Raw genomic sequence first — 72089 nt, 5'->3', positions numbered from 1 at the left:
GATGACTTTACGGCATAAAAACTTGGGATTGATTGTTATAGAAATAATAGCTTACTCTGAGGAACAAATGTTTAGTCTTACGGAATTATTTATTGGAAGGGGCACTGTGGCTCAAGCAGTAGAGCGCTCACCGTGAGCTGCAGAGCACAGGGACAGCGCCCAAGCCCAGAGTTCAAGCCCCATGACTGACCAAAAAAAAAAAGAAAGGAATTAATTATTATAGATACTTCATAGTTTTATCCTCTACAAGAACGTGTCTATTTTTTCTGTTGGCTTTTAAATATGTAATGCCTCATTGAAAACTGCATCTATTGCAGAATTAAATAAAATGCAAACAGGTACTATTTTGAATGTCTCTGGTATGGCATGTTCAGAATTTGAAAATGAGTAGTTAGTAGTCTTAGGAATGTTGAGGAACAGATATATTCTGTCTTCTTAACAATTAGTCAGTTTTCAGTTAGGAGTTTCCATAGAATTGAACTGTTTTCTGTTTTAGTATGAGACAATATTAAAATAATGTTTTTTCAAAGTAATGGCAAGTATATTCTGAAAATATTGTATAGTTTGATAACATTCCAGTTGATGTCCCTCTGATAAAGAAAGAGCTAATTCAAGTTAGCAGACAAAATGTTCATTTTTAAAAAGGTAATACACATAGAATAATATTTACTATACCAATACAGTGAAATTATATTTTATGTAGCTCATTTTTAACTTAATTTTATTAAGGTCATATATAGAAAGGGTTGCAGTAATTGTAAGGTATTGAATACATAACATGTCAAAATTTTTACCCCCTCCCTCATTTTTCTCACACTTTTCTTTACTCCAATACCCCTCACATGTTGTAATGTAAATTTCCAACATGTTGTCCTGTGAGTATGGCTATTGCATTGGTTTACCTTTTGTCCTTTGTCTCGCCATTTTATTGTTCTGCTTCCCTTGCCAAATGAAGACAAATGTATATAGAATACACAGGATACTAAATCAAATACAACAGTGGACAAACCATAGGGGAAAACACAAAAGAAAAAAGAAATCACATAGTATATTGAAAACAACATCCACAAAGAAAAACCTCTCTTTCCATATCTAGCAGATTATTTTGCTCAGCATCATTTTATATGGTCATTTATACCTAGCTATTGAGCCATTCTACTCATCTGCTGGGACTATTCCCTATTTATTATTAAATATTATTATTAATAACTATTTCCTAGTTATTACAAATGAGGGAAACCATGGAATCTGTTTCTTTGTGTCTTGCTTATTTTTCTTTGTAGGATTTTTCCAAGTCTTTCCAATTCCTTATTAATAGGAAGCAGAGAATTACTCCGTATATATATAAAACACATTTTGTCAATTCGTTCATCTACTGAGTGGCATATTGGTTGAAAACATGATTGCATGTAAATATCACTTAAGGCCATTCAAAAATGACAGATTCCACCACACCAGATATAGTAATATCATGATTTCTAAGTAAGATAATATTTTATGGTGGTACAAGTGTTGAGGTATAGGATGAGTCTAATGTATATCTTGCACTGAATTAGGCAGGAAGATATCCAATATCATGTAGGACTAAAGTGGTAGTGACAAAATATTTCCCTTGAGAAAGATATAGGAGGCTGCCAGAAGTATGAAGTAGTTCAGATAATTTTGAAGAATTTAGAAATGCAAGCTCAATTATGTCTCTTTAAATAATAATTATGTAAGTGGAAGGGCAAAAGAAGGGTAAGAGAAGAAAATAACTGACAGCAAATCATTGTCCCAAGTTAGAGAATAAAAAGACGTAATCTATAACTTCCAAGTTAAAGAGAGACCAATATAATACGTCCCACTTAATTTAGGTACTTGCAAAATATTTACTTGGCTTTTCCCTAGTTAATGCTCCAAAATAAATGAACATTTATAAGAAAAGTTATGTGATTGCAATTGCTTCAACTTGAACACTAATTGTGATCAGCCCTTTTTTTCTCACTTTGTACTTGGAAAATTGTCCCTAAGTTGATGATGTTGTGGCTGATTAGATTCAGAGTTAGGGGCTTCTACTTGTACAATTAGTCCAGAATAGTTTAAAGCAGGTTTCCACCCAAGATATCCAACTAACATTATCTGAACCTGTACTTTGAACACACACTCACACCTGAGCACATTATCTGAAATTATAATTCAGCTTTCCCTGGCACATTCTACTTTGTTCCTTTGTCTTCTTTGCATATGCCTTTTGAGTTTATATTTGCTCTATTTCCATTTCATCTATACAAACTGCTCAGAACATTGTTCAACTACCACTTCTTATTTGTACAGGCCCAGTCTATGTATGAAGGTACTTTGTCCATGTTAAGCAATAGGGTAATACTAACTCTCTGAGAAGAAAAGTTCCACAATATAACCCTATGCCCACAATAAAGGATGTATAATTTAAAGCATTTTGAGACAAACAGTGATATTAGAATTGAAAGACTCCTTAGGGACATTTTCCTGGAGTTCATTAGTTTACCCAGGAGAAATATAAATATCCACAAAATTTGGAGCTAATTAGTAAGTATCCGAATTAACATTAGATCCTAGATGTTGTGTTAATACAAGGTAAGATTGTATTATTGTTAAATCAGAATCCTTCACTCCTCGACAATATGTATGAGAAAGTGAAAGAAAGACATTAAATCAAAATATCTTATCTTTTTACTCATTTAATCCTAGTGGTGAGAGTAATGTCTGAACGTTTTATAAGAACATTTTCCTACATATAAGAATTTGTGTCAGATTTGTTCACACAGCATGGAGATATATCTAACAAGAATTAGATTTCAATAGTCTATATGGAAGTTATGATGTGTCAATGGCTATTGAGGCATTTTCTGTTCTAAAGAGGAATCAATTCCAGGAGTCTTCAGTCACATCAGTAAAGCTGTATGTTCAACCTAATACTTGGTTTTACTTGTCCTACATTTATAATGAGTAGGCTGATAAGATATCCAAACATATCTAAATATTTTTCAATAAAATCCCAAACTGATATGGATAGATGGATCACTAATTGGAACTGTAGGACAAATTAGGCTTGGTTGTGCTGTAGTTCAATCTATAATCTCCTGGCTAAATAAAGTTTTCAAAAATATTCACAGAATATCACTAAGAAAAGTTAATGATATTTATATCTGTATAACATTTCTGAGGTCAGGATTTAAGCATTTGTTCCCAACATTTAGAATCAATAGGATCTGTTAAATTAATGGATCCAGAATTTTATGTATTCACATTCATATCTCAACATTTTATCAATATGACTTTCACCAAAACACTGTTCTTATTGAACTTGTCTATGTTCTTTTACTTTTCAAATCCAAATAGTAGATTTCCTTCAACATCTTCCTGAAAATTCTTTCCTTCCCTTTCTTCTGTAAATCTGTGTTTATTACTTTTTTGTTTCCTTATTTATCGCTTTCCTCCTATCTTGTCCACACTGGTACTCACATTGTTCACACTTTCGTCAGAACTTTCCTTTTCCTCTTCCCTTTAATAATGTCCCTGATTTTATTATTAGTTTTCATATTCATGGTCGTGAATATTTTGATGATGTCCAAACAGACCTATCTTTGCATCTCTTTAACATAAACCTTAGAACTATCAGTGAGTTTTTTTCCTCTAAATCCATCTTTTCCACCTGTAGTCCTTATCACCAAGAATGTAACTAACACAGTTAGGAGACAGAGATGTGGAAAAGCTTTAGATTTACTCTTATCCTACCTCGATCCATTAGATAAGATGAATGATCAAGATTTTCTCAGTTTCTGTCACTAATGTAATTTCTATGTACTCCTTTTTATGCCCCTGACACCAGCCTATTGCAAATACTCATCACCAGTCACTCAATCCTAAAACAATTCTTTACAAAGTATGCATTTTCCCCCATAGTCTTTTTTATATTGGTCCTCTCCATCACCAAATGACTCTCCTTGTGAAGAACTCAGACAAAAATTCTACTACCATTATTTACTCACAGCATTGACTATTGGTCTTACATTTCTCATCTGTAAATGGATATAATCTACCAGAAATATTGAAGAATATATTTGTTGACTTCTAGAGCAAGGCAAAAGAAAGTAAACAGTTCTTACATTTCCTGCCTTAGCTTGTAAATAAGGAAAGAGTCAAATTCAGTTTGTTAGTACAAAGTCAGAAATAGTTTCATGCAGAAATAAAAATGACTTTTAACTTCTGCAGCTTGTGTCTTTTTATGGTAACTGCAGATATGTAAGTATTATTATGTAAATTTTGTCATGTATTTACAGCTGTAATGAAGAACATACTCTTAATATATCATTGGAAAAGTATCTATCTGAGAATGTTATTTGAACTAATCACACTAAGTTGAAATCTACATCGTAGCCAATGAAAATATGGAAATAAATGATTTTATTTATAAGCAAATAATACCACCAAGAATAGTGAGTATAACTTAGAAAGACTGCTGGAATAACATTAGGGTTTTTACTGTTTCTGCCTGTTTATTTGATTGTATTTCTTGATATTGAAACTCTCCTCTTTTTATTCTGGTTTTGTTTTGTTTTGTTTTGTTTTTGGTTCATCATGGGGCCTGGTCTCTGGGCCTGGCCCTGTCCCTAAGCTCTTCAGCTCAAGGCAAGCGCTCTACCACTTGAGCCACAGTGCCACTTCCCGCTTTTTCTGCTTATGTGGTGCTGAGGAATCAAACCCAGAGCCTCATGTAGGCAAAGCCAGCACTCTGACACTGAGCCACCTTCCCAGCCTTCCTCTTGTTATTATTATTGTATGTAATCCAACGCTGTTTATAACTAGCATTCAACGTGGGAAATTTAGCTTCCAAGATATCTAAAGTTTTTTTTTTTTCCTTTTTAATCACAACATCGTCATTATCAGGCTACACTGTGGTCATCATCCTCTCCACCCAAATTATTATTAGCATCATAAGTGCTAATTATTGAACGTCGGATATATGTCTATGATTTTACTATTATTTGTCTTTAGATTAATAATTTTCATGTTACCACTGTGCATGCATCCATATTGAAATTTTGAACAAATAAACAAAAAAACCATAAACCATATCAGGTAGCTTGACTATGTGCTTATAACAAATTATGGAATAGATTTTTTGAAGCATTGCAAATTCCTAATCAGTATGAATTAACTTCCTCTCTCTCCTGAACTACAAACAAATATTGAAGAGTTTGGGCAGAACCTTTTCAAGTAATATACTGTAAATGTTACTACAATATCATGTGTATATCTAAAGTTCCCTTGAAAATAATAAACTCTACTTTATATTGAAATATTAGTTATTTCATTCTAGGAAACATTTAGAAAAATTGACTGTACCTTTGAAATGAAAATGTCAAAAATAGTAACATAAAAGTTTTAGAGGGAGTCTGTCATATATATATATAAATGTTATGTGTAGAATAGTACATATTTAGAGATTATTTGTCATCAGAAATATATACATATATCTAAAGTTATTTGCAGAATGATATACATCATAGTGAAACAAACATCTTAAAACATAATTAAAATTAAAAAAAAAAAAACTTCATGAAACCAAGTGCCGGTAACTCCACCCTTATAATACATGGTATTCTGGGTGCTGAGATCTTAGAATTGTTTTCGAAACTAGCCCAGACAGAAAAGTACTTGTTAGATTCTTATCTCCAATTAACCAGTAAAAACAGGAATTAGCTCTTTTCCTCAAGTTGTAGAGTGCTGTCTTTGAGCATAAAAAGGCTTAGGGACAATGCCCAGGCCTTGCAAGCAACACACACAACAACTAATTGTATCAATTGTATCACATTAATTTCACAAAAGCATCTTTTAACTGCTGTGAACATTTCTTAGAAACATGAATACATACCCCTGGAAAATGTTAAGTTAAGAAGTATAGGATATTTACGTCTATGTTAAAGACATAACTATTTCGATTGTTTAAGATATTTCGGTAATGATTAGAATTTAAGAATAATGATAAGTAGGTCATATATTGGGACTGGTTTTTATTCTATTTTACAATAGTAATAAAATTATATTTATAATGATTATATAAAATTACTCTTGCTTGCTATTTGAATTATCATAAGTGATAAATATTTTTAAATGATTTCCAAAGCAAAGGAGTATCAATTCTTTTGTAATTTCAAAACAATTAAGAAAATGATTTCAAGGCTTCTTCACTCTAAGTCTGTATTTGTTTTCTTATTCTACTTTTCATATGTTAGTAGAAATTAAAATTCCAAAAATTTAATGGAAATTGGCATTCAGGCACATCTTCACATACACTAATATTGGAGTTCCTTAAGTGGGATTGTTTTATTTCATTTGTTACTTTCAAAAATATATCAAGATGATTGTCTATTTTGTTCTTTTCACTGCTTTTGGCTCTTATCTTGAGAATACGTTTTTCCTAGCAAGGTAGAGATAAGCAATTGGATTAAACAAGTAACATATGACTTTCATAAAATGCAGATGCATAGATTTGTGTCTACTGTCATTTGCTAAAATTTCTTCCAGAAAAGTTACTCAATTACTTAGAAGTTTTTCCCCTTCCCCTCCACAAATTATACAGACATCAAAAACAGTGAAAGCAGGGGTTATAGTGTGAGGGAGGGACATACAAAGCAACAAAGAAATAATCATATAAATGTGTTATAAACAATCGCATGAAAGAAAAAAACATTTGAATACACAGCTTAGAGTTCATTTCCCTACCATCACTTTATCTGACCTTTTCTGCTTGACTCAGATATATACTACATATTGCAAATGAGGGAAACCATGGGAAAAAATAGGGATACAGGTGGACCTATTGCAACAATGAGATGTACAAGTCGTTATGTCAAAATATGAACTTTACAACTTTGGTGGGGTGGGGGTAACGGGGAGGATGGGGTAGGGCGGCGGGGGCGGATGGGAAGGGATGGGAAGGGGAAACAAAGGAGGAGGCTACAATGCTTGATAAGAAATGTACTCATTATCTTGCCCATGTAATTGTAACCCCTCTGTACAGTATTTTCACAATAAAAAATAAAAAAATAAGATAAATTTCTTAGAAGTGATGCATAATTCCTAGGTATCCCAGTTATCACATATACTTTTGGATTGAACTATCTCTGTATAACCTCAAACGGAAAAAATACCCTCAAAATAAACAGAAATCACATCTTTGTTTTAAATGCAGTAGTTTACAAAGAGTTTTTAGCCAACACCAAAAACATCTTTTTAGCTATTCTGCATTTTGTGTGAAGAAGTTTTAACAATAGTTTTTTTCCTGATATGCAATTCACTTACAATGTATTATTTCCTTTTATTGTATACATATTAGTCCTTTGGACGTGAATTGTACTTTCATAGGTCTCCAAAGCCTAATTTTCACAAACTTGCATTTCTTCAAATAGAAATGCTGTAAATTTTAGAACAGACATTAAAATAAATATAAAATTCAGTTACAGAAATTTGCCCAGCATACATCCTCTATAGTGTGTCTTTTCAAAATTTGTTTTTGGGGATCATTTCCAGGTCTCACACATACTGTTCAAGTTCACTGTCAATTAACTACATTCTCTGTCCAAAAAAGTTTTTTACTTCTGTTTAATACATTCATAGAAGTGTAATACCTGGATCCTATACAATTCTCTTTCATCTTTTGAAGACTTGAAAACTTGTTTGCTAAAATGATTGCAGTATTATACGAATCGATCACTATGAGAAGTATATCAATTTATCCACAAATACGTTACTATATTTTGCGTCCTTTTTTATATTATGGTCATACTAGTGAGTTTTCTTTTTATTATTTCTTAGACACTAAAGAGAATCTTATTTCATATGCTCCTCCTATTGACTATTAATTTACATATGTTATTTAAAGAAATATTCTATTCAGGAAAAAAATTATATACAATTAGAAGACATAAAAATACTTAAGTTTAAGAATCATTGTAGCATTAACATTGTAGTATGAACAAATATGTGCACTCTATCTGTTGGATATGCTTTCATTTCTGTTATAGTGTCCCTTGAATTATGAAAGGTTATCACTTGATATAATCCAGTTCTTGCTTTTCTTTAGGCATTAATGTTTTCCATATCAAATGTTTAGAAACCTTTACTGATCAACATCATGAAATTTTACATTTATGTTTTATTGTTTTTTAAATCTCACATTTAGTTTGATAATCATTCTTTATAAGATTTGAGGTAGGCCAGGTGCCAGTGGCTCATGCCTGTAATACTAGTTACTGAGGAGGCTGAGATCTGAGGATCGTGGTTTAAAGCCAGCCCGGGCACGAAAGTCCATGAGACTCTTATCTCCAATAAACCACTAGAAAACAGGAAGTTTTGTTGTTGCTCCAGCGGTAGAGTGCTCACCGTGAGCTGAAGAGCACATGCACAGTGCCCATGCCCAGAGTTCAAACCCCATGACCAACATACAAACAAACAAAGTATTGAGGTAGTAGTCTAAGATCATTCTTGAAATCTAGAGAGGCAATAGTGCCAATAAAACCATTTAAGATTCTGTTTTTATTTCATAAAGTCATAGCATCCTTTTCAAAAATCTGTGGACCATAAAACTAAGAAATTATTTTGACAAATCTGTTACCTTCTTCTTTGTGTCTGTTCTTAAAGTAGAACTATGTTGTCTTCACTACTAAACATGGTAATACTATTAAAAGCTAGTATGAAGGCTCAAGCTACACCATTTTACAAGATTGCTCTGACTGACCTGTATTCCTTGAATTTACATACGAGATTATTGAGCAGGTGGACCAATATTCTACAGAGCTATCTAAATATATGATAGTCACTCATATTTTACAACTTGTGAAAATAAAAACCCATGATATTATATATAGAAAATGTCTTTTGAGACTACTCAATGCAACTAAAATTAGTTTAGGAATGAGTTAAGACTTAGATAACAGTACAGCATAATAAAGCTGAATGATAACGACTTGAGATGTACTGCAGAAGACAGTGAGAGGGGGAAGAATGGTGGACCACGTAGGAGCTGTATGTCACTGGTATTGTTTCAAAAAACAGAAAGACTTCAGAAAAGAGAAGGAGAAAAATAAAGTGTCCTGAATCTAGTTTCTTTTTAATCCACCTGATAGTTTGGACTGAAAGTCAGATAACATGGGAAAAAATAGAAAATAAAGCATTGTATAGATCTGTTACAATGTAAAGAAGTTGTAATAGGAATATAATTAATTTCTAAAAAAATAAGAGAAAGAATAACAATAACAAGTGCTAACGTGGATAGAAGATGGATCACATTTTATCATATGTAATTTTGAAAAAACATACTAGGAATGAAAATTTAAAAGTCATAATTTAGAATTCAATTTGTATTATAACTAGATAGTATAGCTCAGTGGTAAAACATTGGCCTAACATATGTGAAGCAATTGTGTGATCTCCCAAGCATTAGAAAGTACACACAAAGCACACACACAAAAAACCCAAATAAACACACACACAATTTGTTATTATCATATTAAACAGAGGAAATTATCACAAATAGTAAAAGTATTTTAATATATGAAATCACAATATTGCTCATACTATTAAAAACTTTAGTAGAAATAAAATAGTCACAAGATACTTGGATTCTTATAGATTAAGTAAATTGAAAATTCAGAAATAAAAGACATGAGAAATTTGCAAACAAGTTTTAAATAATAATCATTTTGAAATATGTGTCCTTTTATTTTGACAAAAGATTGATGTTGCTGGTGTTTTAACTCAAGATTTAGAATATGATAACCAGGAGCTCTATATCTTGCTAGGGATGACTATATCTCTAATCATTTCACTCTGGAAATTTTATGATAAGGTCTCATAGTTTCTCAGTCTCTCCTGAATTACAAACCCTATTTATACTTACCGTTGTAGTTAGAAAAATGGAAAGCACAAATCACTATGCCCAGCTCAAACATTTTTTTAAATTCAATTACAAATATTTCCAAATAATGACCAGGTAATAAAGCCTTTTTAAATAAAGTATGTGCTTCTTGAAAATACACTATTTGTTAAATAGGCAAATATGTTTAGAACTAAAGAAAATAAATTTATTTAAATTCACCAACCATATAAAATTTAAGAAAATAATTTTTAAATATTCACATGTTAACTATTTTGAAAGCAAACTAAATGTCTGAATAATTTACATGTGTTAAAATTATGCAAAACTAAATTAACTAATCCTAAAACTCAGAAAAAAGAATTACCCTAAAGAAACAATAGAAAATAATTAAGTTAAAAATTTGAAATTTACAAAATAAAATGACGTGTATTCTTTAGTTGACTTAAGTAACTGTAAACCCTCTGTATATCAATTTTATAATAAAAAATGCATGAAAAAAGAAAGAACAGTACCCATTGGTCAATAGCCACAGGAAAAACATCAGTAGTTTTTTTGTGTGTGTGCAAAAACATCAGTGGAAGAGATAAAAATATTTCTTCCATAATAAATGTACTCAATACCTTATTTATGTAACTGTATCCCTTCTGTACATTACCTTTACAATAAAATTAAATTGAAATTAAAAATAAACTAAATAACATACCAATTAAAAATTCATAGGGAGCATGGAAGGTGGCTCAGTGGTGGAGCCCTTGCCTTGCATGCTTGAGGCCCTTGGTTCGATTCCTCAGCAAACATAAACAGAAAAAAAGCTGGAAGTGGTGCTGTGGCTCAAGTGGTCACGTCCTAGCCTTGAACTAGCCTTGACAACAGCGCCCAGGCCCAGAGCTCAGGTTCCAGGACAGGAAACCCCCCCCAAAAAAAACATAATTACTAGAAGCCATTGGTTAAAATCTTTTTACAAAACTGCCCTAAGTACCCAAGTAATATAATTTGATGATACTATCTAAATACTTCAACTTCAGCAGAGAAGCCAACAGTTTAAAAACTGTTACAAAGTAAAGTAATAAATCAGAATATATTACTATTAATAATAATCATAAGATGAATTTATAGTGGTAGTCAAATTTGTAAGAAATGAGGCAATTTGCCATTCGTTTGCACTTAATAAGTGAGAAAGAATTTTCTAGATCTTTTTAAATATATAATAAGTTTAATGAAGAAACTATTCTGTTACATCATATGATAATCAGAAGAAGCTGATATTAGAACAAAGAGCAGATTGTACTGTTTTGGATGTTAATGTATATACTTATTTTGGTTGTGGGAAATTGTGTTCAAATTGGAGCATTTTTTTTGTTAGACTGGTGTCATATCAGTGGTTAATTTTAGGATAGAGTTTCCCTTTCCACAAGAATATGCACCTGATCTGTCTTTTTAGCCTTCCCATTATCAATGGCATACGAGTTGCACACCAACTTGTCTAGCTTCCTACCTTGACTGGCTTGGATTCTGTAGTCCTTCCAATCTTAACCTGTAGATAGTGCAGGATGGTGAAAATGATCCAATGCACCCAGCTATAGATTGAGAAGAAAGTCCACTAAACTTCCTGTTCTCAAGCCTCCTCACTAGTTAAGAGTTCAGATGGGAGCCCCTGGTACCAAGCAGTAAGAGTATTTCTTAAAGCAACTAGACATATATATGACTTATGCATGTGAACACCTCAGGACAAGAATAAAAGAGCAGTGAAGCATAGAGGACAGGCCCAATTTTAACTAGCTACTTGGAGGCTGAATAAGCTTAGCTAGCTACTCTGGAGGCTGAGATATGAAGACCACTATTCAAAGCCAGTCCAATCATGAAAATAAATGCGATTATCTCCAAAAATCAGAAGTGGAACAATGGCTTAAGTGGTAAATCAATATCCTAGATCACAGAAGCATAGAGATGATGAAAGAATGAGTACTTGCACATGCGCGTGCATGTATACATGTACATGTGTACACAAACACACACACACAAACATAAGTATTGCAATGCGAAATTCTTTTTCTTACCTTGCAGTACTCTATTTCCCTGTATTAGTTTACAAATTAACAAAATCAGCTAACCACCTATTTACCTACAACTCATCATGTTTCTCTAAAGTCAACTCTCTTTTTGGAAACATGACTTATTTGACCCAAATGTAAACTATTCAGGAGTTTGATTCTTCTCCCTCAATTGTGTAGAATTAGATGATTGTTTAGCTTCATCCTAGCAACATAATTTGAGAAACCCTACATCAAGCAACGTAATTCTTTCACTAGAAGGGAAGCCTCTTTCAAACAATTAATAATAGGTTTTCCTTCTTCTTGCTAGCATCTGTAGTTTTATTATCTTCATATATTTCATGATCTGTCCGTGTATGACGAAGACTGCTGTGAAAATGAAAAGACCCTTCGCAGCACTTATCATTTATATACCATTCATAGATATGAAGGTGTTTAAATATTACTCAAATTGCTTTGGAATAAATCATGTTCACATTGACTATCGTGAAAAATAAGGATTGGTTTCTCAGCACATTAGGAAAGAACTTGATGGAAAGAAACCAGAAAAGTGAGGAACAACTCAACATATACATTCAAATGAAACAAAACAACCCAAGAAAACAAATTAATTCAGTACTCTAAAACCTGCGGAAAATGACCTGACTTATGACAAACTTATGAAAATCTTGACTACATTTGAGTCTACTCTTGTGAGGATAGAGGTTAAAGCGCAGACTGGACAGAAAGATCTTTACACAATGATATGTACCTGTTATTCTAAATTCCAGGAAGAATAACATAACGTGGACTGAGCAGAAGATCATACACAAGTTTCTGAAAAATAATCAGGATAATTTAGGGCTGGAGACGTGACAAAGTGGTAAGAACACCCATTTAGGGGGCACAAGACACTCAATTCAAAATCTAATATTATGGGTATTAAAGTAAAAAGCTATGATTTTAAATAAGTGGTATAATTGTAAGATTTGAGTATTTGAGTGGAAAAATGCATGAGAGAGATAGAATATACCCATGGTACAATGCTTTCAATTTAAGTGAAAATGTTTTGTGGTACTTCAGACAAAATAGAGTTACCTCGCAAATGAGCATGGTTGTGCATTTGTGTGATGGAATTACTTTACTTACACAGGTGTAAATTAAATAGATTTTATTTGGGTAGATTGTGCTTCTTGAACTAAGAACCTGGATGATGTCCCTGAGATTTTTCTCTCAAAGCTACCACTCTATTACTTTGAGCCACAGTTCCAATTCTGATTTTCTTTTGGTTGTTTGGTGATAAGAGGCTCCTGGACATTCCTTCCCAGGATGGCTTCAAACCATGATCATCAGATCTCAGCCTCCGGAGCAACCAGGATGCCAGGCAATAGCCGCCGATACTTTTCATAATTTAGTGAATTGTACAGTTCTTGAAATTATTAATTATCATTATAACCTGTGTAATATATGTGTGTTTGTATATATCAATGCATACAAATAGAAATACTTCAACATATTTTTGTATCTACAGTAGATTTATGAAATCATCCATTATAAAATAAAATGGAAACTAAAGTTAATAAGGAGCAAAACAAAGGAAATTATCACATGCCTTATTGGTGAATGGAATACGAATTGCGAAAATCACTTTGGGAAAACCATCTCTATGTTAACAAAATGGATAAGAGCTATTATTTCCAATCCATCTAATTGCCCATATTGTGCAACCTTACACATGAGTGTCAAAATCAAACCACACTTTTAGCCTTTGTTTTTAACTCACCTGTTACAAATTATGGGTTAGATGAAGTAATCAAATAAAGATTATAATAATATTATGTGAGGCTATGAATTAGGGTTGAAAATGATTTTAAATGTGATAATAGCTAATTAAATTGCATACTTCTTACTTTTACTCTGTCATGTACCTCATTCTCACATTAGGAAAATACATAGAAGGTTCTCACTAAATTATATGTACATTTATGATATAATGTATTGAAAGAATATGGGCACAGTGTGGTTTTAGGTTATTGAGACCTGTAGGGGGAAGTGTGTTTTTGAAGACTTGCAATACATTGGGATGAAGATGAAGGGAGGGATGTGCTTATTCTGGAAAACTGGCTAGAGGATTGTTCCCATAATGGTAGTGATGAATTCTTCCAAAAGGTTACTGTAAAATCACTTTCACAACCATGTTCACTGCTCCACTATTCATCATAGCAAAGTTACGAAAACAGCTCAGATGCCCTTTGGAGGAGTGATGGTTGGAGAAAGTGTGGCACATATACACAATTGGATTGCACCTATCCATTTTGAAGACTGTTACATTATTTGAAATGAAATGGATAGATCTAAAAATATATTAATGAGCTAAGTCAGAGCCAGACAAACCAAGAACAAGTGTTATGTCTCATATTTGGAAGCTAGAACTTTATACAGGTTTACGCAAAAATATTAACCAAAGCATGCTATTTGCAGAGGAGTATTTCAAAAGTGTATTTTCTTATAAAGTTGAACTTTTAATCCAACAAAATATATGTCAGGAAACTATCACTTGGAAGGTGTGAGGGGAAGTCAAAAGGAAGGAATAAAGAGATTTATGGAGGAAGAGAGTGAAAGTATATTATTCAATGCAGATAGTATGAAACTAGAAAAAATTAAAGTGGGGTGAGGTTTGAAAGGGTGTGGAAAAGTTATATAAAGATCCATTATACTTAAAAAAACTGATTTGTTGAATGGAAATTCCATTGTCCAAGTATTTAAGATTATAAGAATATAATTAAAAACATTGGAGACATCTGATCTTTAATTCTATTTCCATCTCTTTTAAAAAATGAAATAGTTTGCTCTATAAATTGATCAGAGGGATGAATTTCTTGGCTTGCTAGATCATTGCACATCTGTCTCTCTCTTCCTCTCTCCCCTTTCATGGTTCTCATCGGTAATATGATTGCTCCATAATTATCCTAATTTATTTTGCTTTTATATTTTTGGTTGCATCATTTCACTTTCTGCTCAGCCATTTCCCAAGTAATTTAAATGGAAGACATTATTTCCTATTTTCTCATTCCTAAAATAAGCTGCACATGAAGACACCACTGGTCCTCATTTTCAGTCTGTACCTTTGAATACGGAGGAAAACCTTTCCTCTGCTCTCTATCAATTCCCTACTCTCCAGTTAGAATAATTTAGAATAGTAAAAATGAAAAAAGAGAATATAAATAATAGTGGAAAAAACAGATACCAAAAATTCACCGGATATTTCTGACCAGTTCATCCAATGTGAACTATTGGGGAAATACATGAACACCTCATACTCACTGGCACTCAAAGTCTCTGGCTAGGCAATTCTGATGAAGATGAGGAACAAGATGAAAAAGTGAGAAATTGTATCAATTGCAAGAGAAAAATGGAATAGGATCCAAGCAAATTTCTTTTTTGGTCTGCTGAAAATAATCGCCTTACTACAGTGCAGAGACTACTTTCCAAAAAGGCCACTCATGTGAATACTAGTGATGACGATAAGTACACCCCTCTTCATTGAGAAGCATTCAGTGGACACTTAGACATTGTCTATGAGTTGGGGGCTCAAGGTAGATATTCATGTAATAATTGTGAATGGTTGGACACCCCTGCACAGTACTTATACATGGAATATTAACAGAGTGGCTTCTTTATTTCATCATGATGCAGCTACCAATGGCCAAACTAAAGGCCTCTTGACCCCCTTGCATCTTGCTGCTGGGAATAGAAATAGCAAAGATATGCTAGATATCCTTCTGTTGAAACATTATATCAAACCAGGTCTGAAGCACAACTTGGAAGAAACTGCATTTGATATTGCCAAAAGAATAAGTATGTATCACTACCTCTTTGAAGTTGTGGAAAGCTGTACAAATTGTTCTCCTAAGTCCTAATGGTTTGGGTAAATTTCTTAAATTTCAAAATTGCCAGTCTATCCTATGTGTCCATACAAAATATTTTCACAATACAAAGCAACAGCAATATCTTACTTTAAAAATTCATGAATTCCATGGTATTCTTCCAAGTGAATTGCCTGACTTTGATGTCAATATACATTCAAGTTGTTTGTATGCATCTATAATGATTTCTGTAGCGTTTGTGATTTTTTAATAAGAAATAATTTTAACTTATCTGTTGAAATGAGTAGTACAAAAACTAAAGATATTTCTGGTGCTTGCCTGAAAAAAGTATATTTTAAAATATTTAGTATTCTGTTTGTATAACATCCATAATCTAGTTCATTCTCTCCTAGATATAATACTTTGAATTCGATACTGTTTTATAATATATATGTTCATTAATGTGTCCTTTCAGATTGCATTCCATATAGAAAAGGTTTAAGATTCCTTTAATTCCTAGGTCCTTATAGAATTTTATTTCTTTGGGATAAAATGAAAATTGTTATCTAATATCAAAACTTTTATAAAGGTTATGCAATGTAAAGACCTTTATAAAAAGGTGAAGATTGAATGGTGTAAAACTACCTTTTATTCCTATGAATTACATGTATAATTACACTTGTATATTTGTAATCAACTGTTTTTCATTTCTTCACAAATTTTCATATCATCCTTGTGCAAGAGCCATGTTAATCTATGTATTATAATTTGGGTGGATTTGCTGCTGAAGAATGTAGTTTCCTGTAAATTTAAGTAATTAATGATGCAATCTTAAGACAGGCATATATCCTTGGTTGCCTATTTGTAACAAGGAAACCTTATTGTTTCCTAAATTGCTATTCATCTTATTTCTGTAAAATTCTGTTTATGGTGGAAAAAACATATTGATAGGTCCACCTGCATCCATATTTAAAAAAAAATTTTTCCCTTCCCCTCCACAAATTATACCAACATCAAATACAGTGAAAACAGGGGTTATACCATGTGGGAGGGACATACAAAGTAACAAAGAAATCATCTTATAAATAAGTTAGAAATAATTACAGGAAAAAAATTTGAATTCTTATTTTGGGGTTCATTTCACCTAACATCAACTTATCTAACAATTTCTGCGTGTCTCAGACATACATTAATAATTGCTAATAAGGGAAACCATGGGACCTATGTTACTTTGGGCCTGGCTTACTTCACTTAATATCATTTTTTCCAAGTTTTCCATTTCCTAACAAATGGGGCAATATCATTCTTTCAGATAGAGACATAGAATTCCATTGTGTATATATACCACATTTTCTTGATCCATTCATCTACTGAGGGGCATCTGGGTTGGTTCTATATTTTAGCTATGGTAATGCTGCAATAAATATATTTGTGCTGGTAGCTTTTTTATGGTTTAGTTTGTGATCATTTGGGTAAATGCCCAAAAGTGTGATTGCTGGATCATAGGGAAGCTCTATGTGAAGTCTTTGGAGGAACCTCCATACTACTTTCCAAAGTGGTTGAAAAAGATTACACTCCCATTAACCATGCATTAAGGTTCCCTTTTGTCCACATCCCCTCCAGCATCTGTTCTTATTAGAGTTCTTGATTATAGCCATTCTAACTTGGGTGAGGTGATATATCAATGTTGATTGATTTTCATTTCTTTTATGGCTAGGGACGTTGAGCATTTCTGCATGCGTTTATTGGTCATCCTCCTTTCCTCTTCAGAGAAGAGTCTCTTTAAGTCTTTCGCCCACTTATTTACTGGGCAGTATTTTCTTTGAGTATTTGTGTTGGGGGATTTAATTTTTTGATTTCCAGGTCTGTTTTAGGTTTGAAACCCTTGTCGGTTGTATGGCAAGAAAAGATCATCTCCGATTCCGTGGGCTTTCTATTGATCTTGCTAGTTATGTCCTTTGCCATGCAGAAGCTCTGCAATTGCATGCAATCCCATTTGTTCAATCTTTCTTTCATTTGTTTTGCTTCTGGGTTTCTTTTCAGAAAATTTCAGCCTTTGTCAAGGAGACCTAGGCTTTCTACGATTCCATCCTGTAATGTTTAAAGAATATTTGCTTTCACTCCGAGGTCTTTGATCCATTTGGAGTTGATTCTAGTACAGGGTGATATACAAGGATCTAGCCTTAATTTTCTACAAGTGATTAACCAATTTTGCTAGTACCATTTACTGATCAGCCTGTCTTTCTTCGATTTTATCTTTTTAGATCCTTTATCAAATATTAGATGATTATGGGTCTGTAGGTTCATTTCTGTGTTTTCAATTCTAGTGCATTGTTCCTGAGGTCTTTTCTTGTGCCAGTACAAAAGTGTTTAAATTACTATGGCTTTGTAGTAGAGTTTGAAATTTGGTATTGATATTCCTCCAACACTGTTCTTTCTGTTAAGGATTGCTTTTTTTCAATTGGGGGTCTTTTGTTGTTCCATATGAATTTTTGGATTGCCTCTTCTATTTCCTTGAAGAAGGGGGTTGGAATATTGATAGGTATGGCATTGAACTTGTAGATAGCCTTGGGAAATATTGCTATTTCACAATGTTCATCATTCCTATCGAGGAGCATGGGAGGTTTTGCCACTTTCTAAGTTCTGTTTTGATTTCCTTTTTCAGATTTTTGAAGTTTTCATAATAGAAGTCATTCACTTCTTTGGTTAAGTTAATTCCTAGGTATTTTATTTTTGTGGGGCTATTACAAATGGAAAACCTTTCTTGATTTGAGCCACGCTTTTCTCATTGTTGGCATATAGGAAAGCCATTGATTTTTGAGGGTTAATTTCATACCTTGCTATTTTGCCCAAGTTTTGAATTAGCTTGAGTAATTTGGGAGTGGAGTCCGTGGGATTCCTTAAATACAAGATTATGTCATCTGCAAAGAGGGAGAATTTTACTTCTTCTTTCCCTATTTGCATCCCTTTTATTTTGGCATCTTGTCTTATTTCTGTAGCTAGGTATTCTAATACTAAATTGAAGAGAAGTTGAGAGTGGACATCCTTGTCTCATTCCTGTGTTAAGAGGAAATGGCTTTAGTTTTTCACCATTAATTATAATGCTGGCTGTAGGTTTTCCATATACAGCTTTTATTGTATTGAGGAATGTTCCATAGATTCCTAATTTTTCCAGAACCTTTATCATAAAGGGGTTTTCGATCTGGTCCAATGCTTTTTCTGCAGCGGTTGAGATAACCATGTGCTTTTAATCCTTGATCTTGTTGATGTGATAAATTATATTAATTGATTTGTGTATATTGAACCAGTTTTGCATCCCTGAAATGAATCTTGTAGATTGTGGTGTATGATTTTTTGGATGAATTGTTGAATTTGATTGGCCAAACTTTTGTTGAAAACTTTGTATCAATGTTCATCAAAGAAATGGGTCTATAGTTCTCTTTCTTTGATGATTCCCTGCCTGGTTTTGGGATGAAGGTTATGATGGCTTCATAGAATGAGTTTGGTAGTGACCTTTCTCTTTCAATTTCATTGAAGAGTTGGAGGAGTATTGGTGTGAGCTCTGTTTTGAAGGTCTTGTACAATTCTGCTGTAAAATCCATCTGGTCCTGGGATTTTCTTAGATGGGAGGTCTCTTATTGCTGTGTCTATTTCAACGCTTGATATGGGCCCCTTAAGATGCTTTAACTCATCTTGTTTTAGTATTTGCATGTTGATAATTGCTAGCAAAAGGTCCATTTCTGCCAAGTTTTCAAACTTATTAGCATAAAGGTTTGAAAATATTCCCTTAAAATGTTCAGAATCTTGGTTGTTTCCGTGGTGATGTTTACATTCTCATCTCTGAGTTTATTTATTTGGGTGTGTTCCTTCTTTTTCTGATAAGACTTTCTAAGGGTCTGTCAATTTTGTTAATTTTTTCAAAGAACCAACTCTTTGTTTTGTTGATTCTTTCTGTTTTTTGTTTATTCTAATTCGTTTAACTCTGATTTAATGTTAATTATTTCTTTCTATCTATTGAATTGGAGTTTATCTTGCTGCTCTTTGTCAAGGTGGTTCAGATGTCTCATTAATGATATCTCTAATTTGTTGGTGTAGGAACTCAGAGCTATAAACTTGCCTCTGAGTACTGCCTTTGCAGTGTCCCAGAGGAGCTGGTAATTTGTGTGTTCATTTTTGTTGAATATCATGGACATTTGAATTTCCTTTATAATCTCTTCCATGACCCCCTGTTTATTCAACAGTGTGTTGTTCAGCCTCCATGTGTTAAAAGACTTTTTTGGTGGCTTTTGGTGTTGAGTTCTAATTTTATTCCCTTGTGGTCTGACAGAATGCAAGGTGTAACTTCAGTGTTTCTGAATTTGGACAAGTTTGCTTTGTGACCTAAAGTGTGATCTCTTTTGGAAAATGTACCATGTGCTGCAGAGTAAAACGTGTATTTTGATGCTACTGGGTGAAATATTCATTCAGTAGATGTCTGTTAAATCTAGTTGATCTATGCAGTTGTTTAGATCTGTGGTTTCTCTGTTGATTTTTTTGCCGATTTGATCTATATAGTGGGGATAGCGGTGTGTTAAAATTCTCAACAGTTATTGTCTTTGGATCTATGTGAGATCTGAGGGAAAATAGTGTTTCTTGGATATATTTGGGTGCTCCATTGTTTGGCAATTCCATATTTAGAATTGTAATCTCCTCCTGAAGTAGAGAACCCATAAGTCGTATGTAGCCACCTTCTTTAACTCTTTACACTAATTTTAATTTGAAGCATGTTTTATCTGATACTATTATTGCAAGTGCTTCCTGTTTATGGCAGCCGTTTGCTTGGTAGATTTTATTCTAGCCTTTCATTATCAAAATGTGTTTGTTTTTATGAGCAAGGTATGACTCTTAAAGGCAAGAGATAGAATTATCTTGCTTTTTAATCCAACTAGACAGACTATTTCGCTAAATTGGAGCTTTAAGTCCATTAATGTTGAGAGGTAGGACTGAGAGGTGTTTGGTAGCTTCTGCCATGCTATCCACCTCCGTGGGGGCTGTGGAAACTTGGTTCTTCCTATGGTTCTTGGATTCTCAGTTTGGGTGTGGTTTCTTAGCCATTATTGTGGTCTTGTTGGTTTTCTGTGTGTAGGCCATCTTAAAGTATTTTTTGTAGGGCTGGTTTGGTAGAGATATGTTTTTCTTTGCTATGGAAGGTTTTTATTTGACCTTCGGTTATGAAGGAGAATTTAGCTGGGTACAGTATTATTGGTTGAAAATTGTTTGTCTTTAGGGCATGGCATACAGCCTTCCAGGCTCTTCTTGCTTTAATTATCTCTGCTGAAAAATATGAGATGATTCTAATTGGTTTTCCTTTATAGGTGATTGATCTTTTCTGCTTGACATCTTTTAGGAAGTTATTCTTGGTCTGAATTGATCCTGTGTGGATTATAATGTGACAATGGGAAGTGCTGTTCTGGTCTGGTCTATTTGGGGTTCTACAACCATCTTGTATCTGAATAGGCCTATCTTTTTGTATGTTTGGGAAGTTCTCTGCTAGGATCCTGTTAAACAAATTTCCTAGACAATTAACTTCTGTCTCTAGGTGCTCCTCTGCACCAATTGTCCTCAGAGAAGGCCTTCTGATTGTCTATTCCAAATGTTGAATAGATCTATCATGTTTCTTCGATTTGTCTTGGATAGTTGTATGTTCTTTTTAATACCTAGGCTCTCTTCAATCCCTGAGATTCAATCTACTGCATGGCCTAACCTACTGTTAAGTCTTTCTACTTGGTTTTTTATTTCTTTTCCTTTCAATTGGTCACCTTTGTAGGCTTCAGATTCTTTGTTGGAACTTTGTTTTAGAAATTGTGTAAGCTTCTTTACTTCCTTATTTTGGTGTTCTCAAATCACTTAGTTGATTGGTTATGGTTTACTTGGACTCCCATTCCTGCTGTCGGGCTCCATTCAGCATTCCCTTTGTGGTCTCTGAATTCTTTCAGATATCTGTTTATGGATTCCATGAATGCCTCTATTGATCTTTGTCTATTCTCATACTGCTGTCACAATTCCTGTGTTACTCTTTGATTAGCTTCCTCACGTTCATGCAATTCCTGTAGTTCTCTTTGTCTTTTCTCAGCCTGCGCACGAAATTCCTGTCTCTCTTCGTCTGTTCTCTGCCTGCTCACACAATTCCTTTCTTTCTCTTTGACTGTTCTCAGCCTGCTCACGCAATTCCTTTATTTCTCTTTGTTCTCAACCTGTTCATGCAATTACTGTATCAATCTTTGAGTAGTTTCCTCACAGTCACTAGATTCCTGTTGTTTGGTTTGCCTCCTCTCTCTCCCTATCACGTTCAAACTGAGTCCTTCGCAAGCTTTCAGTCTTTTCATTCACCACGTTTACCAGTAGTGTTTTTAGTTCTTTGCAGGAACTCTCCTCTGGATTATTCATTAACTGTTCTGTCACTGGATTATCATGAATGAGAGTTCAGATACCCACACTTGCCATTTTTCTCCTGTTTTCCGGCTTGTTCTGCACACTTGATATGAAAGTGAGACCAATTTTTTTCTAAAACACTATTGTAAGGCAAGCATCAACCAAAGTTCTGTAGTTGCACAGTCAAAATGGCTGTAGATACAACCTAGTTCAACAGATACAATCTATTCAACATCAAACAACTATGCATTAATGGGCTAAGAACAACAAAGACGAATTTTTCAAATCAGAAATATTATGTTTACCGAGAAATGTGGGGAAAAATAGGATTAGAAGCATGTGGAGAGGTTAAAGTAAATTTAACCAAGTCCTAATCTCAGAGAGGGAAAGGGATTGGACAGAATGACAGGAGAGAAATTAAAAAGAAGAAAATCAAAAAAGAAAAATTTAAATTTAAAAAGTGAAACACTTAAAAATTATGTGACTTTAAAAAGTGATATTGAGAGAAGAAAAGGATAGGATGACAGGAGTGGTATGATAGAAAGGAGACAAGAAAAACTAAAAAATAAAAATTCTTAGAAGTATTTACTTGAAAATTATATGTTATAAAGATATAATACTTCTATTAAAATGTTAAGCCTGTTTCTGGGTGTTTAGCCCCGAGGAAGGGCACCTGCCCAACGTGTGCAAGGCCCTCGGTTCGGTGCTCAGCCCTGGGGAAAAAAAAGACCAAAAAAATGTTAAGCCTAAAAGTTTGTGAATTAAGTAATACATTTCTGGATTAATCATGTACACAATAGGGGATAAGTTCTAATAAACCATGATGGGTATTTATCTGGGGATGAGTCAAAACAGCAGTTAAGTCACGCAAAAAAAAAGAAAGACAAAAAAATAAAAAAAAATTTAAAAAGGACCAAAGGTCAATAGCGATTTTTTAAAAAAAGCAAACACACACATACACACACACACACACACACACACACACACACACACACACACACACACACCTAAAATAAAAATTAAGAGAAGAATTAAAAATAGAAAACAATTTAAAAATATGGTACCAAAAAGAGTTCTTTAATTTTTTTGGGGGGGAGGGATGAGGAATGGGAAGATCCTGTGTCTCCCCTTTGTCTGTAACCAGTCTCTTCGTGGAGTGTCTGGTCTGTTTGTGGTGTTTGGTTTTCCTGTGGCTTGATTGATTTCTTACATCAGTTTGTTTGAGCAGTCAATAAAATGCTCTGCTTTATCTAGGATTTTGTGATCCTCCTTCAGGCTAGTTCAGTGGGAGGGAGATCTGCTTTGAGTATCATGAAAGAGAAAGATGGCTGTTTCCTCTAGTTTGGAGATGCTGTGATGAGGCTAAGTTCTGTTTAGTGTTGAGGCATTTCAGCAAACAGTATCTTTTCCCTGAGGGGCTAGCTCCTGAGACACTCCCAGAGCCCAGCCTGGATCCATTCTCAAGGTGTATGTTTACTGAATTTCAATTGATTGTCTAGGCTGCTGTAGGTAGGGGCAGCCTCTGGTTCTGTTAACCCACTGAAGATAGTCACTCCTCTGGGGGGGCAGAACTCTCTCTGCTTGGGCTAGGTGACTTTCTCCTGAGTGGATCTGAGCCTGGAAGGTCAGGTCAGATTCCTGTGACTTGCTAAATGACTCTTTTGTTTTCTTCCAAGACCTGAGTTGGAGCTAGTTGCTTGGCCTGGCCATTCTCCGTATCAAAGATGATGTCTGGTGGGGTCGGGGGAGGGGCAGCCTTCCCTCCTCTGCTCCATGAGAAGGAGTGAGGGTGTCAGGATTCTACTCAGACAGGAGTCTTTGTTCCTGGGTATCACTGGTATATGATCTGCAGGATGAATTTATCTGCTCCTTGTCAGTTCTTGTTGGTGTTGAGTAGAATCCTCTCACCCACTGCATATGGCGCTTTTGTCCTGGACTCTCTGTTGTAGATATGGTGGCTATGGGTGCCGTAACTGCTGCCACAACCGCGGCTACTGTCAAGTGCTCAGACCTGTCTTCTTGCCTGGATCTTCCCTCTCTAGCCAAACAATGTGTACAGTGATGGCACACTTGGTGTGATTATCTAGGCTAGTACTGTTCACTGGAACACTAAAGCTGCTTTGTATGTGAGAGTTTGTTTAGCCTCCAGGTTCTCCTCTACCATCTTCCTCCGACCTCCATGAAACTCTTTATATTTTATGTTGATTGGTTATTATACAACAATTACTTTTAAATGTACATGTCGTATCTAAAGATAGCCATATGAATATTCTCATGCAGCTCTTATTTATCTGTTATGTACTTTCAGTATTATGATATTTCTCTCTCTCTCATACTCTCTCTCATTTCCTCCCTTTCTCTTTCATGCTTCATGTCTGCTACTTAGAATTTCTGGTGGTCTACTATTATCCTTCAGGATCCACTGGTTTGTGGGAACATGATAAAGACAATCAGTTACCCTTGACTTATTTAAGAGTTACAACAGTGATATGATGTTATTTGCCATTCTAAATGGTAAAACAACAGATCTAGGAATTCCTTTTCACTTTTATTACTATTATAAATTTTATCTCTCTAAGAATCATTGGGATGGATAAGATAATTTTAACCTGTGACCTAAAAGTACTTTTTCTTTTACAAACAACCTTTTGCTTTGAGTATCAGTGAGTAACTACATGTAATGAAACAAAGCTATCCTATGGAAAGTAGACTGAAGTTGTTCACAGGGATGAAAGACAAGATAATGGGGAAGTGAGTACAAAGGATACCCATCATAGAGCACAGATCCTCAGAGTAGTTTACCATGTACACTTTGTGAGAATGACAATGTGTTAGGAACTATAAATCAAATCACTGAACACTTGATATATATGCAAATATATTTATATATGTTTATATATGCATATATGTATGTGCCCTTATATATGTACACATGTATGTTACCATACTCACAAATACACACATGCATATACCCATGTATAAATGCACACATGGAGAAAGACACATAGTTACAGTCAACACAAGTTTCACTAGTTGTTGAATATGCCTTAAATGGAATGCTTGGAACCAAATATGTTGAAAACGTATTTGTCTCTAAGAGTTCTTTTACCACTCCTCTTACCTCTTAAAACTGGTACGTTTTAAGACATGAGATGCGACTTGCAAAATGCAGTACAAGTGATAGCAAGTCATTCGGAAATCTCAGTAATAAAGGTCATATGGTGTCTCCCTGCTCCCCACGGAATGCTTGCTCTTGTAGACACTCTCAACAACCAAAGTAGCAGGAGAATATCCTATCAGTGTATATACTATCAGAGGGGGTTGGAGGGAGGATTTGGGTGATGTGAGAGGAAGGGATGGTAGGGGAAAAAACAAAGGATTGGGTAACAATGCTCAATAAGAAATGTACTCATTACCTCCCTTATGTAACTGTAACCCCTGTGTACAGTGTCTTTACAATAAATATATATATTAAAAAGATACAAGGAAAACTTCTGTACTCATGGGAAGTTGTATTTATGACTCAGTATCAGTAAGGTATTGATTTTAGGACCACAGGCATATTAAAATTTTGGATCCTCAAACATTTTTCTTGAACACAGTACATTATTTACATTAGAATGTGTCCACAACCTAGTTCAGTGTAATCGCTATGAAACGTTTTACTACATTTTATGTTTGAAATGGAAAATAAAAGTATTTGCACTATCAACAGAAACAATTTTTTTTCAATTTTTTTTTTGTCTTTTTGTCTGCATTTTGAGGATGGAATTGGGAGAGCAGTTTTGAAAAGCTCAAATTTCATCACCAAGAGCTGTCTGCAAAATGTAAAAGGATCTAATACAGCATCTTGAATAATATGGAACTCCAAGGAGAAGTACTTGAATTGAGACATTATCAGAAACTAACCACCCAAGGAATTTTTAGAAGCGCAGCTGCTAGATTTCTAATGGAAAGCTTTCATAACACTTTCTGAAACACAAGTCAGAACCTCATTGAAGTGTAGATGGTTTTCCCTCACCTTTCTGTCAAGCTCAGTCATTACCAATCAACATACAGCTAATATTGAATAATCCTCTAATAACAAAATGTTGATGGAATGTCAATCCAGTTTAGGTTAAGAGCGTTAACCTAGTAATGAACTAGATGGTAAGTAAATCTGAAACTGTTGTAGGCTACAGAGGTTCAAGGAAAGGTAGGATCAATGGATAATACAGTATTTTTCCTGAGAAGAGAATTTGAAGGCAAGTTATTTTATAATGATTCATGTTAGGGAACAAGATAACTTCAGAGGAAGAGTCAGAAAATTTGTGGGAATCAGGGCCATCTGAAACTAGTTTCCAGAGTGCAAACTGATTAAAACTAGAGTATTTTTCTTTAGCATTAGAATTGGACTATCATTAGGGTGAAAGTTATGTTTCAGTTGCAGCTGTAGTTAGTGTTAGCATTAGGGCAATGGAAAGTTTAGGGTCAAACTCGAACTATCTTTGAATAACAAGTCATGTTAGAATTAGGATGAATGTGAAATAGGAAACTGCTAATTATATTATGATTAGGATATAGTTAGTGTGAGGGTTAGCCTCAATATTCCAGTTAAGGTTAGAGTTACAAAAATAGCAAGATAATGAGTAAAACTACAAATTATTTTTAGAGAGGTGAGTTGAATCAAAGTTTGGATGAATAAATCTAATATATTTTTATGGCTTTTAGAATCCAAAGGCTATTAGTTCTACGGTTAGGGTTACTGTTCTAGTTCAGGTTAGATTAGGCTTAGGTAAGGGTAAGCTATAAGGTAAAACTGAGATTTCTGCTAACATTTTCAAGTAAAATAAGTGTGAAATTTAACAAAAATTACAGAGTTTTCCTAATTTTACTATTCAGGGTTCAATAGGGTTGAATTTAGAGTTAGGTTTCTAGTAAGGTTTAGATATATAGTTAGGGTTAGGAACTAGAGTAAAATTTAAGTAAACCTGCAACTTCGTTTTGGAGATAGAGGAGTTCAGTAAAAGTTAAGATCGTGGAAACTATGATAGCTTTCATGATATGAAGACTTGAGGTTAATATTTATAATAGGGTACGATTTCAGAGTCCAAGTCCGGGAATCTGTAGGATTTGGAGAAAAGGGCAAATAAATCATTTCAAAGACCATGAGTATCTGTTAGGATATATTTTCCATTAATTTTAGGATTGGGTTACTATTATCATCAAGGTTATTCTTAGGGTTCTGACCAGGATTAGAGTTAAGATTATGGAAATGGAAGGTTGAGAACTTGAGTGACTTACTTCCTTTGTGTCTGTATATGCACTATTCTAAGGCTTGGACTCAAGGCTTGGGTTCTATCCATGAACATTTTGTTGTAGGCTAGCATTCTACCACTTGAGCCATGATTCCACTTCCAGATTTCTTTGGCAGTGAATTGGAGATGAGAGTCTCACAGATTTTCCTATCCATGCTGACATTGAATTAAGATCCCAAGATCTCTGCCTTCTGATTAATGATAGGGTTAAACTCATGAGCTACCAGTGCCATGGAAAATGCCTGACTTTTACTGTTTTTAGTTTTGTTCAAGATCAACATTGAATTCAATATTTGATAGCATTGTTCACTAGGTAACAAGCTGCCACTTGAGCCATATCTCCAAAAATGATTATCTTAAATAGCTGGAAATCATTAAATTTTCTTCAGTTGATATGAATCATTAGTGCTGTTCTAAAACTTATCCTAAACATTTATAGACCCTAGAGGTGATCTGAGCAGATTCTCATGGTTTGCTTCTAATTGCATAATATTTTAAGAATATGTTTTTTAATTATTATTTTAAGTAGCAAAGGAGTTATTAAACAAAGCAGTTTCTGCGTACAATATACCTAGATCAACACCAACCATTTCAACATTCGCATCTTTCCTCTATGCACCTCTTCCTTCACTCTTCTTAATATTGTAGGATATTTACTGGATTACTCTCTGCACTTCCCCCCTTTTCTCCTGGTCATTCTTGTACTTTTCCCCCTTCACCCCTGTTTTGACTAGCCACTTACATATGATGCAGCAACTCTAATCCAAGGCATTTACCTGAAAGATTACAAACCAGGATATAGTAACTATTTCAGCACAACAATGCTTACTGAATCAGCCCAGATACCCCTCAAGAGAGAAATGATTCAAGAAAATGTAATGCACACACACACACACACACACACACACACACACACACAGACACACACACACACACACACACACACACACACACACACACAAAGGAAATCCTACTTACCCTTCAGAAAGAGTATTGTACCCTTTGTATCTCTCATTTCTCATTTCTTCTGCCTGGTATCCAATTGTTGTCGTAATGTCCGTCTACTGCAGTAAGTGACACATGCAAACTGATGTAAAAGATTTTCAGAGATTTGACTAGCCATAGATTCCTAAATATGAGTACTATGTTCATTCTCTTTGTTTATTCATGCCTTTGAGTAGTGATTGCACAGTTTCATTTGTACCATTTGCTACACAGAAAAGAGATGAACGCACATTCAAGGATATACATGCATACATGGATATATCCACGCATATGGGTATATATTAAATACTTGAATTCATTTTATGTTTTTGAGAATTACTGAGCTAACAAAAATCACATGCATTTTACTTCCTAGTCAATTCTTTCAAAGCCTAAATAACTTTGTCTCCTTTGAATACATAATTTTAAAGAGAATATCACCATCTCTAATCTTTCAGTGGCCTTGAAATTAGATGTTCCAATGGGAAAAAGTTATTTAGCCAGTCCCAAATTGTGCCTTTTCCAAGTTATCAGATATTCAATCTATCACATGTCCAAATAATAGAGAATGGGAACAGGTCTATATTGAGCACTCACAGTAGACAGCTCTCTGGACTTTCTCAAAAAGAGCTTTCTGCCATTGTGGGATGGGTAGGGCTGGATAATATACAAACAGGCATCATAGATTGAAAGTACAGATGTCCCTCAGTAGATGAATGGATCAAGAAAATGTGGTTTATATACACAATGGAATTCTATGCCTCCATAAGAAAGAATGACATTGCCCCATTTGTTAGGAAATGGAAAAACTTGGAAAAAATTATATTGAGTGAAGTAAGCCAGGCCCAAAGAAACATAGGTCCCATGGTTTCCCTTATTTGCAATATCTAGTATATGTATGAGTCAAGTGGAAAAGGTCAGATAATGTGATGTTAGGAAAATGAACCCTTAGATATGTATTTTAATGTTATTTTCTTTCATGAATGTGTTTCTAACGCATTTATAAGATTATCTCTTTATTGCTTTGTATGTCCCTCCCCCACAGTATGACCCCTGCTTTCACTATATTTGATGTCAGTATAACTTTTGGAGGAGATGGGGAAAAACCCGTTGTTTACGGATACAGGTGGACCTGTTGCAACAATGAGAAGTACAAGTTGTCATGTCCAAAACGAGCTTTACAACATCGGTGCGGGGGGGGGGGGGAAGGAGGAAGGGGGGGAAGGAGAAGGATTAGGATTGGAGGGGGAGGGGGGAGGCTGGGAAGGGATGTGAAGAGTAAACAAAGGAGGAGGCTGCAATGCTTGGCAAGAAATGTGCACATTATCCTGCCCATGTAATTGTAACCCCTCTGTACAGTATGTTCACAAATAAAATTAAATTAAATTAAAAAAAAAGAAAGTATTGTGCTAAGTTGACACCTGAGATATTGGATGTTTTAACTGCATAGTATTGGTTTTCATGAATCAGTTAATCAGATTCTTTACACCATATGATGTTACTAGACTGTGGAATGCATGTTTATTGCATTTACTTTGTATAACATATTTTGAAATTTGGTATAAAACGTTCACCATTTTTTTAATATGGATTACTCCTAGTTGTCAAGAGTGAGGAAATGCCCTGGAACTTTGTAATTTGAAGTCTTATATTGCCATGTGTCATATCCTATTTTCCTTTTACAGAGATGGTAAAAAATTATATGTAATTTATTTTATTTTATTTTATTTTGGGTCCGGTCGTGGGGCCTGAACTCTTGGCCTGGGTACTGTCCCTCAGCTCTTCAGGTCAAGGCTGGCATTCTACCACATGAGCCATAGCGCCACTTCTGGCTTTTTTTCTGCTTATGTGGTGCTGAGGAATCGAACATAGGGCCTTAAGCATGCAAGGCGAGCGCTTTACCACTGAGCCAACTTCCCAGCCCTGTAATTTATTTTTATTTGTATTTATTATCTATTACAGAATTTGAACTCAGAGACTGGGCACTGCTCCTGAGGTCTTTTGCTCAAGGTTAGCTCTCTACAACTTCAAGCCACAGTATCAATTTTAGTTTTCAGTGATTAAGTGGTGATAGGTGTCCCAAGGGGACTTTTCTCAACCTGGCTTTGAACTGTGATCCTCATATACCAGCCTCCAGATTAACCAATATCACAGGCATGAGCTACCTCCACCCGGTTATACATAATTTAAACTGTAGTTTTCTGAAGTCTTTCATCCTACACTGAATATTTTTTCTTACAAGCTTTCTAATAAATATGTAATCTATTCAATTTTGAAAAGTACTGTGTACCTCACACTTATTTGTGGCATTTCTGAAATCGAAGTTTCTCTGTGTGTCAGGGTGGATATTTTTGCCTGTAACAAGTACTATTGTTGAACACATAGCATCTGGCTACTTACAGAACAAAGGATGTGAAGCTAGAGTAGCCAGATAAATAACTTCCAGGACAATTCAATGGCAACTCATGTACTCTCTCTGTAGGTGAATAGGCAGCATAGAAAAGAAATTCTTATATTTGAAAATGATTGAGTGTGTTTGCACATAGGTGTTCACTTATTTATCTGTTATTATAGTTGTAGATATATTCACTAATATAAAACAATATTTCATATATATATATATATATGCAATAACAGTTTCCAAAATCCAGGGAACCACCTCCATGGGCATCGCTTTCCTATGTTGCTCTCTGGGTAATAAGAATGAAACCTGGAGGTTCCGGGAAGATGGCTGAGGAGAAGCTGGAATCTGAACAAGCTCTTGCATAGAAAACAGTTTCAGAGTTCCAGTGAACATTCCCAAGCCAGAGAATCACACCAAGCGTGCCATCACAGGACAGAGAGTTAGTCAAGAGGGGGGATGCCAAGCAGACACATCTGAGCGCCTGCCAGCAGCTGCTGCGGCGGCGGCAGGGTCGCGGTAGCGACCACCGCCGCGGGGGCACACCTGAGACACAGTCCGGGACGAAGGAGCCAGAGGCAGCGGAAGCGCGGATTCTACTCAACACCAGCAAGAACCGACAAGGAGCGGACAACTTCATCCTGCACTTTGCAGACCAGAGACGACCCGGGATCCAAGACTCGGCGTGAGTAGAAGCCCGACTTCCTCACTCCTTCTCTGGGACCAGAGGAGGGAAGGCCACCCCCCCACCAGCACCGGTGATCTCCATCTTGGATACCGACAAAGCTCGGAGGAGCGGCTAGCTCCAGCTCAGGCCTTGGAATAAAACGAGTCATTTAGCAGGTCACAAGAACTTAACGGCGAAGTGACCTCACAGACTCAGTTCCATCCAGGGAAAAGTCACCCAGCTCAGGCGCCAGCCATTGGAGTGGCTCTTCTCACCGAGTAACCAGAGCCAGAGGCTGCCCCGACCTCTAGCAGCCACCACAATCAATTGAAAAACAGAAACCCTGAGAATGGCTCCAGGCTGGGTGCTGTGAGTTTTTTTTCACAAAATAGCCCCAGGGAAAAGCTACTGTTTGTGGAAAGGCCTCAACTCTACCCAGAACCTAGCCTCATCAATGTATCCCCCTCTTTTGTGATTCTCAAAGCAGATCACCCTACCAGTAAAAACTAACCTGGGAGGGGGATCTCAAAATCATGGGTAAAGCAGAGCATTTTTCTGCCTGTTCCAACAAACTGACTTAAGAAACCAATCAAGCCACAGGACCTCAAGCTGACCAGAGACTCCAACCAGACTCTGGTTACAGACAAAAGGGAGATACAGGACTCTTCCCACCCCTCCCAAAAAAAAAAAAAATCAAAGAACTTTTTTTTTCTTCTTCTTCTTTTCTTTTTTTCTTTTTTTGTTTTGTTTTTTTTTTTTCATTTTTTGTTACCTTATATATATAAAAAAATTTTTTTTGCTTTTCTAAAACTTTTATTAATCTTTAATTTTTGCCTCTTCTGAAAAAATAATTGTTTTCCAGTAACTTTTTTTTTTCTTTCTCCTCTTATAATTTTTATTTTAGGAATACGTGAATGTGTGTTTTCCTTTCTTTTCTTGTCTTCTTTCTCTTTTTCTTTCATTCTTAATTATCTTTTTGTTTTTTGTCTAGCTCTACTGAACTTCTGATCTTTTCTTCTCACTTTCCTATCCTTTCCATTTTTTCCTCTTTGTTCTTCTTTATGTGACTTAACTCTTGTCCTGCACATCCTCAGATAAACCCGTAGTTAACCAGTAGACCCCATCCCCCACTGTCTACACACTTAATCCACAAACTTATTACTCAATTCAAAACCTCTGAGACTTAAATTCATTAATAGCAGTACTACATCTTTATACCTATATAATATTTTAAGCATTTTTTAAAGTTTTTCACATCTCTTCTATGTCCCTCCCTTTCTCTCAGCATATTCATATTCCTCTATAAATAGATGGTCTTTTAATCTCTAAAATAACATTAATTTTTACGTTTCTATTTTTTTTCTGGTCTCTTTTCATTCCCCTTTCCCTTTCTTCTTTTTCTCTCTCTCTCTACTTGCATCCTACCCAACCTATTGCCTGCATTGTGATTAGGACATAGTTAACTCTCCCTGTGCCTCCCCACACCAATCTATTCCTATTTTTTACCCACATCTCTCCCTAACCCTAATAATTTCTGGTTTTCCAAATTCTTCTCTGCGGTTCGAAGCCCTTTAACATATAGTTGTTTGATGTCGAATAGATGTATCTGTTGAACTAGATTGTATCTGTAGACTATTGACTGTACAAATGCAAACTTTGGTTTATGGTTGCCTTAAGATAGTGTTCTAGCACAAAACTGGTGCTATCTTCATCTCAAATGGGCAGAGTAAGCTGGAAAAACACAAGAAAAATGGCAAATTCGGGTATCTCAATTCCCAATCTTGATAATCAGGGGTTAGAAGAGATAATGAATAATCCAGAGGAGAGATCCCAAACAGCTCTACAAACACTGCTGGCAAACATGATAAATGAAAAGTTTGACAACGTACAAAGGACTCTGTATGAGCGTGATAGGGAGAGAGAGGAGGCATCCCAGAAGTTTATACAGGATTATCATAAGCGTGAGGAAGCTACTCAAAAACTGATACAGGATTTGCGTGAACAACTTGAGAATACTCAAAGAGAAAGGGAGGAATGGCGTGAGCAGGCTGAGAACACTCAAAGAGATCTGCAGGAATCCCACGAACAGGAGGAAGCTAATCAAAGAGTAATACAGGAATTGAGAGACCAGGTAGAGAACACACAAAGATCACTAAAGGCATTCATAGAATCCATTAAAAAAGAGCTGAAGGAAGTCAGGGAGACCACAAAGGGAATGCTGAATGGAACCCAACAGAAGGAATGGGAGCCCAAAGAAACCATAATCAATCAACTAAGCGATTTGAGGACAAACACTGAACACCAAATTAAGGAAGTAAAGAAATTCATACAAGACCTAAAACAGCTTCAACAAAGAACTTGAAGCCATCAAAGCTGACCAACTAGAAGGAAAAGAGATAAAAAACAAAGTAGAGAGTCTTGACAGCAGGTTAGACCATGCAGACGATCGAATCTCAGGGATTGAAGACAGCCTAGATATTATAGAGAAAGAACATACAACCATCCAAGACAAGTCCAAGAAATATGATAGATCTATCCAACACCTGGAAGACACCATCAGAAGGCCTAATCTAAAGATAATGGGTGTAGAGGAGCACCTAGAAACAGAAGTTAATGGTCTAGGAAATTTGTTTAACAGGATCCTAGCAGAGAACTTCCCAAACATGCAAAAAGTTAGGCCTGTCCAGATACAAGAAGCCTTTAGAACCCCAAATAGACCAGACCAGAATAGGACATCACACCGCCACATTATAATCCACACAGGATCAACTCAGAACAAGGAAAAGATCCTTAAAGCTGTCACAGAGAAAAGGGTAATCACTTATAAAGGGAAACCAATTAGAATCACCTCAGATTTCTCAGCAGAGACAATCAAAGCAGAAAGAGCCTGGAATGATGTATGCCATGCCCTAAAAACAAACAACTATCAACCAAGAATACTGTACCCAGCTAAACTCTCCTTCATAACTGAAGGCCAAATAAAAAACTTCCATAGCAAAGAAAAATTGAAACAATACATCTCCACCAAACCAGCCCTACAAAAGATTCTTAAAGATGTCCTACACATAGAAAACCAACAAGACTGCAATAAAGGCCAAGAAACTGCACCCAAACTGAGAATCCAAGACCATAGGAAGAACCCAGCTTTCGCAGCCCCCAAGAAGGTAGATAACATGGCAGGAACTCCCAAATAGCTCTCAGTCCTATCTCTTAATGTTAACGGACTGCACTCTCCAATTAAGCGACATAGACTGTCTAGTTGTATTAAAAAACAAGACCTTTCTATCTGCTGCCTGCAGGAGTCATATCTTGCCCGTAAAAACAAACACATTTTCAATGTTAAAGGCTGGAACAAAATCTACCAAGCAAACGGACCGCATAAACAGGCGGGAGTTGCAATCCTAATATCAGATAAAATAGACTTCAAATTAAAATTTGTGAAAAGAGATAAAGAAGGTCGCTACATACTAATTAAAGGATCTCTCCTTCAGGAGGATATTACAATTCTAAATATCTATTCGCCAAACCATGGAGCACCCAAATTTATCAAAGAAACACTACTTTCCCTCAAATCCCATATAGATCCAAAGACATTAATAGTTGGGGATTTTAACACACCACTCTCCCCACTAGATAGATCAACTCGGCAAAAACTCAACAGAGAAACCGCAGATCTAAACAGCTGCATAGATCAACTAGACTTAACAGACATTTACCGAACATTTCACCCAGCAGCATCAGAATACACGTTTTTCTCAGCAGCACATGGAACATTTTCTAAAATAGACCTCATTTTAGGCCACAAAGCAAACTTGTCTAAATTCAGAAACATTGAAGTTATACCTTGCATTCTCTCTGACCACAAGGGAATAAAATTAGAACTCAACACCAAAAGCCACCAAAGAAAGTCCGGTATCACATGGAGGCTGAACAACACACTGCTGAATCATGAGTGGGTCATGGAAGAGATTAGAAAGGAAATTCAAATGTTCATTCTATTCAACAAAAATGAACACACAAAATACCAGCTCTTCTGGGACACAGCAAAGGCAGTACTCAGAGGCAAGTTTATAGCTCTGAGCTCCTACATCAACAAATTGGAGAGATCTGAAACTAACAATTTAATGACACATCTAAACCTCCTTGAAAAAGAGCAGCAAGATAAACCCCAATCCAGTAGACGGAAAGAAATAATCAAAATTAAATCAGAATTAAATGAATTAGAATCCAAAAAAACTATAGAAAGAATCAACAAAACAAAGAGTTGGTTCTTCGAAAAACTTATCAAAATTGACAGACCCTTAGCAAATCTTATCAGAAAAAGAAGAGAACACACCCAAATTAATAAACTCAGAGATGAGAATGGAAACATCACCACGGAAACAACCAAGATTCAGAACATTATAAGGGAATACTTCTCAAAACTTTATGCTAATAAGTTTGGGAACTTGAGAGAAATGGACCTCTTCCTAGCAAATATTGACATGCCAAAACTAAACCAAGATGAGTTAAACTATCTTAACAGGCCCATATCAAGCATTGAAATACAAACAGCAATAAGAGAACTCCCAGCTAAGAAAAGTCCAGGACCAGATGGTTTTACAGCGGAATTCTACAAAGCCTTCAAAGCAGAGCTCACACCAATTCTCCTCCAACTCTTCAATGAAATTGAAAGAGAAAGATCACTACCGAACATATTCTATGAAGCCATCATAACCCTCATACCAAAACCAGGCAGGGACTCATCAAAGAAAGAGAACTATAGACCCATTTCTTTGATGAACATTGATGCAAAACTTCTCAACAAAATTTTGGCCAACCTACTTCAACAATTCATCCAAAAATTCATACACCACGATCAGACAGGATTCATTTCAGGGATGCAAAGCTGGTTTAATATACGCAAATCAGTTAATATTATTCATCACATCAACAGGAGCAAGAATAAGAACCACATGGTTATCTCAATAAACGCAGAAAAAGCATTCGACAAGATCCAACACCCCTTTATGATGAAGGTTTTGGAAAAATTAGGAATCCATGGAACATTCCTCAATACAATAAAGGCTGTATATGACAAACCTACAGCCAGCATTATACTAAATGGTGAAAAACTAAAGCTATTTCCTCTTAACTCAGGAACAAGACAAGGATGCCCACTCTCTCCACTTCTCTTCAATCTAGTATTAGAATGCCTAGCTACAGCAATAAGACAAGATGCAGACATAAAGGGGATCCAAATAGGGAAAGGAGAAATAAAACTCTCCCTCTTCGCAGATGACATGATCTTGTATTTAAAGAATACCATAGACTCCACTCCCAAATTACTCAAGCTGATTCAAAACTTTGGCAAAGTAGCAGGTTATAAAATTAACCCCCAAAAATCAATGGCTTGTCTGTATGCCAACAATGAGAAAAGTGTGGCTGAAATTAGGAAAGCAACTCCATTTGTAATAGCCCCACAAAAAATAAAATACCTAGGAATTAACTTAACTAAGGAAGTGAAGGACCTCTATGATGAAAACTTTAAAATCTTGAAAAAGGAAATCAACACAGAAATTAAAAAATGGCAAAACCTCCCATGCTCCTGGATTGGAAAGATTAACATCGTGAAAATAGCAATACTTCCCAAGGTTATCTACAAATTCAACGCAATACCTATCAAAATTCCACCCTCATTCTTCAAGGTAATAGAAGAGGCAATCCAAAAATTCATATGGAACAATACAAGACCCCGAATAGCAAAAACGCTCCTCAACGGAAAGAACACGTCTGGAGGAATATCAATACCAAATTTCAAACTCTACTATAAAGCCATAGTAATCAAAACAGCTTGGTATTGGCATAAGAACAGACCTCAGGACCAATGGAATAGAATTGAAAACCCAGAAATGAACCTACAGACCTATAGCCATCTAATCTTCGATAAGGGAGCTAAAACAATAGAATGGAAGACAGACAGCCTCTTCAGTAAATGGTGCTGGCAAAACTGGTTAACTACATGTAGAAAACTAAAGCTAGATCCTTATATATCACCCTGCACCAGAATCAACTCCAAATGGATCAAAGACCTTGAACTCAAAGCAGACACTCTGAAAACATTACAGGATGGAATAGGAGAAACCCTGGGTCTCCTTGGCTCAGGCCGAAATTTTCTGAATAGAGACCCGGAAACACAACAAATCAAAGAAAGGTTGGACAAATGGGTTTGCATAAGGTTGCAGAGCTTCTGCAGGGCAAATGACATAGCTAGCAAGATCAATAGAAAGCCCACGGACTGGGAGAAGATCTTTACTAGCCATACAACGGACAAGGGTCTCATATCTAAAATATACTTGGAACTCAAAAAATTAAACCACCCAACAACAAATCCTCAAAGAAACAACTGCCCAATAAGTAAGTGGGCGAAAGACTTAAAGAGAAGCTTCTCTGTAGAAGAAAGCAGGATGGCCAATAGACACATGAAGAAATGTTCAACATCCCTAGCCATAAAAGAAATGAAAATCAAAACAACATTGAGATATCACCTCACTCCAGTTAGAACAGCAAAAATCAAGAACTCTAACAACAACAGATGCTGGAGGGGATGTGGACAGAAAGGAACCTTACTTCATTGTTGGTGGGAATGTAAACTTGTTCAACCACTTTGGAAAGCAGTATGGAGGTTCCTCAAAAGACTCCACATAGAGCTCCCCAATGACTCAGCAATCCCGCTTTTGGGCATTTACCCAAATGATCACAAACAAGGCCACACTAAAGCTACCAGCACAACTATGTTTATTGCAGCATTATTTACCATAGCTAAGATATGGAACCAACCCAGATGCCCCTCAGTAGATGAATGGATCAAGAAGATGTGGTATATATACACAGTGGAATTCTATGCCTCCATCAGAAAGAATGACATTTCCCCATTTGTTAGGAAATGGAAAGGCTTGGAAAAAATTATATTAAGTGAAGTAAGCCAGGCCCAAAGAAACATAGGTCCCATGGTTTCCCTTATTTGCAATATCTAGTATAGGTATGAGTCAAGCGGAAAAAGTCAGAGAATGTGATGTTAGGAAAACGAACCCTCAAATATGTATTTTAATGTTTTTGTTTCTTTCATGCATGTGTTTCTAACGCACTTATAAGATTATTTCTTTGTTGCTTTGTATGTCCCTCCCCCACAGTGTAACCCCCGCTTTCACTATATTTGATGTCAGTATAACATGTGGAGGAGACAGGGACAAACAAGTCGTTTAAGGATTCAGGTGGACCTGTTGCAACAATGAGAAGTACAAAATGTCATGCCAAAACCAGCTTTACAATGTCGGTGGGGGGAGGGGTATGATTGGGTGGGGGAGAGGGGGGAGGCTGGGAAGGGAGGTGAAGGGTAAACAGAGGAGGAGGCTGCAATGCTTGGTAAGAAATGTATGCATTATCCTGCCCATATAATTGTAACCCCTCTGTACAGTATGTTCTCAAATAAAATAAAATAAAATTAAAAAAAAAAAAAAAAAAGAATGAAACATGGAATTGTCCTGTTGTAGAGAAATTACTCAGAGATTCAAACATTTTTCTTTTAACATGTTGCTTGTTCCTAACTCTAAGATTAGGAAGTCTGTTAAGATATATGTTATATTATAATAAATTTAATATATTATATATAATGTATAATTATTATAAATTATATTTCATATAAAACCTGAGAATATTATATATTTATAAGGAAAAATACAACAAACGTATCAGTCCATACTTTCCTAGCCATGATTAGCTTTAGTACAGTTAAGCACATTACATCTCAACAGGAAAATTCTACTGAAGTTCTGATCCCCTTGAGCTAGATAAGGAGAAATCCTGTAAAAGAAGCCTCTCCTCAATTATGAGAAAAGATATGTTTGGAAGTTTAGTTTAGTTTATTTTTTTTATTTTTTTGGCCAGTCATGTGACCTGAACTCTGGGCCTGGGCCCTGTCCCTCAACTCTTCAGCTCAAGGTTAGTGCTCTATCACTTGAGCCATAGCGCCACTTCTGGCTTTTTCAGCTTATGTGGTGCTGAGAAATCGAACCCAAGGCCTCATGCACACCAGACAAGCATTCTACCACCGAGACACTAATCCAGTCCAAGTTTGCAAGTTTTTGAGAAGAGGAATTTGGCATTTGCTTTGCATCCTTGATTAGTCATGAATAGATATTATTTGACTTCAAATTTTGTCTCCTTATAGGTTCCCTAAACAGTTACACATCAGTCTCATTCCATCACATATCGTTAAGTCCTTCTTTTATTTCTTTTTATCATTATTGTTTTGTTGTCATTGTATTGCTGATCCTGAAGCTTGAACTCCTGGCCTAGGCAGTGTCCCTGAGCTCATTGCTAGTGTTCTACCACTTGAGCCGTGCACCACTTCTGGCTTTTTCTGTCTGGACATGCTTTGAATCATAATATTCAGATCTCAGCCTCCAGGGTAGCTAGGATTACAGGTGTGAGCCACCAGTGCCAAGCAAGTCCCTCTCTTTTAGATATTATTCTAAAAGCCTCCAATGCAAGGTCACTCCTAAGATAGTAAATGGAACTATGCCAATAGTTCCTTTAATTGTTCTCGCTGTGGTGTTTCTTTTACAAATTATATTGAAACTACTTCACTGTTCTCTTCCTAATCCATGATTCTAGATGTTTTAGTAATAATTAATTAAATTTAGCGACTATAAACCCTAAATCTCTCAATTATTAATTTCATTTAATTCTTTCAATATGATTATTTTTCAATACAAATATGAACTTATACTCACCTTCTTGAATCTACCCCTTGGCATGAGCTGTGCCTGGGCCTATTCTACCTCAAATGCAAGAGGTTGGCAAAAGAATACCCTACAGCATTCCTGCCTAAGAGTGAGGACAAGTATTTGTGTGCCTAAAAGAAGCAATGCATTCCTGACATGGGAAGGGGTGGGAGAGACAAGAGCCTAGAGAGCAAACTGGCAGTCACCACATTTAACAACTTCTCCATTGGGGACACTGATCTCCTACAAAGTGGCAGTGATATAACTCACCTAGTGAATTTTCATATATGAAGGAAGTTGTCATGTCTCACTACACAACTCACTTGTAGTCAAAGTGAGGATCATTCTTTTGTGTCCTCCTTAGGCCCAGTCTCATTTTATCTCCATCTTAGACTTTGCCCAGACTCTATTCCTACCAGAAGGTCCCTGATGAGGAGGAATGTGTAATCTCTTGACTTTTGAATAGCCCTATGGGAACTGAGGCCACTTTTAATTTTGTTCCTGTTCATTCTGACAAGGCTGTGGTGGGTGGTGGGAAAGCTCATTCTCTGAATTGTTCCCTATTACCAAATCTCTTCAGAGAAAGTCAAGGAATGACAGATTCTGCCTGAGGGAGTGAGTTTCTCCATTTCCAAGGAGGTCAATTAATATCTGATTATGAGGCCCACGTGGTGGTCCTTCCCCAGATCCTCCAAACAGGAGTGGATGTTACCTCAGACACCAAGCCATCCTCATAATTCTTCAGCTCTTTCTCATGAAAATAAAGGTCACAGGAGTTGAGTTGAGAAACAAGGAGAATTGAGAGTAGCAGAAGAATCATTGGCATGGGGAGGAATTAGAAACACTGTGTGAAAAAAAGGGCTCAGAAAATCTAGGAACACTCACATCATTTGGGAATCACATCAGAGGATTCGGGAATAAAATTAATGAATTACTACCTAAATTAGTAACTCCACTGCTCTGACTACATTACAAGTGTTCTCTCAAAAGGTAGCTGTACTGATTTGATGAGGAAAAAGGAGCACATTGTTTCCTCACAAAGTTCTACTAAGTATCTTCTTCCATAACCCAGGTTGTTCTTACCCTGTACTTGTCGGTTACTTTCCTTTGCTGGATTCAATCAATGACACTTGAAAGTGTTATCATCTTCAGACATGTAATTACATTTTGTTTTAATCCATTTTTTATAATATAAAACAAATTTTTGGGGAAAATATGTCTATGCTATGTTTTCTTCCATGCCATATTTATTTGATGTTATTAATAGTTTCATTTTTAAAACCTGAGGAAAATGTTTTGTTACTGTTAGCACTAATTAGTTGCACCTTTTTTTTTGTATTTTTCCATATCTGTATATTTGTTATTAAGCTTCTAACATTGTCTTTTCCCCCTACTGTTGCCTTCTTAAAATTGCTTCAAATTATAAACTCTATATGATGATCTGTATGTGTTCACTGATATACTTAAATTTTTATCTAATATGCATATTTTATATGATATTTTCATCCTATCGTAACTGCTCTGAAATCAATATGGAAGTCAAAACGCAATGCCACAAAACCAGTGAAATTAAGATTAGGTATCTATCCAAAAATATGTAGCAATAATATAGTAGAAACATCCACTTCTCTTATATACCAAAACATGTTTATAGCTATGAAAGGTGCATTTTCTTTATTCTCTCTTTATGGAACATCCAGGTTGATTACACAGCTTGGTTGCTATGAATATTGCTGCCATGAACACATATGTTCATATTGATTTATATTCTTTCAGTATGTATCCAAGTTGCAATAATGGTCTTCAATATATTTGTCTTTTTTGTATCGTGTAAACTTCCATTATGATCCCCATATGGGTTTCACTAGTTTACAATGCCACACCACCAAACACAGTTCCTGATTTATTTCAACCTCTCCAGCAGTTTTTTTATTTGCGTGGTGATAGCTCTTCTGGTGTGTAAGATGGGATCTCAGTGAATTTCCCATTTATTTTCCTATGTATTTCCTATGTGGGTAAGAATCTCAAAGATTTCATTTATTTACTAAACATATTGGTATTTCGTTCTTGATCAGTGTCTTTCTTTGTCTTTTGGTATTTGATCAATTTTTAAGTTTTATAATATTTGTTTTTTTCCCATTCCAAATACTCACTTTAGTAAAAAGATTTTTTTTCATTACAGTGGTGTATTGCTTGGATATATTGATTTTGTGAAGGCAAAGAGAATTTGATATTGTTCTCTCATTCAAATTATAAGCCTATAAAAATGAAGTGAAGGTGATTAAATGAAGTTCTTTCTGCACATTTTCTCCGGTACAGATTTCTCTGATTTAACAAATGTATATTTTATGTCATGCTGGATGCCTATCTAAGTCTGTGTTTGGATGATACCGTAAGAATTGCAGAATTCGCCACATAGATTTTGGAGCAAAGGCTTACAGCTGGTAACTGGGCAATGATTCAGAAGACAGCTGAGGCTGAAGCTATGATCCCTTCTACCTGTGTTCAGTTCCCAATCTCTTGTAATACACCCCTCACTTCCCATATGGTGGTTTCTTCTTCTATCCAAAAGGTTTCTGGAGCTTCATGTTATTCTGGCCTCCTAGTAGGCCAACATGAGGGGGAGTGAAAGCAAGCAAGGCAGATATGGCATAGGAAATTATTTTTTTAATTGTGTAAATACCATACAGAGGGGTTACAATTACATGGGCAAGGTAATGAGTACATATCTTATCAAGAATTGTGGCCTGCTCCTTTGATTCCCCTTCCCATCTCTTCCCAACACACCACTCCCACCCCGTGGTCCCTCCTCAGACCCCCCCTCCCACTAAAGTTGTAAAGTTCGTTTTTCAACATAACGTCTTGCACATCTCATTGTTGCAATGGATCCACCTGTACCCCAATTTAAACAATTTGGTTTTTCACTTCCCCTGCACAAAGTATGCCAATATCAAGTGCAGTGAATACAGGGGGCATACAGTGGGGGAGGGACATAAAAAGCAACAAAGAAATCATCTTATAAATATGATAGAAACAATCACAAGAAAGAAAAAAATTGAATTCTTATGTTGGGGTTCATTTTGCCTAATATCAACTTATCTGACAGTTTCTGCTTGTCTCAGACATGTACTAGTTATTGAAAATAAGAGAAACCATGAGACCTATGCTTCTTTGGACCTGGCTTACTTCATGTAAAAAATTTTTTGGTCGGTTTTGGGGCTTGAAATCTGGGCCTGGGCACTGTCCCTCAATTCTTCAGCACAACTCTAACACTATCCCACTTAAGCCACAGTGTCTCGTGCAGCTTTTACTGCTTATGTGGGGCTGAGGAATCGAACCTAGGGCCTCATGCATGCAATGCAAGCACTCTACCACTCTACCACCTTCCCAGCCCTGGCAGAGGGTTTTTATCTGAAGATCCATCACACTTGGGAGCTTCTGGCTGAAAACTCCAGAAAGACAAAAGTGAAGAAACACTTAAGAGAAAATGTAAAACAGAAAGCCACAATGTTTAACCCTAAAACAAATTTCTAGGATAAGGAGACTCACGAATTGGTGTCACCTAAGGAGAAAACGGAAATATTCAGGAAGAATGAGAAGGAAGTGGGAGGGAATAGAGAAAAAGAGACCTAGACTACCTAGAGCTGGGACCTCAATGTGAGCTTAATTTTACTGGGCAAACCAACCCCAAGGACGCAATACCTTACAATTTTGATTACTCTCTCTCATGCTACAAAGCCTAATCCAGATCCACTTCCACTCAGCATAGTGTCCATTCTGGGAACCAGATTGAATGCTGGAGGTTCCCAGGGGATGCAAAGAGTGAAAACCATAGAGCTAAAGCTCAGAAAAGACACATGCCATCAATCCTCACATGTCATTTGTCAATGTAAGTTCTACAACCAAGCCTGGTATCAATGGGGATGGGAATAGATATTGAGAGCACTATAATAATATCTACTATTATTATCATATAATAATCTAACATCTATTGTTTCATGAAAGGGAGAGAGATAGCTTTTCTCCCTTTTTAGGTGTATGGGACAGGGCATTCTATAGAATGTTTTTCAATTGGAGACTCTCTGAAGCTTTTCTCCCAAGATTGTGGCTATGAAGTTTTGGGAAGGAGAATTAGAGTGGAAAAGTGAGTTCTCAAGCTGGGTACTGATGGCTGACACCTATATTCCGAGCCTGAGATCTGAGGATTATGATTTGAAGTCAGTCTGGGCAGGAAAATCCATGAGACTCATCTCCAATTAAACAAAAAGAGCCCGAGTTGGATCTGTGGCTCAAATGTTAGAGCATTAGCTATGAGTGGGTGGGGGAGACAGAATCTTGACCCTGAATTTAAACCCAGGAGTGGGGGATGGGTGGAAATGTATTCTCAGTGCATGAAATCAAAGTTGTATGGTCCACATCACTATTGATGTTAACTTTGGGGTAGAGTTGATCAGTTTTATTCTGGAAATGATTTGTTCCACTCTTCTCTGTCCTGTATTCTTTAAAAGAAACAGCTTTGAGCAATCTATACCTAAGATGTGTGGATTGCACTGAAGCACTGGTTTCATTTCTTTTCTACTTACAAAATGATACATAAATAGTGTACAAAGGAGTTTTAATTTAATATGTCAGTTTGTGAGTACATCTTGATTGATGTCATTAATTTGATCATTCTTCTCTATCTCACCCAACCCCACCCCCTACATTTACGTGGTCACATTTTCACACATGTACATTGAATATTATGACTGGATTCTCCCACTGCACCAGTTTGGCAAAGAAATTTCTTCCTTGTACAGGCAAGGAAGATGAACCTGAGGACTACAAGCCCAAGACAGCATAGGTATTACTTTGCATCAAGATTATTTGACTTACAAAATCTTCACCAAAAGAAGCATTATAAAAAAGAACATGGCCAGGAACTAGAAGCATCTATCTTTGTGTGTGTGTGTGTGTGTGTGTGTGTGTGTGTGTGTGTGTGTGTGTGTGTGTGTGTTGGTTCTGGTGCCTGAGTGCTGTCCCTGAGCTGCTTTGCTAACTGTTAGCGCTCTACCACTTGAGCTACAGTACCACTTCCAACTTTACGGTAGTTAATTGGAGGTAAGAATCTCATGGACTTTCTCTCCTAGCCTCATTTTAACCCACAATCTTCAGACCTCAGTTTCCTGAGTAGCTAGGATTGCTGGTGTGAGCAACTGGCAGCTAGCAAAATATCTATTAGTTACACATGTGGGGCAATTGGTCATTTGATACTGGTGACACTCAACCTTGCTAATTAGGAGGCAGAGATTTATAAGAATGATATCATGACCAGTTTTGACAAAAAAATTCGTAAAAAAACTACAAAAACAAAGAAAGTTAGATATAGTGTTAACTCACTATGTGGAAGCCATAGGTAAGAGATCATTGCTCAAGGGAGGCTTGACCTGAAAAATAATCTAAAGTGGTTAGAACTTTAGCACCTTCAAGCACCAGTAGTGCCAAAGGAAAAAGAAAAGAAGAAAACAGAAAATGAAAGGAAAGGATAAAAAGGAACTATTTGCTCTTCATTCGTGGTTTCATTTCATTGGATACAAGAATTGAGAGTATTTTGTTAATTTTTTTAGGATTCAGGCCTGTCTAATATAAAAGCATTTATTTCAGGTAAATATTGTATTATTACTATTTATTAACTTATTATTAGACATTTAGGTTTGGAGATTGAAATCTTGGTTTTCTATATATTAGTCCAGTTCTACAACTTAGCTGTACCCAAGCTCTCTTGTATAGATTTGAAAATTGTTTATGAATTCTTCAATAGTTAGCAATTCTACTTTTCATCTTATATTTTCTCTCCCACCTTTTCCCCTATGTATTTTAGTTTATGTGTTGAAAACTCCTCAATTTTATCTTCTAAATTTAGAATTTTGCTTTTCAGTTTACAGAGAAGTCAGTTATTTGTGACACCTTTTAAAATTATATACAGGTATATGTATTTCATATATATGATTGATTCTTATAGTTCATTGCAATAAGCAACATTTATCTGATCATGTGCACATAGCTATTGAGCCATTGTGATCCTCTCCTAAGAATAGCTTCCCTTGTTCTTGCCATGTGAATGTTTAGAGTGCTGTTAATCATATCCAAGTGTAATTATTTGTCGTTTACTATCTATTAGATAAACTTGTGGATGTATGGGCTTATCTAGTTATTAGAAATGAGGAAAACCATGCAGCATATATTTAATTGGATCTGGCTTATTTCACTTAATAGCATTTTCCCCCCAGTCTTTCCATTTCTTCAGAATGATGTAATGACATTCTTTCCCATGGAAGCACAATACAACAGAATTGAAGATCCAGAAATGAATCCCCTCCTATAAGCACATAATCTTTGATAAGGAAGTCAGAAACACAGGATGGAAGAAAAACAGCCTCTTCAAAAAATTGGTTTAACTGGCTGTACACAGAAAACTGAAATTAGATCATTTTATATCCTCCTGCAGCAGAATCAATTCCAAATTGATTGAAGAGCTCAATGTAAGTCCAGATGCCTTAGGAATCTTACAGGAAGAGTTAGGGGAAACATGAGGGCTCCTTGGCATAGGTCAAAATTTCCAAAGTAAGTCTGGATAAATGGGATTACATCAAACCAAATCAATCATTTGTCAGGCTCAAAAGCAATGAAAAAAAAGAGATAGTGTAGCACAGATTTATTAGGTAGCAAACCTACAGATGAGAGCCTCAGCCAATGGTAAACCCTTTCTCCCTTTTCTAACTAGGTTAATTATTCTGGGTTTACATGAATATAAGTATTTTCTGATGGGGATTAGTCAGAAAACAACTAATGCTAAGACAGAGATAGTATGTGAAATGAGTTGTAGCTGGAGCAAGGGAGGGATTAAGGCATGGGTGTCTAGTTCAAAGACTTGGCTTGGTGCCAGCTAAGTAAGGTATAGCTGCACAAGGGAAGGGGAGTAAAACAGGAGTGGTTATAAACAAAAGCACTGGTCTGAAGCCTCAAAATAAGGACCACAGTCTGTGTGGACAAAACAGTCTCTAACAATAAGTTTTTTAAAAATTAACAAGCACGATTTTAAATTTTTGCAGACTGGGATGGTATATAGTCACAGGCAATTTCTCCTATGTCAGGTAATCCAATCTACTCTTTCACATATTACCCAGTAGCCAGGTTTCAACACAAATGACTACAATGAGACTGTACAAATGAGGCTGTGACTTTTCCCTCTTATGAATCAAAATTCTGTCAAATGATTTATGTCTTCCAGATGTTTACACATTTCTCATGATCTTTTTTACTATTTTGTCTTCATTATTCATAATCATAGTACATTTTGTTGTTGTCTTGTGTGTATATCATTTTTAGGGCTTGAACTTGATGTTTAATGGTCTCCCTTGTATTTTTTGCTCATGGCTGATGATACTCTATCCTTGAGTCACATGCTCACCGTCTGCTTCTTGCTGGATAATTGGAGATAAGTTTTCACATTTTTGTATGTTTGGACTGACATTGAACTCAAATATTCAGGTCTCAGCCCCCTGAGTTCTAAGATTGTACATATGAATGGCTAACACCAATCTTTGCTTTACTATTATTTTAATTATGTGGTAGAGGAAAGTGGAAGTATATTTGTGTTAAGTGTGCAATTTTCAAATACAAGTTTGAATCAACTTGATATAATATAACTGTTATCAATTTTACCAGTTAAATCATGAATAATACACATTACCACAGAAATTTAATTGAAAACAAAAGGCATAATTGTTTTCTTAAAACAGTCAATGAAACCATAAATTACTTTCACTTTACAAATCATGTTTTATTTAACTTAAATTAGGTGGACCCATTGCAACAATGAGATGAACAAGTCGTTATGTCCAAAAATGAACTTTACAACTTTGGTGTGGGGGTGTACCGGGGAGGATTGGGGGGGCAGGGGGAGGATGGGAAGAGGAAACAAAGGAGGAGGCTAGGATTGGTAAGAAATGTACTTATTATCTTTCCCATGTAATTGTAACCCCTCTGTACAGTATTTTCACAATAAAAAATAATATAAAAAAAGAAAAAGAAATAAACTGCAAAAAAATTTGGACAGGGTGCTAATATACATATTTTTCCATCATCACCTACCACATCCTCCTTATTCCTTCCTAGGAAACACACCCAATCAATAAAAGGCATAGATATTTGGCTCTTGACCTTAGAAATGGAAGCAGAATGTTATGGATGTCTGAGATGATCATTAATAGTGTTTTACATAGTAATGTCACATGCAACAACCTATGAGTCCTGCAGGTCTTAACACTACTTCCTTAGTGATGTAATAGGATGTCAGCTTTATTGGATGTAGTATTGTTTTCCACTTCCTTTCCTACCACCTGACCTAAATTATAATACATATTAACAGAAAGAAAAAGTAATGCCATCTTAAGAAATTCCCATTGGAACAAGACGTTATGTTGAAAAGGGAACTTTATAACTTTGTGGGGGGATGGGGGGATCGGTGGGCAGGGATGGTAAGGGGAAACAAAGGAGGAGGCAACAATACTTGATAAGAAATGTACTCATTACCTTGCTCATGTAATTGTAACCCATCTGTACTGTATTTTCACACAAAAACTATTAATATGAAAAGAAAAGTCATTTAGGGCTCGGGGAACATGGCTTCATTGCATGAAACCCTGGGTTCAATTCCTCAGCACCACATAAACAGAAAAAGAAAAACTGGAAGTGGTGCTTTTCCTCAAGTGGTAGACTTCTAGCTCAAGAACAGTTCACGGTCCCTGAGTGCAAGCCCCAGGACAGGCAAAAGAGTCATTTAGCTAGTAAATGCAAAATAAAGAACCCATACTTGGAATATATTTTTGCTGCTTCCAAGTGATACCTAACAATAGTCCTTAATTCATGTACTTTACTTATATTAGAATACTGTGTTGAACAAAAAAATGTTTTGTTAATAGGTCATGGCAATTAATGCCAGGAATGTGCTTGGATGTCAGGTGAAGTTTAATTCTGGAAATTGAAAGATTCCAGGATTTTGTGTGCTCAGTGCTAATCAGAAAGGGAAAGGTAATTTAAGTGAGATTTAGAGATCTTTGTGGCCAGTCATGGCACCAAAAATGCAGATGCTAGTTAACATTTGTGACAGAAGAGAAGGAATAACTCCAAATGGAAGGAATAAATTATAGTAACTAAGGTATAGCAGAAACCGTTCTAGGGAACCATTTTTGGTTATTGAAGAACTAATTATAAACTAGGTTTATTCCTCATTGCTTTTATTATTCTAATCACTTAGGCTCTTCTTAATCTCTGTGTGATAAGTTGTATATCCTTCTATGCTGCTCTTTCATACCTGATCTCCTTTGCTTTCTAAAAATATCATCTTTCTCTATTTCTCTATGAACAATTTCTGATACTAAATCCACATATGCAGACATCAGACGATGCTAAAGTAAGAGTCCCATAGCTCATGAGTCATTAATGTAACAACATGGAAAAAGAGGGCATATTTATTGCTACCTCAATTTTCTGAAAAGCTGAAATGTCACATCATTTAATTCAAATTTCCATTCTTTGTCTACATAGTGTCATTAAGTGCACATAAATGCAAATATGAGCCAGGTGCTGGTGGCTCATGCCTGTAATGCAAGCTACTCAGGAGGTTGAGACCAGAGGATTTTGGTTCAAAGCCAGCCTGGTCAGGAAAATCCATGAGACCCTTATCTTCAATTAACCACCAGAAATCTGGAAGTGATGCTGTAACTCAAGTGGAAGAGCACTGCACTTGAGCTGAAGAGCTGAGGGACAGCACCCAGGATCAGAGTTCAAGCCACACGACGAACAGAACAGGTGTAAATATGACTTTACGTTTCCTCAAAAGGAACAACAAAGTCAATAGTAATCTTCCCAAGCAGAGAAAGTAATTGCAAAATGACTTTACACTCGCAAAAATGTTTCAAGTTTAAAAGTCGATAATCCTGGAAAGATAAAACATAAGAATATAAGGAAGTCTAGGAAGTTCAGGTTGCATCAATCCTAGGCAGAACAGTCTTTGTGACATTATCTAAAATTAACCAGCTAAAAGCTGCATTGGAAGAATGGCTCAAGTAATTGACTACTAGTTATGAGCAAGATTGCTGAATAAGAGCTTGAGTTTTTTTCATACACACATACAAGCATGCATATACACACAGAGGCACTTATATGTGTAAACACACATAAGAAACAACTTTCAGAATGTGTAGAAAAGTCAGAAAATATATCCTGAGTAAGACTAGAACAAGTAATAATTTTTAATATTAGAAAGTCCTCAAGTGAACTTTCCCCAAAAAAGGTTGAGACTATTACATAGGTAGGGACCAGAGATAATAAGATAGTCAACTACTTATTATTAAAGTGATCAGTTCCATGGAGGAACGAATCAGAGACCCCTGCAAGTGCATCTGAAAATGTTCATAACCTCTGTCAAATGTTAGAACGTCTTTTAAAATTGTACATAAACAGTTTAAGCACTTAGTCTAGTGGATAAGATTATCAGAGAAGTTCAGAATTGCTAGCCTGTTTCTAGATTAAATAAATCATCACACTATGGCAGGGCAATGTGATACAAGGCTGGAAATTTAACACTCAGACTAAGACAGGAGATTAGAGAATGAAATTATGTAGCGATATCTTCCCTGGAACAGGTAGTATAATTTTCTCTCAATAAAACAAACCTAACAACAAGAAAGAAATATACAGTTTGAAGTTTGGGCTAATTTTGTCACTATGTTTTGAGAAGTCAAGTTTCTTTTTGAAATGCAACTCATATATCATCCTCAGTTGTGTTTTAAATGCTCTCTTCATTTCAGAAAATGCCTAGATGCAAAATGGCTCATGATTCCCAACTAAAAATTTGAGAAAGTAAGTATCATTCTGTTGGATTCCAAAGAAATGATGAAGGATTACAAAAACTTAAGCCTGGAGAAATGGCAAAGGTCATCTAATGTAGGACTTTGTAGACCTGGCTAAATTAGAATTTACATTTAAAATAAATTTTTTGTTTGTAATTTCATATTCGATAGGATACTACAAAATGTTTTTCAAGTAGAAGGTTTAATTTAGAAATGCACAAATGATTCTGGCATTCTATTTGCCTGGAATATTCTTTCAACTGAGGTATAAATAGAACTTAATAGATAATACCAACAGTTCATGTATAACATGATAATGTGAATAATCTAGACAGTTGACAACAAATGGATGCTATTAATTTATAAATTTAGAAAAAGCAATTTTTTGAGACATTGGTGTAACATGGTGTGAAGAGAGTAATTGTGTTATATCTTTTTTTCTTCTACCTATACATAACACAGGAAGAAATTTCCTTAATTACGGACCTCTGTATACAATTAGAATAATGCTAGGTTTGAGGTTTGTTTTTATTTTGTTTTTGTTGTTTATTTTGTCCTAGGGCTTGACCTCTGGGTCTGGGCACTGTCCCTGATCCTGTTTTTGCTCAAGGCTACACCTCTTCCACTTGAAATTCAATGCCACTTTTGACTGGCTTTTCCTGAGCAATTTACTGGAGATAAGAATCTAAGAAAACTTCTTTCCTGGGTGAGCTTTGAACCATAATCTTCAGATCTTAATATTCAGATATTCAGATCTCACGAATATCTATGATAGATAAAATGATAATAATTGTGGGGCAAGTGGGCAGCAAAGATGGTGCTGAGAGGGAGTTGAGTAGGCAGAGTCCAATTTGTTTATATTCAGTGCGTAAATAGCTCCTGGAAGCTTAGGTGCATGATAGGGTGTGACCTTTACAGTGATTAGTTGGTTCAGTTTCCTCCCCATGCCACCTGGTCTTTTTTGCTTTTAAAAAGTGCTTGCTGTGTGTTAATAAATGAGTTCCTGCTTGACTTGACTCCCTGCTGTGTCTGATTGTGTCCTGGGTTAAGGGAAGCTTGGGAACAGGCAAGCGGCGCACTTACTTTTCCTCAGACCCCGTCCATCTTTTATGGGATGAAGACCAAACATCAGAAGCCCAACTTGGGCAAGAAAGAAAAATATACCGGCTGAGGCTAAGCGGTCTCTCAGGGTAAGTAAAACCCTTAGTATGGGTAATGCTATTTCACAGAAGAAGAAGGAGGAGGCAACATTAAGCCTAGAGGGAGTAAAAGGGGACTTGGGAAGTGAGAAGGTAAAGGAATGGGTCAAATTCGACTGAGAATGCCTGAAACATGCACAGTGGAAGTCAAAACAAGGGTGAAGGTTACCCCCTCTGACTAGGGTGCCCTGACTTTCCTAGGCTTCCACCCTATTCCTCCAATTGGGCCAGAGATTGTGCCTTAAGAGACCTGTGAGAAGGACCTGCCAGACCCAGATCCATACCGACCTTCTATTGAGGGGCTGAGGGCTGTAGAAGAAACCTACTCGGAGGCCTGCCCTGTAAAGGAAGTCCCACCTGGGAGCCCAGAACCTGGGCCACAGGATTCACTTCCCCAACATATCCAGTCAATCTTTCACCAGGAGCTAACAGGCCCTTGGAATGGTATCCATAGGAAGCTAAGGATCTTAAAGAGATCCGCAGGTTGGTGGCGGTGAATGGCCTGAATTCTCCTTGGGCCCATACCCAATTACAGGACATTGCTTATCACCCATGTGTCCCTAAGGACTGGCTGGATGTGGCCAAAGCCGTCTTCACCAGTTCTCAGTTTATTAAATGGTGTGCTTTCTTTAAGGAGCCATGCAGATTGTGGGTGGAGAATAACTGGCAGGTTCAAGCCGCAATACCTATTACTTATGCAGTTTTAACACCGATGGGGGCAGGGTGCTCCACTGGGGTCCAACAGGCCACAATACCTGTCCCGTACTATGACCAGGTTAGGCAGGAAGGACTTGCCGTGTGGTACAAACTGGATGATGGGCCCACTGTGTCCCCCATAGCAGGAGTGAGACAAAAACCTGGTGAGCCTCTACTTGATTTTATAGCCCTAGTCCAACAGAGTATTAATTGCAAGCTGCCGGCAAGGAACCTCCGAGATCAGTTTTTAAAGCTACTGGTCTGGGAAGGGATATATGCAGACCACATCATGGCCTATGTGGGATTGAGAGAGAATTCCCTGAGCAGATGGGTGGTGGCCTCGCAGGATATGGGAACACAACCGCATCATTCCTAATCTCTACCTTTATCCTTACAGGCTCAGACATCTGCAATGACTGAGCCTATTACCCTGGCGCTGGCAGCCCATGGGCCAAAGAACCCCAAGAGCATTGGGGAGAGGGACTTGTTTTAAATGTGGGCAGGAGGGGTACTTTAAGAAGGACTGTTCACAACAATCCCCCACCAACCAACCCGGGGGGCCCAAACTGACCCCTACACTCTGCCCCAGGTGCAGGAAGGGGCTGGGAAAGTGGCTCAGTGGTAGGGTGCTTGCCTTGCATGAATGAAACCCTGGATTCAATTTCTCAGCAACACATAAGCAGAAAAAGCCACAAGTGGCACTGTAGCTCAAGTGGTAGAGTGCTCACCTTGAGATGAAGAGCTGAGGGACATCGCCCCGCCCCAGCGTTCAAGCTCCAAGACCATCAAGATAAATATATATATATATATATATATGAATATTGGTGATGCTGGAGCAGGAATTCCCTATAATCTCCAAGGCCAAGCAATTATAGAAAGAAATCACCAATGACTTAAGGAGCAATTATAATTATTAAAACAAAAAGGAGGTGTTAGCCTCCATATACAGTTACAGATAGCTTTTGTACCATTAACATTTTAAATTTTTCAACAGGGGCAACTGAATCCAGATTTCAGAAGCACTGGGGACAACTAAACCCTAAGCCCTAAGTGAAAGTCAGGTGGAAGGAACTCCCTGACAAATCAATTGAGATGACCTGACCCCCTAGTTACTATGGGCTGGGGATTTGGATGTGTTTTTTCCATAGGGGAGACAGCCGCTTTGGGTAGAGCTGGTCAGATCTGGTTGAGTCAGCTAGAGTAGCAGTTGAAGCACATTTCCTTCTCATAGAGATGTGACCCACAGGAACATCTGCCTAGCTTGACAGCCACGAGCTGTCCAAGCTCCCTACATGCCTTAATGCCTGTCACCAAGCAGTGCCTGTCACAAGTGCCTTACATCAATTCCCACTATGTGATTGGCCCAGAAGGACTCAGGAGGTTGGGAAAGCTGGGGTGTAAAATCCCCCCCACTTGCACAAGAGTAAATGAGACCTTCTTAAGCCTATTCTCCCAGTGTGTGTTCCTTGTGGGCCTCATTCACGCTTACCCCCTGCAGGACATCTAGCCCTATAAGTGGCGCCCAACGTGCGGATCAAGTGTTTTCGGCAGACGGACGGTCTAATGCAAGGTAAGTGCCTCCATGGGCAACCTTCCCCCTGCAGCATAAGAGCCTCAATTACGAGTGTTTGTTGCCCTGCTTCAGAGTAGGCGGTTAAAAGTATCACAAAAGGAAGCTAGTTTAATATGGGAAATAGTAAATGAATTATGTCTGTGGTTTGACTCCGGGGCCATTTGGGATCCAGACAGCTGGACCTGCTCCTTCAGGCGGTTAATAAAAAAGAAATCTGAGAAGGCACTGAGCTACCCCCAAAATTTACCCCATTGTAGTAGCCATTCAAGCCTGTCTATCGGGGAGAGAAGAAGGAGAAACTCTGCAGGCATTTAAGGCCTCACTGCGAAAAGAAACAGCATACAGAAAATGGTGAAGCTGCTCAGGCACTCCCATATTCTTGGGAAGGCAGCAAACAATTCCAGTAAGAATGCAGATGACCAACAACTGCCACCATCATGTGACCCAGAGGGCCAGCCAGCTATGCTTGTAAAACCCCTCTCCCACACTTTGGGTCCCAGGAAACCTGCTCAAGCACTTCTTTTGGCCATTTAGGCTAGCTTGGGAACTCCCCTCAGGGAACTTTGTATCCTTGGGCCTTCATATCCAACTTTGCCCAAGAAAGAAAACCCGTTGCTCCCCCTATAATACAACAGTTGTTTGCGGGCCCCACAACTACCATGGCAATGGCAGCCAAGCCTATGGATGAACCCCAGTTCGTGTTCCCGGTAAACTTCCACCGAACCACTGCACCACCTAACCAATGGTATCCCCATAGCCCAAAAGTGCTTGACAAATATTGGACCGCTGTTAAGGAAGATGGGTTGCACTCCCCATATGCTCAACAGATGCTCGAAACCATTAGCATTGATCTGAGTTGCCCCATTGATTGGAAGAACTTAATGGGCACAGCATCATCTTCAGGGGACTTCCTTTTATGGAAGGCTGCTTTTTATGATGAATGTGAACAACAAAGCACATGAAATGTCACTGCTGGAGGATATGATGCAACCATGGCAGACCCTGATTGCTTAAAAGGGGAGGGAGTTTATGGGTCTCCCATTGCACAAGCAGTGGCATCTCCGCAGTACTTTGACCCAGTACTCCTCTGTGCATTGTGGGCTGACTCCTTGGTCCCTTCGAAAGAAGGGAACAAACAACTAAAAATCCTCATACAACATCGCAATGAGCCTTTCACTGACTTCGTTGCCAGTGTTCTAGAAGCAGTAGCCCAGAAGTTATCCCACGCTGGAGCCGGAGAAGCATTAACCAAGACCCTAATATGGGAAGGGGCCACACAGGAATGCAGAAAAGCCATTGTCCCTGAACGAAATGGGGAGATCACTGATTGCATCCTAGCCACCAAAAATTTGGGGACATCAACTCATGCTAGGACTACCCGTGCACAGGCTTTCATCTCTATGACCGCCAGTGCGTGTGCCCACTAATGGCGCAATGGGAAATTGACCTTGTTGGGGATGTGGCATAACTGGTCATTTTATTATTATTTTTTTAATTTTAATTTTTTTATTATGAAAGTACTGTACAGAGGGGTTACAATTACATGGGCAAGACAATGAGTACATTTCTTATCAAGCATTGTAGCCTCCTCCTTTGTATCTCCATCTCTTCCCTTCACATCCTCCCCCGACCCCTCCCACTCAATCCTCCCCACTACCTCCCCACACCCGCACCAAATTTGTAAAGTTCATTTTTCACCAAAACGACTTGTACATCTCATTGTTGCAATGGGTCCACCTGTATCACTATTTAAACGATTTGTATTTCCCCTTCCCCTCAACAAATTATACCGACATCAAATACAACGAAAGCAGGGGTTATACTGTGGGGGAGGGAAATACAAAGCAATAAAGAAATAATCTTCTAAATGTGTTAGAAACAATCACCTGAAAGAAAAAAAACACTTGAATACATATCTTAGGGTTCATTTCATTAACATCACCTTATCTGACATTTTCTGCTTGATTCAGAAATATATTAGATATTGCAAATAAGGGAAACCATGTTTCATTGGGCCTGGCTTACTTCATTTAATATAATTTTTCCCAAGCATTTACATTTCCTAACAAATGGGGCAATGTCATTCTTTCTGATAGAGGCATAGAATTCCATTGTGTATATATACCATTTTTTGATCCATTCATCTACTGAGGGGAATCTGGGTTGGTTCCAGATCTTAGATATAGTAAATAGTGCTGTAATAAACATAGCCGTGCTGGTAGCTTTAGTGTGGTCTTGTTTGTAAACATTTGGGCAAATGCCCAAAAGTGGGATTGCTGGGTCATAGGGGAGCTCCATACTGCTTTCCAAAGTGGTTGAACAAGTTTACACTCCCACCAACAATGAAGTAAAGTTCCCTTCTGTCCACATCCCCTCCAGCATTGTTGTTGTTAGAGTTCTTGATTTTTGCCATTCTAACTGGATTGAGGTGGTATCTCAATGTTGTTTTAATTTGCATTTCTTTTATGGCTAGCGATGTTGAGCATTTCTTCATGTGTCTGTTGGCTATCCTTCTTTCTTCTTCTCCAATCCAGGAGCATAGGAGTTTTTGCCATTTTCAAAGTTCTGTATTGATTTCCTTTTCCAAGTTTTTAAAGTTTTCATCATAGACGTCCTTCACTTCTTTTGTTAAGTTAATTCTTAGGTATTTTATTTTTGTGGGACTATTCCGAATGCAGTTGCTTTCCTAATTTCAGCCACACGTTTCTCATTGTTGGCATACAGAAAAGCAATTGATTTTGGGGGGTTATGTTTATACCCTGTTACTTTGCCTAAGTTTTGGATCAGCTTGAAGGATTTGGGAGAGGAGGCCGTGGGATTCTTTAAATAAAAGATCATGTCATCTAAAAAGATGGAGAGTTTTACATCATCTTTCTCTATTTGAATCCTTTTTATGCTTTTATCTTGTCTTATTGCTGTAGTTAGGCATTCTAATAGTAGATGGAAGAGAAGTGGAGAGTGTGGACATCCTTGTCTTGTTCCTGAGTTAAGAGGAAATGGCTTTTGTTTTTCACCATTAAGTATAATGCTGGCTGTAGATTTGTCAGATACAGCCTTTATTGTATTGAGGAATATTCCATGGATTCCTAATTTTTCCAAGGCCTTCATCATAAAGGGGTGTTGGATCTTGTCAACTGCATTTTCTGCATCTATTGAGATAACCATGTGTTTCTTATCCTTGCTCCTGTTGATGTGATGAACAATATTAATTGATTTGCGTATATTGTACCAGCTTTGCATCCCTGAAATGAATCCTGTTTGAGCGTGGTGTATGAGATGGATTGTTGATGCTGTTTGGCCAAAATTTGTTGAGAAGTTTACATCAATGTTCATCAAAGAAATGGGTCTATAGTTCTCTTTCTTTGATGAGTCCCTGTGTGCTTTTGGGTTGAGGGTTATGATGGTTTCATAGAATGTGTTCAGTAGTGAACTGTTTCTTTCAATTTCATTGAAGATTTGGAGGAGTATTGATGTGAGCTCTGCTTTGGAGGCCTTGTAGAATTCCACTGTAAAACCATCTTGTCCTGGACTTTTCTTAGATGGGAGGTCTCTTATTGCTGTTTCTATTTAAATGCTTGATATGGGCCTGTTAATATAGTTTAAAACAACTTGATTTAGTTTTGGCATGTCAATATTTGCTAGGAAAAGGTCCATTTCTGCCATGTTCTCAAACTTATTAGCATAAAGTTTTGAGAAGTATTCCCTTAAAATGTTCTGAATCTTGGTTGTTTCTGTGGTGATGTTTCCATTCTCATCTCTGAGTTTATTTATTTGGGTGTGTTCTCCTCTTTTTCTCATAAGATATTCTAAGAGTCTGTAAAATTTATTTTTTTCGAAGAACCAACTCTTTGTTTTGTTGATTCTTTCTACAGTTTTTTTTGGATTCTAAATCACTTAATTCTGTTATAATTTCAATTATTTCTTTCTGTTTACTTAATTGGGGTTTATCTTGGTGCTCTTTTTCGAGAAGGTTCAGATCAACTAGATTTAACAGTCATCTACTGAATATTTCACCCAGAAGCATCAGAATACACATTTTTCTCAGCAGCACATGGAATATTTTCTAAAATAGACCACATTTTAGGCCACAAAGCAAACTTGTCCAAATTCGAAACATTGAAGTTATACCTTGCATTCTCTCTGACCACAAGGGAATAAAATTAGAACTCGACACAAAAAGCCACCAAAGAAAGTCCGGTAACATATGGAGGCTGTACAACACACTGTGAATCACGACTGGGTCATGGAAGAGATTAGAAAGGAAATTCAAATATTCATGATATTCAACAAAAATGAGCACACAAATTACCAGTTCCTCTGGGAACTGGTCACTTTAAAAAGGATTTCCCTTCACTCCGGGGTTCACCCAAAAGAAAGCAACCTCCTTCCGTATGTCCTAAATGTAAAAAGCGTTTTTGGGTGTCCTCTGAACGCCACTCTAAGACTCAGCCTTTAAACTAAATATGGGGTAGTCCTCAGCCCCTACCCCAAGAGCACAAAAACTACAACCACCACCTCAAGTGAAATGGACTTTTCCTATCCAAAATGGAAAATCTAGAATGGAACTTAAGGTTAAAGAACAAAATTTAAGGGCATCATTGATACGGGGGCTAAATGTACAGTCCTTAGAAAAAAAGAAGTCGAAGGGTTGGGGTGGAACTTAATTCCTGGCCCCTGCATACAAGTTGTCGGTGGAAAAACAGATTCCCTCCATGTCCAATGGCCTGTATTATGGAAAGACTGTGATGGGGTCACCGGGGCTTTTAAACCTTTTGTTGCCCCTGGCTTTCCATGAAATATTTGGGGAAGAGATGTCCTCACTAATATGGGTATTGTGATAACAGCAGATGATAAGGCTTTTTATGAAGACATCATAACCAATCAAGCCATTATTCACCCACAGTACCCCCAATTCTAATGGCTACTGTTGTAGGGCCAGAGCCATTTCCACTCCAATGGGATACCACCAAACCCATTTGGGTAGAACAGTGGCCTATTTTCCCTGAAAAGCTCCCTCATTTTCACACTGTAGTGGAAGAGCAACTAGAAAAGGGACATATAGAACAAAGCATCAGTCCCCACAATTCTCCCATTTTTATTATCCAAAAAAAGAGCTCAAGGAAAATGGAGACTTCTTCATGACCTACATTCCATTAATATTCATATGAAAAAGAAAGTAATGCTTCAACCTGGACTCCCACATCTTTCTGCAATACCCAATGATTGGCACATTGCCATTATTGACACCAAGGACTACTTTTTTCCATCCACCTACATCCCAAAGATAAAAATATTTTGCCTTCTCAGTTTGGGAACCTCACTGTCAGTTACCCAAACATTGATATCAATGGAAAGTTCTCCCTCAAGGAATGAAAAATAGCCCTACTCTATGTCAGATGTATGTTGCCCATGCTATTAGACCTTTGCTTTCAAAATGCTTTTGTGTCCATTACATGGATGACATTTTATAGCACATAAAGAGGCTACCACCATTCAAGCCTGTTTAACACAACTCAAGGAAAATAGGCCTCCATATTTCCCCTGAAAAAATTCGACTTAAAGCCCCTTACGCCTATCTTGGATACTATTTAAATCAAACAATTACCCCAAATGGGTCTAATATTGTCATTAAGTCCCAATATACTTTAACTGAATTGCAACAATTATGTGGACATATCAATTGGGTACGCAATTTTATGCGCCTCCCTACCCAAGAGCTCCAAACTTTATTTCAATTGCTTCAGGGACCCTCTGACACAACTTCCCTTTGTATACTTTCCCCTGATGCTCAACAAGTTTTACAACAAGTCACTGATCAATTATGGTCAACACCCTTGGTGTTTTTAGATACCACCGACGAAATCACCCTGATTATATTAACTCATAATTGACTAATGGCTGCGCTGACTCAAACTTGTGGTGTGTTACAATGGGTAAACCTTGACACTTCCTAATTACCAAAAAATAGCACACCCATTACCATGCTATGCAACTTAGCCATCAAAGGCGTGGAACGATGCCATCAAACATACAGCCGATTCTCCGACCGTCTTATCTGGCCCATTCGAAAAACAGTCTTTAATTTCCTGACAACAGAAGAGGAATTAGCCTTACAAGTAATCCATTACTAGTTTAACATTGATAATCATATGCCCAAGAACCCCTTTTTAAAGTTACACAAGAACTCCCACTTTCATGTAAATGCTGTACTCGTCCCAACGGGCAACCTATCCCTCAAGCTGTTGTGCTTTTTACCGATATTAGCAAAACTGTTAATGGATTTTACAATGCTAATACTAAAAAATACATGATTCAACAACATTCCCTGTCATTCAAGCTGCTGAGGTACTGGCCATTTTACTCGCCCTTACATCTTTTCCCAGAGAACCTCTTAATATATTTTCTGATAGTTTATATGCTGTACAAACTGCTGTCGTTCTTCCTGGAGCTTTATTAAGAGATGATGGTCATGATATAATATGAATAATGTGTAAAATGCAAACTTTACTAGACAACCATGCCCAACCCTGTTACATTCAACACATTAGATTTCATACTAACCTCCCCGGACCCCTAGCTCCTGGTAATGAAGCTATTGATCGTGCTATCACACCAACTGTATTACTCACCAATATGCCCATGGACCAGGCCTGAACGTTGCATGGTCGCTTTCATTTACTACTATCAAACAATTATTTCCTGATTTGACACACCAACAATGCAAGCACATGATTCGGTCCTGCTCCTCCTGTGCACTTCCTTTACCCTTAGGATCACTTCAACCCATGAAAACAAATCCGTGAGGCCTTAGGCCCAATGACACATGGCAAATGGACATAAACCTTATCCCCCAGTTCGGCAAACAAAAATACGTCCATGTATGCATAGATTTATTCTCAAGCTTTCTAACAGCTTTAGCCTTAACAGGTGAAACAAGCCACGCCATTAAGTCACTTCTACATGCCATTACAATTATGGGCGTTCCTTGGACCTTTAAAACAGACAATGGCCCTGCTTACACCTCCAAATATTTTCATGAATTTCGTACCCTTTGGAACATCACACACCAGACAGGTATTCCATATAACCCACAAGGCCAAGCAATTGTTGAACGCAGTCATAAAGAAATTAAGACCCTTCTTTTAAAAGAAAAGGGGAAACTGGAGGGGCTAGGGCATAAAGATCCCCAAACACAATTAAATTATTGCCTTATACTAAAAAACGTTTTAACATTCACACCTACCACAGGTGCGTCCCCCGAGGCCCTGCATTGGGTACTCATGAAAACCCCTACTCCAGTCCCTTTGGTTAGATGGAGGGACCCCATCACAAGAAAATGGGAGGGCCCTGCTCCCTTAATGGCACAAGGGAGAAGATTTGCTTGTATCTTTCCAGACATGGTAATAAACCTGCAGCTGGGGTTGTCCGACCAACCGTCACCACCTACGAATGAGATGCGTTGACTACGCTTGAACAGCCCGAGGAGTCGGAGATGCAAACCTCGAGCTAGAGCCCATGCCATCACTTGGGGAGACCTAAAGGAATTGGTAGAACAAGCCCAGGCTAGGGCCCCAGACCCTAACTCAGGGCATGGTACTCTATTCCTCCTAATGTGTGCCATTAATACAGCCAATTCTCAATCTGCTACAGGACCAGGTAAAATAACGTTAATGTCTAGCCCCCAAATCTTGATGATAGTAGGGGAAGATACCACCATCATCCCTCAAATGCTTTCTTCCAGTGGCACGGTTGGCCTTCCTTTCTCGGCAGCTGCCCTATGGCACCAAAAAACAAACCTTACTTTTGGATGGAAGGGAGCCATCTCTTTTTGTTTTTCAGACGAGACTGTAAAACAGTTTGATGGCTGTACCATCCCACTCTCAACAGTAACTCATGGGACAGGATGGTGGAACTACACGGAACCCTAACCAATTTGTCCCACGGGAAAAAATTGTACTCAGGCTATTGACATAACTTTTCATATGCATTTATTGCCCATGCAGGGACTTCGATAGCTTTGGCAATGTTCCCATTCCTCTTGAGGAATTAGTGATTAGCCTTTGTGCCAGTTCCTGGCAAGGCAGAGTATTTGGGGACCTCACATTGTCCCTCTACCTGGCTATATACAACCAATCTGAAAAAAATCCCAAACCTCAAAATCTAAAGGAGTTTTAGAACTCGTCAGGGGGACAATTGGGAGACCTAATACTCCCCATGCCAGTCGTTTGCTCATCATATTCCTGCCTGGATTTGTTCCCTTTCCTATTGGCCAATACTTGTCGCTGTAACCACTCTGCATGCAACCAGGTGTCAGGAATGGTAGTGGTTAGAGCCCTGTTCTTTTTTTGTCAAGGAGACAACTTCTCCGCTACTTGCACTCTCAGCAATCACTGGCAACCCAATGACTCATATCACTTTGTAGGTTTGGTATGTGTTCCCGCATTTATTGTTCTGGCTACTAATGACTCTTAGTTTTCTCAGGTTCAATTAGTTCATCCTTGCCCTAAAAGAGATCATTACAATCATGTCGGCGATCATCACTACAGTGGCTTCAGCTACTATGACCGCTATATCACTGTCCCAAAGCGTGTCCACCGTGCAAGAGATAAACCAGCTCATCCCTCAACTGTCATCCATAGAATTACAACATTTGCAAGTTGCCAATCATCTTAACGGAGGCCTCCTTGTGCTCCAGCAACAAATAGACTTGCTCCAAAAAGAGATTATGTTTCTTCGATTACAAGGAGGACTATGTAATGCTATGACTACTTCTGTTTGTCAGCTTTCCACTACAGGGCCCAATGTCACTAAACTTAGTAACTACATCAAAGGCCCTTGGTGCCTTAAGTACTTAAACTTCACCCACCTCCTGCTGCATGATATTACCCGCCTAAACCAAACCACCATACAGCTTATTTGTGCTGCCTCATTTTTAGAAGATGTGCTTAAAAAGTTACAACAATGGTTTTCACCATCCTCTCTGGTCACCTGGGGAGGCCTTGCACTAGTAGAGCTTATTCTCCTGGGAATTATTCAACGCTTACACTCCCGGCAAAAATGTCTCCAATGACGGGTCACCATAATGACAGTCCTTTTAAATGAAAAGGGGAAATTTGTGGGTAGAGTCGGTCAGATCTGGTTGAGTCAGCTAGGGTAGCAGTTGAAGCACACTTCCTGCACTTCCTGCTCATAGAGATGTGACCCAAAGGCACGTCTGCCTAGCTTGACAGCCATGAGCTATCCATGCTCCCTACATGCCCCCGGGGACCAATCAGTGCCTGTCACCAAGCAGTGCCTGTCACAACTGCCTTACATCAACTCCCCTCGAAGTGATTGGCAGGGAAGGAAAGGACTCAGGAGGTTGGGAAAGCTGGGGCTACAAAACTTCCCCCCTCCTCCCATCTACCCCCCCCCCCCCCCCGCCACCACCTTGAGGAAGAATAAAGGAGACCTGCTTAAGCCTATTCTCCCAGTGTTTGTTCCTTGTAGGCATCATTCACACTTACCTCCTGTCAGAGATCTAGCCCTACACATTCCATTTGGATCCCTGCCAGGATCCTTAAGATTTTACCCATTTTCTCTATACAGGATGCCCAAGGATAAACAAACCAACAAGGAAAGAAAAGTGGCTATGGTGGCCGAAGCATGTGTTTAGCTAATTATTTTAATGTTACTTGCTCTCATTGTTCTTTTACTAAATTGCTTGTATAGTGGCATTACTTGAATCCATATGCTTCCTGTAAACATGTCTAAAACTTGGTATGATTTAGGCCTTTATTTCATTAGCTGCTCCTGCAGCAGCAGCTGCTATGGCACTAATACAGAATGTTAATCATAATAATTTTTCTTTAGATCTTTTTCAACCCCACAGGCAAATAGCAGGATTAGAACAAGCCCCACGTCTGGACTTTGATGTGGCAAAGACTGCTATCCCATCCCTGACTAATGTTAAAGGACTGCTAATGATATTGCTTGGCCTAGTAATGCTTTTGCTGATGGTTTTTCTATGCCTTCTTTGCATTATCCATGCAGTGCAAATCTCTTATGTGTTTAGCCAGCTAGTTCATAAGATCAAGCTCCAAGTGAATGAATTTCCCCCGAGAGGAACCACAGCAAGAGACAGGTAAGAGGGGGTGTCAGTCTGACCAACCTAAGACAAGCATTCAGCTTCTCTCTGAAGAAGTTCTCAATGATAGGTAAGGCAGACAAGCAAATCCAGGCAACCTAAGACAGGCTGGTTCACTTCTTTAAACAAAGATGGGGTGTTGGGAGCTGACAGTAAAGCTCAAAGGTCATTTTGACCCCTGTGCTCGCTTAAAGGCACATACAAGGAACTGGCTTACTTAAAAGACACCAGGTGCCTGGGATTGCTTTGCTATGTCTGCAGAGTTTGTTTTAAATTTTTTGGTTTTTCTGGACGATAGTAGAACGTACTGAATGTGGGGACCCACTAGGATTCACCGTGCAGCATGTGTGGAACTCCCAATACCCAAGCTGCTCTCATGTTGTGAACAGTACAACCTTACAAGATAAGGACATTTATATATGTCCCAGATGTAATCGAGCTGCTTCAGATATTTCTACATGTAGTGGGGCTGATGTTTATTACTGTGCTAGGTGGGGCTGTGAGGTAACTGGGACAGGCTCTGTAATCCTGCACAAGGACCCTCCCTATCCTTGTCTGGCGAATCTCGCCCCCCAGACGTGCCTGGAACCCCCTGTACGGTCAATGCTATTCTTACCAATGTAATCCTGTTAAAATAACCTTTACAGAGGAGGGAAAAGGATAACTAACTGGGAGGTGGGCATGTCATTAAAACAAAAAAGGGGGAATCTGTGGGACACATGGGCAGCAAAGATTGTGCTGAGAGTTGAGTGGGCAGAGCCCGATTTGTTTACGTTTAGGGCATAAACAGCTCATGGAAGCTTAGGTGCATGATAAGGTGTGACCTTTACAGTAATTGGTTGGTTCCTTTTCCTCCCCAGGCCACCCGGTCTTTTTGCTTTTGAAAAGTGCTTGCTGTGTGTTAATAAACAAGTTACTTTCACTTGACTCCCCGCTGTGTCTGATTGTTTCCCGGGTTAAGGGAGGCTGGGGAATGGGCTAGCAGCGCACTTATGTTGCCTGGGACCACGTCCATCTTTCGTGGGATGGATGAAGACCCAACAAATAACATATAATAAAGTAAATGTAAAATAAAAATAAAAAAATAATATTTGCAAATGTTCTGATCTCAAGAATACCACTGGGGGGGGGGAATGATGCAGTAATATTTAGTGTACTGTTCTTTGCAAATTTGGGAGGGCATCACAGCAGAAGTGCAGTATTTTTTCACAATAGTGATAAGCTGGTCATGATGTAAATTTAGGGAAATTTATGGTGTACCTTACAAGTTGGAAACTGTTGGGCTAGGATGACTTTATGGCATAAAACCTTAGCATTGATTGTCAAAGAAATACTAGCTTAAACCGGGCGCCAGTGGCTCATGCCTGTAATCCTAGCTACTGAGGATGCTGAGATCTGAGGATCACGGTTCAAAGCCAGCCCGGGGAGAAAAGCCTGTGAGACTCTTTTATTTTTCTAATTTTTATTTTTTTATTGTGAAAATACTGTACAGAGAGGTCACAATTAGATGGGCAAGATAGTGAGAATATTTCTTATCAAGCATTGTAGCCTCCTGCTTTGTTTACCATTCCCATCCCTTCCCATCCTCCCCCCCAACCAAAACCTCTCTACAACAAGTTGTAAAGTTCGTCTTCGACATGAAAACTTGTACTTCTCATTGTTGCAACAGGTCCACCTGTATCCTTATGTAAACGACTTGTTTTTCCCCTTCTCCTCCACAAATTATACCGACATCAAATACAGTGAAAGCAGGGGTTATACTGTGGGGGAGGGACATACAAAGCAACAAAGAAATAATCTTATAATTGCATTAGAAACAAATGTATGAAAGAAAAAAACATTTAAAATACATATCTTAGGGTTCATTTTCCTAACATCACCTTATCTGACCTTTTCTGCTTGACTCATACATATATTAGATATTGCAAATAAGGGAAATCATGGGACCTATGTTTCTTTGGGCTTGGCTTACTTCACTTAATATAATTTTTTCCAAGTCTTTCCATTTCCTAACAAATTGTGCAATGTCATTCTTTCTGATGGAGGCATAGAATTCCATTGTCTATATATATCAAATTTTCTTGATCCTTTCATCTACTGAGGGGCATCTGGGTTGGTTCCAGATCTTAGCTATGGTAAATAATGCTGCAGTAAACATAATTATGCTGGTAGCTTTAGTGTGGTCTTATTTGTAAAGATTTGGGTAAATACCCAAAGTCGGACTGAGGGGTCATAGGGGAGCTCTATGTGGAGTCTTTTGAGGAACCTCCATACTACTTTCCAAAGTGGTTGATCAAGTTTACTCTCCCACCAACAATGAAGTAAGGTTCCCTTCTGTCCACATCCCCTCCAGCATCTGTTGTTATTAGAGTTTTTGATTTTTGCCATTCTAACTGGGGTGAGGTGGTATCTCAATGTTGTTTTAATTTGCATTTCTTTTATGGCTAGGAAGGTTGAGCATTTCTTCATGTGTCTATTGGTCATCCTTCTTTCTTCTTCAGAGAAGTTCCTCTTTAAATCTTTAGCCCACTTATTTATTGGGCAGTTGTTTCATTGAGGATTAGTTGTTGGGGGATTTAATTTTTTGAGTTCTAAGTGTATTTTAGATATGAGACCCCTGTCTGTTGTATTTCTAGTGAAGATTTTCTCCCAATTCGTGGGCTTTTTATTGATCTTGCTAGCTATTTCCTTTGCCATGCAGAAGCTCTGCAACTCCATGCAATCCCATTTGTCCAAGCTTTCTTTTATTTGTTGTGTTTCCAGGTCTCTATTAAGAAAATTTCGTCCTGCTCCAAGGAGACCTAGGGTTTCTCCTATTCCATCCTGAAAGTAGAAAATCTCAACAGAAGGTTAGACCATGCAGAAGATCGAATCTCAAGGACTGAAGACAGCCTAGACATTATAAAGAAAGAACATACAACCATCCAAGACAAATCAAAGAAATATGAGAGATCTATCCAACACTTGAAAGACACCATCAGAAGGCCTAAAATAAGGATAATGGGTGTAGAGGAGCACCTAGAAACAGAAGTTAATGGTATAGGAAATTTGTTTAACAGGATCCTAGCAGAGACTTCCTAAACTTGCAAAATGATAGGCCTATTCAAATATAAGAAGCTTTTAGAACCCCAAATAGACCAGACCAGAATAGGACATCCCACCATAACATTATAATCCACACTGGATGAATTCAGAACTAGGAAAAGATCCTTAAAGCTGTCAAGGAGAAAAGATTAATCACCTATAAAGGGAAACCAATTAGAATCACCTCAGATTTCTCAGCAGAGACAATCAAAGCAAGAAGAGCCTGGAATGATGTATGCCATGCCCTAAAAACAAATAACTATCAAGCAAGAATACTGTACCCATCTAAATTCTCCTTCATAACTGAAAGCCAAATAAAAACCTTCCATAGCAAAGAAAAATTGAAACAATACATCTCCAACAAACCAGCCCTACAAAAGATTCTTAAAGGCGTCCTACACATAGAAAACCAGCAAGACCACAATAAAGGCCAAGAAACTACACCCAAACTGAGAATCCAAGAACCATAGGAAGGACCCAGTTTTCACAGCACCCAAGAAGGTGGATAACATGACAGGAACTCCCAAATAACTCTCAGTCCTATCTCTTAACATTAACAGACTTAACTCTCCAATTAACGACATAGAATATCTAGTTGGTTTAAAAAACAAGATCTTTCTATCTTCTGCATTCAAGAGTCACATCTTGCCTGTAAAAACAAACACATTCTCAATGTTAAAGGCTGGAACAAAATCTACCAAGCAAACAGCCACCATAAACACGCCAGAGTTGCAATCCTAATATCAGATAAAATAGACTTCAAATTAAAATTCGTGAGAAGAGATAAAGAAGGTTGCTACATAAAAACTAAGGGATCTCACCATCAGGAGGATATTACAAATCTAAATATCTATTCGCCAAACAACGGAGCACCCAAATTTATCCAAGAAACACTACTTTCCCTCAAATCCCACATAGATCCAAAGACTTTAATTGTTGGGGATTTTAACACACCACTCTCCCCACTAGATAGATCAACTTGGCAAAAACTCAACAGAGAAACCACATATCTAAACAACTGCATGGATCAACTAGATTTAACAGACATCTACTGAATATTTCCCCCAAAAGCATCAGAATACTCATTTTTCTCAGCAGCACATGGAACATTTTCTGAAATAGACCACATTTTCGGCCACAAAGCAAACTTGTCCATATTCAGAAACATTGAAGTTATACCTTGTATATCTTTCATTCTCTCAGACCAGAAGGGAATAAAATTAGAACTCAACACCAAAAGCCACCTAAGATATTCCGATAACACATTGAGGCTGAGCAACACACTGCTGAATCACGAGTGGGTCATAGAAGAGATTAGAAAGGAAATTCAAATGTTCATGCTATTAAAAAAAATGAGCACACAAATTACCAGCTCCTCTGGGACACAACAAATGCAGTACTCACAGGCAAGTTTATAGCTGTGAGTTCCTACATCAACAAATTGGGGAGATGTGAAACCAACAATTTAATGAGACATCTGAACCTCCTTGAAAAAGAGCAACAAGATAAACCCCAATGAAGTAGAGGGAACGAAATAATTAAAATTAAATCAGAATTAAATGAATTAGAATCCAAAACAACTACAGAAAGAATCAACAAAACAAAGAGTTGGTTCTCTGAAAAAATTAACAAAATTGACAGTCCCTTAGCAAATCTTATCAGAAAAGGAAGAGAACACACCAAAATAAATAAACTCAGAGATAAGAATGGAAACATCACCACAGAAACAACCAAGATTTAGAGTATTTTAAGGGAATACTTCTCAAAACTTTATGCTAATAAGTTTGAGAACTTGGCAGAAATGGACCTTTTCCTAGCAAATATTGACATGGCAAAATAAACCAAGATGAGTTAAACCATCTTTTATCTTATTTGCAAAAATTAAACATTTATTGAGCACATGTTTGTTTAGTAACAGCAACACATACTTTCTCCAGAAAAGATGAGTCAAATCCCTTTAAACTGAAGGAATAATTCTCTGTTCTTCCCAGGTTAGACCCAAATCTACATTTTTATACTCTGTAATAACTTTCAAATAATACATACACACACAAAATAACTGAAGGAACAGACTCACATTATTCCAAAATCAAAATAGTTTAAGGTAACAAGCAGTTAAAGGGCATGTCACAGTGTACACAACCCCGTCGGCAGCTTTAGAACTACTGCTACTCGAAAGAGTTAAACCATCTTAACAGGCCCATACCAAGCATTGAAATAGAAACAGCAATGAAAGACCTCCCAGCTAACAAAAGTCCAGGAGCAGATGGTTTTACAGTGGAATTCTACAAGGCCTTCAAAGCAGAGCTCACACCAATACTCCTCCAACTCTTCAATGAAATTGTAAGAGAAAGTTCACTACCGAACACATTCTGTGAAGCCATCATAGCCCTCATCTCAAAACCAAGAAGGAACTCATCAAAGAAAGAGAACTATGGACACTTTTCTTTGAAGAACATTGATGCAAAACTTCTCAACAAAATATTGGCCAATCGAGTTCAACAATTCATCCAAAAAATCATACACCACGATCAAACAGGATTCATTTCAGGGATCCAAAGCTGGTTCAATATACGCAAATCAATTAATATTATTCATCACATCAACAGGAGCAAGAATAAGAACCACATGGTTATCTCAATAGATGCAGAAAAAGCATTCGACAAGATCCAACACCCCTTTATGATGAAGGTTTTGGAAAAATTAGGAATCCATGGAACATTCCTCAATACAATGAAGGCTGTATATGACAAACCTACAGCCAGCATTCTACTTAAAGGTGAAAAACTAAATCCATTTCCTCTTAACAGGAAAAGGATGTCCGCTATCTCCACTTCTCTTCAGCCTAGTATTAGGATGCCTAGCTACAGCAATAAGACAAGACAGAGACATAAATGTGATCCAAATAGGGAAAGAAGAAATAAAACTCTCCCTCTTTGCATTTGACATGATCTTGTATTTAAAGAATCCCATAGACTCTACTCCCAAATTACACAAGGTGATTCAAAACTTTGGCTAAGTAGCAGGTTATAAAATTAACCCCCAAAAATCAATGGCTTTTCTGTATGCCAACAATTATAAAAGTGTGGCTGAAATTAGGAAAGCAACTCCATTTGTAATAGCCCCACAAAAAATAAAATACCTATTAATTAACTTAACCAAATAAGTGAAGGACCTCTATGATGAAAACTTTAAAAACTTGAAAAAGGAAATCAAAACAGAACTTAGAAAATGGGAACAACTCCCATGCTCCTGGATTGGAAAGATTAACATCGTGAAAATGGCAATACTTCCCAAGGATATCTACAAATTTAATGCGCTAACGATCAAAATTCCAACCTCATTTTTCAAGGAAATAGAAGAGGCAATCCAAAAATTCATATGGAACAATAAAAGACCCCGAATAGCAAAAACGCTCCTCAACGGAAAGAACACTGCTGGAGGAATATCAATACCAAATTTCAAACTCTACTATAAAGCCATAGTAATCAAAACAGCTTGGTACTGGCATAAGAACAGACCTCAAGATCAATGGAATAAAATTGAAAACCCAGAAATGAACCTATAGACCTATAACCATCTAATCTTTGATAAGGGAGCTAAAAAATAGAATGGAAGAGAGACAGCTTCTTCTGTAAATGGTGCTGGCAAAATTGGTTAACTTGTAGAAAACTAAAGCTATATCCTTATATATCATCCTGCACCAGAATCAACTCGAAATGGATCAAAGACCTCCGACTCAAAGCCTTTGAGACTCTTATCTCCAATTAACAACTAGAAAAACAGAAATGGTGCTGTGGCTCAAGCGGTAGAGCACTTGCCTTGAGCTGAAGAGTGAAAGGATAGTGCTCAAGCCCAGAGTTCAAGCCCCACGACCGACAAAAAAGAAAGAAAGAAAGTAAGTAAGAAAGAATGAATGAAAGAAAGAAAGAAAAGCTTACTCTGATGAACAAATGTTTACTCTTCTGTTATTAATTATTATAGATAGTTCATAGGTCACAGGTTTATCTTCTAACAGAATGTAGCTCTTTTTTCTGTTGACTTTTAAATACATAACATCCCATTGGAAACTGTATCTATTGCAGAATTAAATAAAAAGCAAACAGATACTGTTTTACATGTCTCTGGTATGGCATGTTCAGAATTTTAGAATTAGTATTTAATAGTCATAGGCATATTGAAGAAAACTTATAT

This window comes from Dipodomys spectabilis, unplaced genomic scaffold (assembly GCF_019054845.1).
Source record: "Dipodomys spectabilis isolate Male_0828 unplaced genomic scaffold, ASM1905484v1 ptg000301l, whole genome shotgun sequence".
NCBI lineage: Eukaryota > Metazoa > Chordata > Mammalia > Rodentia > Heteromyidae > Dipodomys > Dipodomys spectabilis.
The sequence above is the reverse complement of the archived record's forward strand: the minus strand, read 5'-3'. Positions refer to the sequence as shown.